At 43.5% G+C, this 72,089-nt stretch overlaps 3 protein-coding genes across 3 annotated transcripts in view; all 3 read left to right on the forward strand.

Moving 5' to 3' along the window:
* Positions 1–8,152, forward strand: part of strn (striatin, calmodulin binding protein) — a 97,728-nt gene extending 89,576 nt beyond the window's left edge. Inside the window, exons 15-19 of the mRNA XM_056279708.1 lie at positions 532–672; positions 1,584–1,685; positions 1,785–1,871; positions 4,654–5,091; positions 7,293–8,152. Of these exons, the coding sequence (XP_056135683.1) occupies positions 532–672; positions 1,584–1,685; positions 1,785–1,871; positions 4,654–4,823 (500 nt within the window). The 3' untranslated portion in view covers positions 4,824–5,091; positions 7,293–8,152. The remainder of the gene's footprint in view (positions 1–531; positions 673–1,583; positions 1,686–1,784; positions 1,872–4,653; positions 5,092–7,292) is intronic.
* A 6,347-nt stretch (positions 8,153–14,499) lies between these two features.
* Positions 14,500–31,022, forward strand: commd1 (copper metabolism (Murr1) domain containing 1). The gene is made up of 3 exons (XM_056280926.1): positions 14,500–14,675; positions 16,023–16,313; positions 30,254–31,022. The coding sequence occupies exons 1-3, from the start codon at positions 14,502–14,504 to the stop codon at positions 30,359–30,361; spliced, it is 573 nt and encodes a 190-aa protein (XP_056136901.1). The 5' UTR covers positions 14,500–14,501; the 3' UTR covers positions 30,362–31,022.
* Positions 31,023–37,029: 6,007 nt separating this feature from the next.
* On the forward strand, positions 37,030–43,346 carry LOC130113383 (N-acetyllactosaminide beta-1,3-N-acetylglucosaminyltransferase 2-like). The gene is made up of 3 exons (XM_056280973.1): positions 37,030–37,131; positions 41,329–41,480; positions 42,123–43,346. Exon 3 carries the CDS (start codon positions 42,141–42,143, stop codon positions 43,344–43,346), a length of 1,206 nt encoding a protein of 401 aa, XP_056136948.1. The 5' UTR covers positions 37,030–37,131; positions 41,329–41,480; positions 42,123–42,140.
* Positions 43,347–72,089: the final 28,743 nt, after the last annotated feature.

Raw genomic sequence — 72,089 nt, forward strand, 5'->3', positions numbered from 1 at the left:
GTCCTCCTGTCTGGGTGAAGGTGTGTTAACCAGTGAAACCAGTTGGTGTACTGTTGGATTAGAATGAAAACCTGCATGCTCCCGGCTCTCCGTGACATGTGATTGAGTACCACTGATCTAAATTTAAGGCGGCAGTATACTCGAAGCAAAGCACAGCTTTTAGGACCCGTTTCGAACAAGAGATGACCAAAAATATGTGGTGTGGTGCAGTTTATGCAAGCACTTCATGCAAACAGCCCGCCAGTTCGCTATCAGTTCATACACCTCCCCGTGTCTGCAAATGGTCCAAATATCACATGATTTGTGCTGTCACAGTTGATCAGTGCCTTGATTAACCATGCCTAGCTGCCATGTAGTCATTCTGGGCCCTCCAGTAGGGTTGAGTGATATAATGAAGAACAAAGTTTGTACTTAATATACCGATGATGCTGATGGGGACATGTTAGCCAGTGTTTCTCTTTAGAAAAGCTCTTTCATCATTTCAAATATACAGCGCCCACTATAGTGCTAAGATGTCGCTGTCTGTTTCAGAGCTTGGTGTGCCAACCTCAGTGGACCTAGTGTCCAGTGAGACCTCCCACATGGTGACATCATTCAGAACTGGCCACATTGGACTCTACAACATGGAGACCCAGCAGCTTGTCCTCAAGCTTGAGTCAGCTGGCTCACCAGGTAAACCCACTGCAAACCAGACCGACAGCTAGGGCCCTACTGTTGTACCCGTTCAAGGTGCAAATCGCAGCTTTTCACTGGATAAGTCACATTTTCCTGAGGCTTAATGATGTCTTCCCATCACACTGTGCCTTTTGATATTATGGTGACTCGCTGTGCACAGAAGCAGTAGCAGATGTCATTGGTTGTCCAGTTGCACGCTGCAATTTTAGCATCAAGGATGACCGCCGTTTGCTCCACCTGCCTGCTCGAACTAAATTAACAGCGCATTGCACATGGCACAATCAATATTTGTGCCATTTTCCTCACTTTAATTAATGGAGGCACTCCCAAATAGACCACCTTGTCTCCATATAGGCCTAGGTTTCTGCCTCCTAAAAGGCTGAATGAATGGTTAACTACCAGGATTACACCTACCCACCTGTGTTAATTGAAAGAAGCTGGTTGCTGCACTAGCGCCTCCTCTAGTTGGTTGGGGGCGCCTGTTCAGAGGGGAGGGGAAACTGGGTGAAAAGAAGCGGCTGGCGACTCCACATGTATTGGAGAAGGCACGCGGTAGTCTACAGCCCTCCCCGGATCGGCAGAGGGGGTGGAGCAGCGATCAGGACGGCTCGGAAGAGTGGTGTGAATGGCCAAATACAATTGGGAGAAAAAGGGGTGAAAATCCCAAAAAAAAAAAAAATACCTAATTTTTGAAGATTGTATCCTGTTGTTTCTAACTGACAATTTATTGAAAAATACCCCTACCTGGGTTTTATGGCATAAATAGAGGGTCTTTTTCTATGATTATTCCGTGACAACTGGAAGGTTTGTTTCATCTGTTGTTAGGGTGCTGTGATAGATTGATGACTAATCGGGTTAATGTTGCCTTTTGTACACACACACACACACACACACACACACACACACAGAGGCCCCATGCAAGATCAACAAAGTGCTGAGCCACCCCACCCTGCCAATCACCATCACCGCCCAGGAAGACCGACATATCCAGTTCTTCGACAATAACACAGGTACAGCACGATTTGTGTCTCTGTGTATGTTTGTCGGTCTGTCTCTCTCTGTATGTCATGTGAAAAGAAATAACGGGGGTCTTTGTTTTGCGTTTGAAGGTAAATTGATCCACTCCATGGTTGCCCATCTGGACGCGGTCACAAGTTTAGCTGTGGATCCCAATGGGCTGTACCTCATGTCTGGAAGTAAGTTTTCATCCAAAGGTTTGCTGAGGTTGTATGCAGCCGTGGACCTGACATGATATCTAAATAATTTCTTTGAGTGTTTTTAGCTATATTCTTTAAGATGTATATGCAATAAGAGTCCCTTTTCATTTCGTACTTTTTCTATCACTGGCGTACTTAAAATAATAGCTCATCAAGTGCTCCAATAATGAATGCCTTTGTCGTTACTCATTTTAATGGTTACCGCCTATGTGCCAACTGCCAGGGTGTCCGGGTAGCGTAGTGGTCTATTCTGTTGCCTACCAACACAGGGATCGCCAGTTCAAATCCCTGTGTTACATCCGGCTTGATCGGATGTCCTACAGACACAATTGGCTGTGTCTGCGGGTGGAAAGCCGGATGAGGGTATGCTTCCTGGTCGCTGCACTAGCGCCTCCTCTGGTCGGTCGGGGTGTCTGTTCAAGGGAGAGGGGGAACTGGGGTGAATAGCACGATCCTCCCACGCGCTTCGCCCCCTGGCGAAACTCCTCACTGTCAGGTGAAATGAAGCGGGTGGCGACTCCACATGTATCAGAGGAGGCATGTGGCAGTCTGTAGCCCTCCCCGGATCGGCAGAGGGGGTGGAGCAGCGACCGGGACAGCTCAGAAGAGTGGGGTAATTGGCTAACTACAACTGGGGAGAAAAGGGGGGAAAATTCCCCCCCAAAAAAGAAGAAGTGCCAACTGCCACATTTTACCAGTAGAAGACAAGAGTTCTCCCCTCGGTGATCTACCAATGCACAGTGTTTGAATTAGGCATTCAGAGAAAGTCAACAGGTGTGCAGGGCTGTGTAGTGTGACATATAGTGCATCCTTCATAATGCTTTCAGCGGCAGCGAAATGAATTTGAAGCCAAAGTTCTGTTTTGTTTTTAGTCAGTATAGCTAATATTATACATTTAAAATGGTCCACAATGGGTTTATGTCATTCACTTAGTATATATACTACTCTCTTTATGCTCAAATTCTGGTTTATCACCCTCGCTGCTACTAGTTTCAGCTTTGCCATGTTGGCACCTCTGGTGACTGCCTGGTAGGACTTTTCGAGGGTGCGCTGGTGATTCTGTTCCATTTGAATGGATCTGGACTTGTCAAACACCAATAGTTATCAGTATCATCATAGGTGTCATTGAATTAAACAGAAACGGTGATCCTCAGGATTGTAGCTTTAAACTTGTCTAATCTTTCTGTTCTCAGTGGTATCATTTTAGATCTTAAAGTACAGTATTTAGTATTTGAAAGTCAAGAGAATATGTATACCCATTTTTTCATTTGTTAAACTGGTGCTCCAAGCAGGTTAAAAACCACCACAGGAGTTATTAGTGTATACTGTTTATGTGGACCTGTTCATTCAATGGTGGTATTATTTTTGTTTGCTGTATGTTTTACTTCTTTGCGCTTTACATCATACAACATGTGTGGTATTAAATTCTCTTTTGGGTTTGTATCAAGCGTTTCAGAAAGCATCTACATTGAAGAAACACATGCAAGAAATATTAGTGAATAAAATTTATAGAAAAGAGAAGAAAGAGAGAGAGTTTGAACAATGTAAGCTTGGGTTTCCTATAGATACAAGGACATGCAGAAGGGTCAGTTCAGGGAACAAAGCTCCACAGTAACTAGCGAAGCTAGCGGTCATGTCTCATGTCTGTGAACAGTAAACTATGTTTTAGGTTAGCATCAACCCGTCCCTGAGTCAGAGACTGTTAGCGGAGTTGGGAGTTGTAACAGGAGACGGGAGATTCTACGGACTGTTAAATAGTCAGAAACTAATCTGTGATGTGTTGGCTGACCAACACTTCGGTAGGATGACTCATTATGAGAATGATCATTTTTGGCCCTACACTCAACCGACGTTACTGGCAGACCTGGATCTTAAGGTGTTTTCTTGCATTTTTTAAGACTTACACAGGCTCTAAAAGAAACCCATGAAGGAAAATAAATTCCTTGCCAGAAAGATTACGGTTAAATCAAAGGATATATCTGGGATGACCAGGTAGCGTGGCGGTCTATTGCGTTGCCTACCAACACGGGGATCGCCAGTTCGAATCCTCGTGTTACCTCCGGCTTGGTCGGGCATCCCTACAGACACAATTGGCCGTGCCTGTGGGTGGGAAGCTGGATGTGGGTATGTGTCCTGGTCGTTGCACTAGTGCCTCCTCTGGTCAGTCGGGGCATCTGTTCGGGGGGAGGGGGCGGCTCGTCGCTGTCAGGTGAAAAGAAGCGGCTGGCAACTCCATGTGCATCGGAGGAGGCATGTGGTAGTCTGCAGCCCTCCCCGGATTGGCAGAGGGGGTGGAGCAGCGACCGGAATAGCTCAGAGGAGTGGTGTAATTGGCCTGATACAATTGGGGAGAAAAAGGGGGGAGGGAAATAAAAAAAAGGATATATCAAATTATTCATATTATTTAGAGTATAGTACCCATTTTCTTTTCGGTGAAGGTAAATTCAGTTGTGTTAATCTGCATCATCCATATGAGATGTTCTCAGCAGGGTAAAACAGTCTTCAGAGTTACTTGCAAAAAAATTAACTCAAACCTGTGTAGTGCATGGTAATGTAATGATGATCACCAAACCCTGCTTACTGTTGTTGTTGCTCAGTATAACAAACTACAAATTCTACCTATATATTTTATTTTGCTATTTTAACATGTTTGAAATAAAACCAATATCAATATCACATTACTCTTTTTCTTTTTTTCTGTCTTCTCTCTCTCTCTCTCTCTCTCTCTCTCTCTCTCTCTCTCTCTCTCTCTCTCTCTCAGGCCATGACTGCTCGATCCGCCTCTGGAACATGGAGAGTAAGACGTGCATCCAGGAGTTCACGGCACACCGCAAGAAGTTCGACGAGTCAATCCACGACGTGGCGTTCCACCCCACCAAGTGTTACATCGGCAGCGCTGGGGCCGACGCGCTCGCCAAAGTCTTTGTATGATGCAATGACCCACACAGAACCAAGGACCAAGAATTCAGATTCAGAGGAGAGGCCCGCATGGGAGAGAGGACAGGTGGAAAAGTTTTGTCACCTTGTTGGCTTTGGGGTCTGGACATTAAGGAGAAGAAAAAAAAGCAGAAACAGGAAATAAAAGGAAAGATAAGTCGGAGAACGGATTGACTCGGGGGTGAAATTGGGCTGACCCGGGCTGGCCTGGGAGTTCAAACCAACCCCACGGATGGGATGGAGAACAGTCAGGAGCCCCTCAGTACGCTTACTAATTATTAGTATTATTATTATTAATTGTGTTTATGTGGTGACAGATACACAAACACACACACACACAACTACGCTGCTCTTTGTCCCATGACTAAAGACCCCACACATTGTGCGAAACCGGCCATCATAAGGCCGTCTCGGACATTATTTCCTCGACGTGGGCAAATTGTTCGCCGTAAATGGTGGTCGGCTGTCAGGGGTGAGTCAGCGTGACGGTGTTAGAGACAGCCGGGAGTACTGTCTTGGGCTCCGATGACGTTCTAGCACTGTCTGGAAAAACTACACCTATGACGTGGTCCTGTGAGGGGCCAGTAGGAGCATGGTAGAAAATGACGAAATCCATAGCGTTTGTGATTAACAGAATATATAGCTGCCTATTTTTAACAAAAGGATCACACTGCTCAATACTCTCTCGCTTTCTGTGTGTGCGTGCGCGCGCGCGAGCGTGTGTTTGTGTGCGTGCGTGCATGTGTGTATTCCCCTTGGGGAATCTACGAGAGTCATCCATGAGTCTTAAATATCTTGGGCTGTCACTGTACCTCAAGTTCATTTTGGAAAATGGCCAACCCATGTTGTCTCTCCTGTTTGAGTTACTCGAGACAAAAACCACCGCCGTCGTCGATCCATCTGCATGTTTTGTCCATTGTGACTCTCCATGGGACCAGGTCGCCTTTTTTGCCGCGGCCACACCATCGGCCAACGTGGATCGTTCATCATCGTTTGTGTAACCTTACGGTAGTCTCGCATCAAACTCGTACATTTTGTCAAGAGGGTGTACCCAGAGTTTTTTTTTTTCCTGTCATATAGTGTAAACGTACAAAGATGGCCACAATCTTAAAGTATGTGGGGGGCCTTCACCTGATCACTGCACCCCCCCCACACACACACACACAATGGCTCATACCCACAAATCCACACTCTCACTTGCACATATACATACATAAACATACGTCTCACACACACACTCACAAAATAAAACCACACACACGAACTTATGCAGTCCAGTTACTACCAGTGTCGCTGCAGTTGTTTTGATTTCATGAAAGTGCCTTTTTTGTCTCCAGAAAAAAAGTCGTAGACCATGTAAGGCCCAGTGAATGACTCGTATTACCTACTTCAACAGAAATGACTGGAGAGAGGCCAGGTCGGCTGTTATGATTTTCAAATAGCAGAAAAATGTCTTGTTTTCTTTGGAACATAGTACAGTTCTCACCAGAAGTCGTATCCCACAAGGCAAAAGCTTCAGTACATCTAACACAGAACATGAGACTTGGTCGGAGGCTGAAGGCTCTTATACAACATAAGAGGTCTCCTGAAGGTCAGACATTCAGTAAAGTCAAGTTTGGCTATTGACTGACCTCAGGAACCAAACTTAATTTCAATTTCTGTTCTCAAAAGTGATGTTTAGTTTACCCCTGGGGCCTGAAGAGCTTCAAAAAGGTTTTTCGTTTTACTCCCTATAATATTCCTCTTTCTAATCTGCTGAAGCGAGAACAGGGGGACTGGGTATTGCAGCAGCTGTGATTCTTCATCGTTCCTTAAAGATGCCATGTGTAATGTTTAATTTTTCTTGAAGAAGAGCGTGACTAGTAAATATCAGCAGAAGCTGCTGAATTGCAGTCATTGAAATGAAGTAAACCACTCACCCCCCACATGTCCGCATGTAGGAACTCCAGGGTGGCATCCACGTGGATGCTCTCAGTAACGTTCAGCTGGCTGAGGACTGCAGCAGTCAATCAAGGGCCATTTACTGTTTCAGTCAGCATTACTCAGCAGCTTCTTTCCTATATCTACTTGTTAGGTTTAGGGTTCATATGATCATGAAAAACCAGGAAAACTCAATAAATTTGAAAATAGAATTTCCAGGCTATGGAGAAGTTATGGAAAATCTGGGAAAATTATAGGAATCTCATCAAAGTAGCAGCAACCTTGTTAAGGACTTATTTGCCAATTAGAAAACAAAGATGAAAAAGACTCAGTTAAAAAGTGCTATGTATCCTTAAAAAAACTTCTTTTTGTACAAGGAAATTAAGCTGAAGTTTATGGGAGAGGTCATGGGAAAGTTGCTGAAAAAACGATGAACCATACTTAAAGAAGGCCAAACTATTACACATGGCGACATTTTAAGGGAGTTAAAGGTACACTAAGCAATTTCCTGTATGACCCCCCCCCTTTTTTTTCCCTCCCCAGTTGTACTTGGCCAATTACCTTATTTTCCGAGCCGTCCCTGTTGCTGCTCCACCCCCTCTTGCTGATCCGGGGAGGGCTGCAGACTACCACGTACCTCCTCCGATACATGTGGCGTCGCCAGCCGCTTCTTTTCACCTGACAGTGAGGAGTTTCGCCAGGGGGACGTACCATGTGGGAGGATCACACTATTCCCCCCAGTTCCCCCTCCCCCAAACAGGCGCCCCGACCGACCAGAGGAGGCGCTAGTGCAGCGACCAGGACACATACCCTCATCTGCCTTCCCACCCGCAGACACAGGCAATTGTGTCTGTCGGGACGCCCGACCAAGCCGGATTCCCGTATGATTTTTTACCCCCGAAGATTCGTCCTCGCCTTCTAAAACAGGCGATATGACACCGGCCTCCAAAAAAGTGAAGTGGCACAAGAACATGCAGATGGTAAAGGCGTGGGTGAGAACAAGAATGATTTGATTGGTTTGTTACCTATCCAACATAAAACAGGCAACCTCGGCATCGCTTCCGAATCCTTTGTCTGTTTTTAGACCTCCATCTTGAAGAGGCCACATCAATATTCACCTTCGTTTTCTGCCTTCGTTGGTTTTGAAGTTTCCTCCTTTGGTCTTTTTTCTTCTTTTTAGGCCTAATATTTTCAGACTCTCACGTCGTCTGCCGATCACTGTATAACTAGCCACTCACTGTACCGAGCAGACAAGGGACTTCCTGAAACAGCGGTAGCTTTAGCCAATCATTGCAAAGCTCTTTTTGACTTCTACGGAGAGTAAGCACTTCTGGTCACATGGTCTGAACATTGCCGCCTTCGTGACAGGGGGACCTGCGCAATGTTGAATAAAATAGCTTATTTTGAACCTATGAATCATTTTCAGTCTTGATCTACTGTGAGTTTACATTATTTAAAACACATTTAATATATATTCGTTTTTAAATATACATGTTTTTTGGCCTAAAAAAATCGCTTAGTGGTTCTTTATAATTCTTCTTTTGACCCCCCCTCTTTTCACAGCATAGGTGAGAGGTGAGAGGTCAAGGTCTGAACCTGCCAGGGAGTCAGTGTTGTGCTTAAAGACACTTGGGCAGGTCGAACACTTGGAATAGTGAGGGACCCTTCAGTTACAGAACAGTCTCAGAACACGAGGACTGGCTTTAGACACAAAAAGGCACCTTCTCTTGATTATTGGTAAGATGTTGAAGATAGTTTCCTCCAACAAAACTGTTGAGTCAATATCCTGGCCCCCAAATGTTCTGTACAAAGCAGCAGTAGAAATTGGCTTCACCTCTAAATTACCCCCCAGTGACAGAGATACATGGAAGATGAAAATATGCGACACTTGTGTGTTTTTTTTTATTCTGGTAAATGGTAACGAGAGACACAGAGTGCATGTGAGAGTAAGTGAGTGACAGTATGTGTGTGTGTGTGTGAGAGAGAGAGTGAGCGTGTGTGAGAGGGTGTGCGAGAGAGAGAGTGATTGTGTGTGTGTGTGAGAGAGTGTGAGTGTGTGTGTGAGAGGGTGTGAGAGTGTGTGTGTGAGAGAGTGTATGTGAAAAAGAGAGTGTGTGAGAGAGCGTGAGTGTATGAGAAAGTGAGTGTGAGAGAGTGAATGAGAGTGTATGTGAGAGAGAGAGTGAGTGAGAGAGAGGGTGAGTGATTGAGTGAGAGAGAGTGAGAGTTGGTGAGGATGACACCAAATGACGTAGCCAGTTAGACGTACTGTGGCCGTTGTGATATTCCGTTGTCAAGGCGACACAAGACGGCGGTGCTTGTGATGTGTTAACACTGTCAGATTTTCTGTACCAATGACCTGTAAGCTCAGTCCAGATGTGATTGTCACCTGATTTGTTGCTAACAATAGACCTCTGAAGTGATTGCGTCAGTATAAATTTGTCAGAGTACATCCAGTTTTTTTTAGTTTTTTTTTTTAGCCATAATGAAAGGGACTTCTGGATCCTGTAAGCCAGTCACCCTGTCCTTAACATGTGTTGTATATTTTAAGTCACTATGACACACGTATATGTTTACATTGTGAATACACTGTTTATTTTCAGACATTTGCATTGGTTTTAAAAGATGTAATGCTAACAGCCATGGTGTGGATATCGCATCCTACCTCTCTGATAAACACGTCTTTCCTCCCCCAGCTGGACCTGGCTGGGCCTTGTAATCCAGGCTAAGATATCCTACATGTCCAGATCCGTAGAGGCTTTCAGCCCTGGCATGCCTCTGTTTTCATCTTTAAGAAAGATGTCGTAACATTTGCTGTGACCAAACAACCCAGTGGCGAGCAGCAGTGGAAGGAAGAGTCAGAAAATACGAATAATTTAACCTTTTCAATTCCAACTTCAAACCCCTGCAGAATCCACCTCAACACATTAAGAAATGCAGAGTTGTGGCATAATCCAAATTAAGATAATCATGGCTATGGGGCGTCCGGGTATTCCGGTCTATTCCGTTGCCTACCAACACGGCGATAGCTGGATCGAATCCCCGTGTTACCTCCGGCTTGGTCGGGCGTCCCTACAGACACAATTGGCCGTGTCTGCGGGTGGGGAGCCGGATGTGGGTATGTGTCCTGATCGCTGCACTAGCGCCTCCTCTGGTCGGTCGGTCGGTGCGCCTGTTCGGAGGGAAGGGGAACTGGGGGAGAATAGTGTGATCCTTCCACGCGCTACGCATCCCTGGCGAAACACCTGGCTGTCAGGTGAAACGAAGCGGCTGGCGACTCTACACGTGTTGGTGGAGGAGGCTTGTGGTAGTCCGCAGCCCTCCCCGGATCGGCAGGGGGGGTGGAGAAGCGACCGGGTCGGCTCGGGAGAGAGGGGTAATTGGCCAGGTACAATTGGGGAGAAAAGGGGGGAATCAATAATAATGATAATAATAATCGTGACTATGCATTGTTTTCCATTTGGTGCTTAAAAGCTAATGCGTCCGGAATCCAGTATTTGGGCGTCAGTATGACGACACACTTCAGAGGTCTGTTGCAGATCACATCCATCCGTTTGTTCCCAGCGTCGGCGGACGTTGTCGTGGCGTTGAGCCTTGTATTGAAAACATGCTGCTTCCCCCCTTCCGTATGTTTTACTTATATCGTGTATTTATTATGCTTTTAAGTTCCGCTCAAGCCAAAACGGTCAACCGAGTGTGGTCTTCACACACACATCCAGCTAAAATCTGCAGCGTTGGAAAGTTTTGTTTTGTTTTTGTTTGTTTTTTCTGAAAATGACTCGTTGACTAATGCTGAAAGCAGCTTTTTGAAAAGGCAGTGCGACGGACAGCTTTGTTGCTACGCCTGGTTAGCTCCCCGGTTAGGCGCAGAGCTAAGGTTTGCTAACTGCACACACTACACACTCAGCACGGTGGCTGAAACTGTACTTTTTGTAATTATTTTGAATGAATACTAGTATTTTATTTACGATTTGTGTTCAGTGAAAAGATATACTATTGTATGAAAGCCTTTTTTAAGCTCTGTTTTACTTGAAGAGTGTAGTGGTTCCTTTGGGATTGGTGTAAACTGCTTTATTTTCTGGTGTGGGTTGTAGAGATGCTAGCGGTATCAACAGCATACAGTGAAATGCCTTCACCTCTGAGCGCTGCGGAACATTTTGCTTTTTACCAAATGTGGCCATCACACACGTGTACACACACACACACACACACACACACACACACACACAGACACGGTGTCCTGAGAAGGTGAAAGGTGAACATTTTGGTGTGCTTGTGTTGAAAAAAAAAACATTTTTTGTTTTTGTTTTATATATACATATATATCACCTTCAGATAGAATTATTAAAATAATCGATATAAAGAAGGGAAACAAAATGTGCACAGCTTTTTTTTAGTATTCTCATATCTATTTATAAGCCCTGCATAAAGTTACGAATTAGTGGAAGAAACCGTGACGCTAAGTCGAGTGTTGCTGTTGTCATGGCAATGTTCTCCACATTCTCACTACTACTACTGCTACTACTACTACTACCACACACACACACACACACACACACACACACACACACACACACACACACACACACACACACTCCAGAGGCAAGACAGCTTTAGTGCCCCCTGTTGGTGTGGAAGACCCACTGTAGTAGTCAGTAGTGCTACAGCAGGGTGGGGTTTCCTAAACTTTCCTGTGTTTCCATGCAGGTTACTGTGCAGTATGTTGCTGGCAACACAGTCTGTCTTTTAGATTTCAGTGCTCTTTGTGTGTCTGTATAGACGGTCATTCGATAGAGCCGGTCATAGCAGAATAGTTTTACCTCGTGTTCATAATGTCACACAAGATGCTTACATTACAATGCACAAGATAAGTGGTTCAGAAATAGTAGCCGATATTAGTACATGTAACTAAACATAAAAGTTGGATGTCATTTTTGAAATTTGTGTTCGGTGAAAATACTCGTGTCTTCTCGGGCCAGCAGTAGTATTGATTCAGTTCACTACCAAAAACGAAACTACGACTCACCAAACATATTTGGCCTATGGGAGAGTGAATGTGCACTTTGCTACATGGTTTAAGTTTTCTGTATAGTAATGTCTTTGACCCTATAACTTTCAGTTGTATAGAGAATCTATGGCGAGAGATTATAATTGCTAAATTGATTGTACATAAAGTACATACAATTATTGTTGTCATAGTTTATTCTCTTTTCATGACCTACTCTTTCTGAAGTGAGAGAGTGACAGATTTAACAACAATAAAGAAATATGTTGTATATCAGCCTGGTAATGTGTGTGTGTAATGAGCTGTAATATTATTTTAAGTTTTATTCTACAGGAGAAATCAAACATACACACATGCCACCGAGGACTGTTTTGTTTCTCTTCATTATTTAGTTAGGACTTTAGTAAAAGGGGCTCAGATGAGAGCAAGTTACAAAATAAAACATGATTCACAAATATTTCGCCATCTCAAATACATCACCGGTGACAACAGCATAAATACTTTGGTGTATTTATTTATTTATGATGAATTATGAGTACTTCTACATGCCTAAAAAGCCTAAAGATGCTATAAATAAGATAAAATAAAATATGAATATATAATATATAAATATACATGCTAAAAATGCTAATGCCTAAAGAGCAAGACCAGAGACAATATGTCACCAAAAGAAGCCAAAATAAAATTTCACTATTAGCTAAAATGTCTCTGTATAGCTCAGTCAGAGTTACAGTCTATGGGAAGTACATGGAGCATCCTCCCCCATCCATTACCACTGGACAGCATCATCCCATTCAACATCACCCGTCAAGCGCCACCGAGTCCTGGAAAAAAGGAGTTCAGCTCAAAACATGCCACCTTGAAAACAGGAATTACGAGGCCAAGTTCTACATTTTGCATGAAAGAGAAAATAAAAACTAGTTTTGTTCCCATTATGTGAAAAATCCAGCTAATACACAGATGGCAGACAGTCTGCGGGAGTCTGTCAAAACCTTCCCCTATAGTAGGGCTGCAATAATTCAATATTCAAGTTTCCGTTTTATTAGTCATATGTAGATTAACACAGGGTCAACAATGCAATTAAATATACTGGACGAGAGTTAGGTCAGCTCTGCAGTAAAAAAAAGTCATAATATGAAAATCTATAGTAAGAATATGGAGAAATAAAAAACTAAACATAATAAATAGAATATAAGAGCAGTATACATATGTAAAGTGAGATCTATGTACATAAGCGTGGCAAGTGAATTGCACAGAGGGTATACATCAGTCCTGGTTTAATAGCGGCAGTCCGTGGAATAGTTCAATATTATCGAAACGGTGCAGCCAGCAGATGAGCAGATAGGCAATGAGAGGTATACCTAAATTTGTGAGTTTCGAAGCCTGATGGCCTGGTGGTAAAAACTGTTTTAAGTCTGGCGGTGTGTGCAGCCATGCTCCTGTATCATCTACCAGATGGCAGTGAGGAGAGCAGTCTGCATGCTGGGTGGCTGTGGTCTTTGATGATACTGTGTGCCTTCTGCCGGCGCTGCTGCTGGAAGATGTCCTGACTGGCAGAGAGTCTGTTGCCAGTGATGTGCTGTGCCGCTTTCACTACTCTGTAGTGATTTACGACTGTGGGCAGAGCAATTTCCGTACCAGACTGTGATGCAGACAGTCTGCAAGCTCTCAATGGTGCATCTGTAGAAGTTTGTGAGGATGCTGGCGTTCATACCAGACTTCCTTAGTCTCCTCAGGAAAGGAGCCACTGGCGAACTTTCTTGACAACAGTGTCTCTGTGTAGGGTCCAGGGGCCTCATGTATCAATCATCACTATGAACAAATTTGTGCGTACACACCCATGGGATTTTTTTTAAGCCCTGTAGTTTGTCTCAGAGACCAGTGTAGAACCTGGGTAACACCTGAATTTAGACACCGATTGGCTAACACTGATGTCTTTGCAGGCCTGGGTGATTGCTTGTTGTAGGAGGTAGACAATAGATGTTAGGAGGAAGGAATTACAAATAACCATCATGCTTTACTGCTGACTGTCAGACAATCTTGAGGGCTGAGAAAGTCCATGGGTGTGTACGCACACATTGGCCCATAGTAACGACTGATACATGAGGCCCCAGCAGAGGTCATTAGCATGACGACATTGAAATTGTCATTAAGGTGATGTACAACTCTCATGGTGACATACCATTTTGTTGCCTAAATTCATAATAATGAGAATGTATTACTTAAAAGTTCTCACTGAGATATTTGAAGGAGCATTATTTGAAAACTAGTTTTGGTTGACTATTGTACTTTTGTTGGAGTCTTAAACATGGTGTATCGTGATATCACAATATCGTGTACAATTTCCTGTGTTCATGATGGTTTTCCATATCCATTCATCCATCCATCCATTATCCGAACCGGTTATCCTGCTCTCAGGGTCGCGGGGATGCTGGAGCCTATCTATCCCAGCAGTCATTGGGCGGCAGGCGGGGAGACACCCTGGACAGGTCGGCAGGCCATCCGTCAACAGTAAGCAATAAGGAAGACTCTGCAAATAATACCCACTGTGGTGTAAACTGCATCCAGGGTGAGTATAAATTTGACTTGAATGTCTTCTTTAAGTTAACATTGTTTGGAAGAAAAATGTGAATGGCCTTAATCATGGCACCAGCCCGCCCGTTAACGGGGCAGGTGCCGTCCAACCGAAGGCCGGCGACAGACACACGCGTCATGTGACAATGGTCATGTGACCATAACAAGGAATCATGGCGGAAGTCGAAGCCACGAAGTCGCTCGCCGGTCTGCTTAATGGAATAGCTCAAAAAGAATATCATAACAAGGAGGAGATCAGCGAGGAGCTGCTGAAAAATGAGCTGTACCCCGAGCTGCCAGCGGAGGAGTTCCACGCCTTGCATGAGAAAATGAAAGGACTTCTCAAGGTATCCGCTTTACTGCCGGCCGCCTCGCAGACAGATGAGACACGATGGGGCACAACGCAAGCTAACCTCATTATCAGCCCGTCCCGAGAGACACGGCCCTGGAAAAACAATTGACGAGCTATTTTCTTTCACAATATAATGTCCGACTGTGGTTTTAGTGCAACCTTTTGCTATGGTAATTACAATGCTGTCATGTGACTTAGATTCTGCCTCTTCCCTGACTTCCGGCTTTAAACTACGCTAGTTTACAAACCCCCTGTATCGATGAACCTCTGCCACTGTTTTATATTAAGAAACGAGGGACGCGTTTGTCTTTCCCTTTACCTGCCCTGCTACCGATAAAAAGCGCTGTAAGTTGAAAATGGGTTAGTTTGGGTTTTGCCTACCAATTATGATAGTCCTTGAATTAAATGACGAATAAATAATAATGTCTATTGATTTATACATTTAAAGCCTGAGAATTTTTAAAGATTATAGGCAGAAATTATTCTCATTTTCAGGCAATCGCAGAATTTGGGAGTGATTTATAACGATTTATTGCCTAAATACTGATTAGGTGGTCAGTTTTAAAGTTGTTTTTTTTTTAATGCGATGTCTTTTTGCCCTTAAAACAGATATTAACGACTCTCTTTATTTCTGTTCATTCAATCAGTATCCTGCAACAAGCTCTTGTCAACCTCTTATTCGTCAGCAGGTGGCAGCACTATAAAGTGTCTGTCACTGGTGTTGGCCTCCCTTGAGTGAAGCGTTTAAACCCAAATGGTCCCTATCGACTCTGCAGCAGTGTAGTGTTGTTTTTAGATATCACTACTACTTTTTAAATACTTTGAAGAAAGAAAACCCACGTTTGCAGACAGACAAACTGGGTCTGGGTCCTCTGACTCGACCTGAGCCACCCTAGTTTGTATGTTTTCAGCTGTGTGATTTTCCTTGTTTGAATTTGGAAGGAAAAAAATGTTCTGCATCACAAAAACCACAATCACATTTGAAATAAGTTTAAAACGTGGGGGAGCTATACAGCCCCATACACACATGCCCCACTACACCCCTGCTACTCTGCCATCATCATTGCAATTTCCACAGCTTTGTTTCAAAGTCCTTCTTTAGGAAGCATGATTATATTATTTATGAATTCTGAGAAAGCCTATTGTTTTGCTGGGGATGTGCATTCACATTTCTATCCGGCTTATGTGGACTCATTTTTGATAACTGGTGTAAATGTATGGTGGATAAACAACATCTGGACACTGTCTGGATGCAAGTCATGAAAAAGACTTGTGTAAATGGAGCCTCAAATTGTTATCACTGAAATGGTCTGAGTGACTCTTCCCTCCTCTCCTCCTCCAGTCCATTGCCTCAGCTGACATGGACCATGGGCAGCTCGAGGCATTCCTCACAGCCCAGACCAAGAAGCAGGGCAGCAGGGGAGTGAGTGTCGAACAGGCTGCCGCCCTCTCCCGCTTCTGGAAGAGCCAGCGGGCCCGCGTCAGGGAGAGCCTACTGGGGCAGAGCCGCTGGGAGCCAGGCCTCAGAGGGCTGTCCTGGAGGGTGGACCTCCAGACCTCTGCTAGCCGGGGGGAGGCGGCCCACAGCAACCCAGTGGCCCTGGTAGAGCTGGAACTGGGCAGGTCTGGACAGGTGAGACCTTTGATTGTCTGTCTTTCTTTCTATTCTTTTTTCTTTAATATTTTTCTGGAAATAAAGGAAATAATTAGATGGTCGAGCTCAGCTGGGGGGGGGTTACACATGTACGCAATCTAGTGATGTAAGCCAAACATGCGCTATATTTTCTCTCTCTCTCTCCCCCCCTCTCTCTCCCCCCCCCCTCTCTCTCTCTCTCTCGCTCACTCTCACTCTCAACTGACCAAGGTAAACCCATCAAGACAAACATCAAATTTACAATTAAACAAAACACAACTCTCAAAATTTAAAATGCCTTTAGGACACAATTACTACTATAGCTGGGTCCACAAGGCCTCCATGTTAATGTGTTAAGGCGTTATCGATGTGTTAACACTTTAAAGCAAATGGCAACATCCAATCATTTCACAGAAATTGGATTAAATTTGCACGCATGATGCCCATGTGTAAACATGTTAAGGCATCATAGCACATTAAGATGTCATCAGTGTGTTAATGCGTTAACAGATTGCCCAAGGGTCCACCATGCCTCGGTGTTAACATGTTAATGCTCAGGCATCATGGAGCCTTTGGGTTGCCATGATAGCAAGTTTAAAAGCTATTATGCTAAGTCAGACAACAGTCAGAAAGACAGACAGACAGATATGCAGGTGAACAGTTAAGCATGCAGATGGAGGACATGCAGACATACTAAGCTAGACAGCTAGGCTTTCTTGTTTTTACTTAGAAGCCATCATGACGGTCAAACGTTAGTACAGTGAACCAGTTTGTTAAAAGTATTTCTGGTCTAATTTGTATAGATATTTTTCCATGTAGCCCTATGTCTTGTGTAAAGTCATGATTTTTACTTTTGGAGATCAGTTAAGATGGGGGTTTTTTTCTATCAAAGGAACTTGTTAGAGCACATAGCCTCTCTGTGTTTATAAAGAGAAATTATGATGTGATATTTTCTATTGTCTAGTTTGCGTGTACACCACACTTTGGGTGTGATGTCGAGTAATGTTATCCAAGGCAGGAAAAACTGTTTTTTTCTTTTTTACTGGCCAGTGATGCTCAAACATCCTAAAACCTAGCAGCCTTCAACTATGTTCTCAAAATGTACTCAAACGTCCAAGTAGAGGTTTGTTTGTCAGCCTGCTGAAATGGCTCATTGAGTTTGACAACATAAATGCCACAAAAGGATTCCAGTATTGGGTGGCTGGTGTTGCATCACCCCTTTAGTTTGGCCACAGGTAAAGATAGGTCGATATCTTTGTTGTCCTTTTCCAAGGAAATTTGTTGCCACAGTCTGTATAGAGCCTCACATACACAGACACATACAGATCCATAAATACAGTAAACACCACATGACTACATGAAGGACAACCATACAGGATACATCCACATTTATGCACGTAAACCTATTTATAGACGGGGCGTCCAGGTGGCGTGGCAGTCTATTCTGTTGCCTGCCAGCATGAGGATTGTTGGTTCAAATCCCCGTGTTGCCTCCGGCTTGTCGGGTGTCCCTACAGACACAATTGGCTGTGTCTGCGGGTGGGGAGCCGGATGTGGGTATGTGTCCTGGTCGCTGCACTAGCGCCTCCTCTGGTCGGTTGGGGCGCCTGTTCGGAGGGGGAGGGGGAACTGGGGGAATAGCGTGATCCTCCCACACGCTACGTCCCCCTGGTGAAACTTCTCATTGTCAGGTGAAAAAAAGCGGCTGGCGACTCCACATGTATCAGAGGACGCATGTGGTAGTCTGCAGCCCTCCCCGGATCGGTAGAGGGGGTGGAGCAGTGACCGGGGTGGCATGGCTCAGTAGAGTGGGGTAATTGGACGGATACAACTGGGGAGAAAAAGGGGGAAAAAATCCCCCCCTCCCCAAAAAAAAACCTATTTATAGACACCGATCAGCCAAAATATTAAAACCAACTGCCTAATATTGTGTAGCGCCCCCCCCCCCCCCCCCGGTCTAGTCCAATTCTTCAAACTGCTGAAAAAGTGAATGCTGGGAATGATAGACAGGTGTAAGAACACAGTGCATTGCGGATTGCTGTGTATGGGGCTGCGTAGTCGCAGACCGGTCAGAGGACCCATGATTACCCCTGTCCACTGTCAAAAGCACCTAAAATGGGCACATGAGCATCAGAACTGGACCATGGAGCAATGGCAGAAGGTGGGCTGGTCTGATGAATCACATTTTCTTTTACATCATGTGGACGGCCGGGTGCCATCGTTTACCAGGGGAAGAGATGGCACCAGGATGCACTATGGGAAGAAGGCAAGTCGGTGAAGGCAGTGTGATGCTCTGGGCAATGTTCTGCTGGGAAAACTTGGGTCCTGACATTCATGTGGATGTACCACCTACCTAAACATTGTTGCAGACCAGATACACCCCTTCATGGCAACTGTATTCCCCTGATGGCAGTGGCCTCTTTCAGCAGGATAATGCGCCCTTCCACACTGCAAAAATTATTCAGGAATGGTTTGAGGAACATGGCAAAGAGTTCAAGGTGTTGCCTTGGCCTCCAAATCCCCAAGATCTCAGTCTGAGCGAGCATCTGTGGGATGTGCATGAAAAACAAGTCCAATCCATGGAGGCCCCACCTCGCAATTTACAAGACTTAAAGGATCTGCTGCTAATATCTTGGTGCAGATACCAGAGGACACCTTCAGAGGTCTTGTGGAGTCCATGCCTCGATGGGTCAGAGTTGTTTTGGTGGCACAAAGGGGACCTACACAATATTAAGAGGTGGTTTTAATGTTTTGGGGTTTGGCCGATCGGTGTAGGTAAAGAGAGTCTTCTTTCTCTTTTTTTTGACAGTTGCAGTACGAATAAACACCTGAATGTTTTTTTCCATTGGATTTTGAATCCATCCACAATTTATCCTGCATGAAAAGTGGTAGTTAGATTGTGGTGGACTGTAAAGGTAAAATATAAAAAGCGTTAAAATTACTACTTATCAAAGCATAAATCATACCGTTTTTGCAAGTTTCCCCTCTGACTTATTCCTTCACCACTGTCATCTTACCTACGTTGTGTATTGTCATGGGAATATCATTTGATGTTTCACAGCTTTTTTTTCTTTTTACTTTTTTAAAATGTTAGCAGAAGCATTGAAAGGGGGTAATAAGTAACTTCTGTATATATCAGGACGCGTAGAAAGATGTAACTTTTTTGTCAGCCAGATTACAGGCTGTGCTGGGTACAGCGTCCGTACCATAGGTATAGCATAATGAATTTTCAGCATGGTGAGTGGCATCAAATGAAAAATTCACATCATTTACGATTGATGCAAAACTGAATGGATCCATGTGCTGCAAAGGACGCAAATTGAGCTCACCACTTAAGTGGTTTATGATGCCAGGAAAATGGATGACAAGCAGTAAGCGCTAAGTGTTTCAAGAGCCGTACTAGAACAATAAAAGGTTTATGAGGGTGAGATCAAGGTGTAGTTTACTCACTGCCACGAGTGCAACAGTCTTTTTGAGCCGTGTTACGCTACATATGCCAGGTTATGCAGCGTATGCCAGGTTATGCAGCGTATGCTATGTTATGCTATGTATGCCAGGTTATGCAGCGTATCCACGTAGTCTTGCATATGTTTATATCATTACATTCAAAATATACATTCTCATTGTCCCGCAGCTTATTCTTGAAACTGAGGGGAAGATAGTAGGTTATATTTATGTCTCTGTTTAATTGTTATCTAGGGGGCATCCAGGTAGCATAGTGGTCTATTCCATTGCCTACCAACACGGGGATTGCCGGTTCGAATCCTCGTGTTACCTCCGGCTTGGTCGGGCGTCCCTACAGACACAATTGGCCGTGTCTGTGGATGGGAAGCCGGATGTGGGTATGTTTCCTGGTCGCTGCACTAGCGCCTCCTCTGGTCGGTCGGGGCGCCTGTTCGAGGGGGAACAGAAGGGAATAGCGTGATCCTCTCACGCGCTATATCCCCCTGGCGAAACTCCTCTCTTGTCAGGTGAAAAGAAGCGACTGGTGACTCTACATGTATCGGAGGAGGCATGTGCTAGTCTGCAGCCCTCCCTGGATCGGCAGAGGGGTGGAGCAGAGACCAGGATGGCTCGGAAGAATGGGATAATTGGCCGGATACAACTGAGGAGAAAAGGGGGGGAGTGTTATCCAGGAAAACTGTTGTTTTGGCGTACATTACTACAGTAATGTATTCAACAGCTGTCTGCTTGTGTTTCTCTCTGAGCTGTGCTGCAATAGCGTTTAGGTCATAACTGCCTTGCTAAACGGCAGGACAACATAAAGTCCCTGCTGGATGGCACAACCTCGCTCACTTTGTTAGCCTGCATACGTTTTACCGATTGTGTGCAAGCACTCAAGCTGACTGCCTTTTTATGGTCTTTGTATGTTAACCACCACTCATGGGGTGAGTGATGAAAACCACCTTCCACTCCGGTAATGTTTGGCTTAAATCTTGATCATGTAGATTTTGTTTGATATCAGCCTGTGCAATCTGACGTAAAATTTTGCCAAATCAGTATGCGGATTGACAAGACCGCCAACGATGCTGTACCCTCACAGGGTACCAATGGAAATTATCAAAACCGCTGTGGCGACCCCTGGGAAACAGGGAACAAGCCAGAAGAAGATGAGAGAACAGTTTGGCTGCACCTGGTCCTGTGAAATGGCCTCATATTCTTTGGCCATGATATGACCATGCAGAACAATCATCGGACGTAATGACTCTCATGAGATAGCTGTCCATACTTTTACAGATCCTCAATCCGGTTTCATCACTGGCAATGTACATTTTGAGTTGAAGGCATGCTTTGGATTTCTCCAAATTTAAGCCCATCTGGTAGACCTCTGGCACAGACACGGACACTGATGGTTAACGAGGGTGCAACAGCTCATTTATTAAAAACACAAAGACTAATGATTTACCAGAGTAGGTAACATCAGAGTTAAAAACAACCTTTTAAAAGACTAAGAATAGATGCCCATCAAAGTGGCTTGTTGGGGAGAGAGCTAGGAGGGTCCGTGTCCGTGCAGCCTTCAGCCCCCCCCCAAGGCTCTGGTGTGAGACTTCATGGGGGTGCAGCTGTGTTTCAACCTGTCCTGAGCCAATTAGGCTGGGCAATGTATCGATATCTTATCGATATCGTGACATGAGACTAGATATCGTGTGGGATTTTGGATATTGTTATATCGTGATATGGCATAAGTGTTGTCTTTTCCTGGTTTTAATGGCTGCATTACAGCTAGCCCATGCAGACTGGCAGTTCCGACAGTCATCCAGGCTGGCGTTTGTTCCCTTGGATAATGATTTTTTGTTTAGTTTGGATATGTGTGTTCTTGTAGTTCTTGTAGTTTTTGGATATGTGTTTTTGTCTGTGTTGCACTGCTGTGGGCTGAGGGAAATTATATTTTGTTTCATTTCATGTATGCAAGTACATGGAAAGAAATGACAGTGTTCCTGATTCCTGATGCCTGAATCCTGATTTTTTTTTTTGCACTTCCTATCATGGTCATATTTAAGACAATAGCTAGTAGACAAAAGTCCTAATGATTTGGGTAATCATGAAGACTTTTGTGGTTGTTCATTTGAACAGTTAGTATCTGGTCGAATTTTCTCAGGGAAAATGATAGGGTGTATAGTGTTTTACATCTTCATCATAGCAGCTGAATGAGGAAGAGGATGTCAGGTAGTGGTGAGTTTTGATGTATTCAGTTTTATTTCAAATGTCTTTGCAACATTCACGAGTGTATTTCAATGATGTGAAAAGGGTTACTGGCTCGGATTCCATTGCACACAAACAGGCAGACACAGGTGCTAGTTGGAACTTAGCTCAGAGTTTCATTTGAGGCTTATAGGAAAACAGGCAAGACAGGAAAGCAGGCAGGAGACCAGTTGATCAGCTAATCTGGGGCCAGACAGGACTACACAGAGGTAGCGGCTTTTAGTCATGAAAGGGATCAACGAACAAGCAAACTAACTAGCCAGGGGCAAGCTTAAATACACAGGGAGGAAGCCTGGGCAATGGGAAACTGCTGGGGGCGAAGCAGGGAATGGGCAAAATCAGAGTGGACTGTGTGCTGGGAGTTGGGCTGGTGCTGCTGGAGTCAGGAGTGGAGTTGGTGGAGCTGGAGGCAGCTGTGACACAGCTGAAACACATGAGTCTAGGAAAATAGACTTGGAGTGGAAAGAGAGCAGTCTGTTAAATGCCACAGATGAGGTGGACGTCACGGGCGCCCTATGGACATTGCATCATTAGATATAAAATGGCTGCAAATCGACTCCAACACACATAACACATCTGAGATGTTTACATACTAGGTAGATACACAAGAACAGCATAGCATGAGAGTTGACCTAGTCTTGATCTTGGGTGACCTAGCCCCATCCCTCTTCTCCTCCCTCCTCCCCAGTCCTCCCCTCATCACAGTTTAATTCTAAAGTTATCCTCTTTTTACCATGGGCCCTGGGCTCATTTAGTATGTATAATAATTAAATAGTGAGAAAAATGTGATCTACTTTTCCACACAACGCCACTTCTTCTGTGTCTCTTTACTCCTGGGACATGTCACAGAACAGACGGAACATTCTGGATTTTGAAAATAAACCTGGAAGAAAATGTGGAGTGGTTTTATCGCCACATTTTCAGTCTAACTCTGCTTGCTATTTGCGAAGGATGTGTTTGGTGTTTACATTTTTGTTTTTTATTTTGTTTTATAATGCAAAAACCAACCTTGACTTTTCATTGTGAATGAAGCAACCCGGTATCATGAGATTTCATGTCATAGTCATTCAATTTAATCTATGAAATCGTGCTGGGGGACATGATGTCACTGAAATGTTCTTGTCCAGTATCACAAAGTTGTATCCAATGCACTCCTATGGACCAAGTTTTTCTTGCGCGAGTCAGGTTATCAAGATGCTGGTCTGGCCTCCGGGGAGAATGCCGGTCACTTACATATATTTGAAAACACAAAAACTACGGCGGTTAAAAACAATCGGAGTCCGGTAATCATTAGTTTGTAATTCCGATAGTGGATTCTGCCTGTTATTTTAAGCCTAACCCTAACCCTAACCCTAAAAACTTGGCTCATAGGAATGCACTGGATACAACTTCGTGGTGCCGGACAAGAACATTTCAGTGACATCGTGTCCCCCAGCAGGATTTCATAGATTAAATTTCATGACTATGACCCGAAATCTCGTGATACCCGGTTGAATGAAGGTATGCAAACATGGTTTTGAATTCTTAACTTAAAGCCATTGACTCTACTACCAGTTGGAATTTGTGCGAGCAGAGCTGATACTAAAATGACTAACTAGCTGGTCCTCAGGTTGACCTTCCTATGATCCCATTTTACATGTGACATTGTTAATATTTATTTAGCCAGGTTTAAATGCAATCTGTGTAATATACTTACAACATCGTTGGAAAAGGTGCTAGAAATGTCCTCCCTGGATCCAAATATAGTCAAAGTAATGCAAATTACCCTGAAGTCCTTCTCCTACTCAGACTCAATGGACTCTGGTATAACTCACTCTTGCATCACACCATTCCCTCAACTGAATGTTCATAATCCAGAAACATACCCAGATATAGATGGCATTTTAAAGATGTGATGCATTTTTTTTTTTTATATTAGAATGCCATATTTGATACCTTTTGGGCAGCACGGTGGCCCAGTGGTTAGCACTGTTGCCTCACAGCAAGAAGGTCCTGGGTTCAAACCCCAGGCCGTCCCAGGTCCTTTCTGTGTGGTGTTTGCATGTTCTCCCCGTGTCTGTGTGGGTTTCCTCTTGAGTGCGCCGGTTTCCTCCCACCATCAAAAAGACATGTATGTTAAGGTTAATACTCCTGTCTGTGCCCCTGACCAAGGCAATGGAAAGAGGAACTGGAGTTGGTCCCCGGGTGCTGCAGCTGCCCACTGCTCCTATACAATAGGATAGGTTAAATGCAGAGAACAAATTTCATTGTAACGATACAATTCATTTTAAGAATATAATGACAAAATAAAGTGGCTTTCTTTCTCTGTCGACATTTATGATCCAGTAGCCATTGGCGTGCTGTAATTACTCCTCTATATGTTATTTTTTGTTGGTGCCAGCAGGGTCTGCCATTCCCGCCAAGTATTCAAACGTAATGTTACCTGCACAGGAAATGCATTGAGTCTGCCACAAAAAGAAAAGAAAGAAGGAACTTGAATGTTGGATGTGGAAGAGCAAGCGATAGGTGCTGAATTACAAAGTTAAACATTATCCAGTGTTTAATTAGACTTCATTAAATGTTAGATATGGCTTGATATATGGCTCATATCACCGTTTTGGATGGCATTGTTGATCTGTCTTTTTTCTCAAAAATACACAGGGCCAGCAGTAGCTCAACCAATTTATCTGCCCTGAGCCAATTAGACTATCTCGGGACAGCAGGTCCACACCCGACTCTGCCACCGATTGGTTTTGGTAACTTTTGTAAACAAATGTGTGTTGTCTGAAGCTGTATGTATGTAAGCGTGGGACTGATCACACTGAATTTAATGGGGCATTTAGGTGCTTTGTTACCCCTTTCTCCATGTCTGTGACACATCCATCTCCTGCTCACATCTAATTAGTGTCATGTCTCAGAGGACATTTTAGATAATAACAAGCTAGTGTTAGAATACAAGCACACACGCTGCTGCTGTTTCAGGCAGAAGCCATCAAAGTGTCCTGTCAGGCATGTCTTATCAGTACGCCTCTTAAGTGACACAGAAATGCCCAGAGAGACAGGATGTTTGGCAGTGGAAGATCAGGAAGTCCTTGTTCTGCAACGGAGAGTCCACCTTAACAGCTCTCCAGCGTAACGCAGGGACTATTCAAGTCATGGCAAGTTTTATTTATATAGCATACACTATATGTACAAAAGTATTGGGACACACCCCTTAATCATTGAATTCGGGTGTTTCATTCAGACCCATTGCCACAGGTGTATAAAATCAAGCAGCTAGCCATGCAGTCTGCATTTACAAACATTTGTGGAAGAATGGGTCATTCTGAATGCCACCTTTGCAATAAGTCAGTTTGTGAAATTTCTTCCCTGCTAGCTATTCCACGGTCAACTGTAAGTGGTATTATTGAAAAGTGGAAGCATTTAGGAACAACAGCAACTCAGCCACGAAGTGGCTGACCATGTGAAGTCACACAGCGGGGTCAACGAGTGCTGAGGCGCATAGTGCGTAAAAGTCACCAACGCTTTGTTGACTCAATAACTGCAGAGCTCCAAACTTCCTCTGGCATTAACATCAGCACAAAAACTGTGCACCGGGAGCTTCGTGGAATGGGTTTCCATGGCCGAGCAGCTGCATGCAAGCCTTACATCACCAAGCACAATGCCAAGCGTCGGATGGAGTGGTGTAAAGCACGCTGCCACTGGACCCTGGAGCAGTGGAAATGTGTTCTGTGGAGTGACGGATCACGCTTCTCTGCCTGGCAGTCTGATGGACAAGACTGGGTTTGGCGGAGGCCAGGAGAACGTTACCTGCCTGACTGCATTGGGCAAACTGTAAAGTTTGGTGGAGGAGTGATAATGGTATGGGGTTGTTTTTCAGGGGTTAGGGGTTGGGCTAGGCCCCTTAGTTCCAGTGAAGGGAAATCTTAATGCTTCAGCATACCAAGACATTTTGGACAATGCTATCCTTCCAACTTTGTGGGAACAGTTTGGGGAGGGCCCTTTTCTGTTCCAGCATGACTGTGCCCTATTGCACAAAGCAAGGTCCATTAAGACATGATTGGGTGAGTTTGGTGTGGAAGAACTTGACTGGCCTGCACAGAGCCCTGACCTCAACCCCATCAAATACCTTTGCGATGAACTAGAAGGGCGATTGCAAGCCAGGTCTTCTCGGCCAACATTAGTGCCTGACCTCACAAATGCTCTTCTGGATGAATGGGCAAAAATTCCCACAGACACACTTCAAAATCTCGTGGAAAGCCTTCCCAGAAGAGTGGAAGCTGTTATAGCTGCAAAGGTGGGAACAACTACATATTAATGCCTATGGATTTAGAATGGGATGTCCTAAAAGCTCCTGTAGGTGTAATGGCCAGATGTCCCAATACTTTTGTACATATAGTGTATCTCTCTCTCACAAAGGCAAAGTGTGTTACATAAGCCATAGAAAGGCAATGAATAAGAAATACGTAACAAAATAGATTTTAAAAAAAGGTGATATATACAAATAAAATAGCATAAAAGCTTAAAATGCAAAGTGAATAAGGGTCAAAGTGCAATGCTTAGGCTGAAAATTCCTGCAAAGGCAATGGAGAACATATGTGACCAGGGAACAAACATTCGTCACTGTCTTACAATGCTGTGATTGCAACTATTCCCCAATTCTTTGTAACTAGTACACATGGCCATTGTAACTGTAGTTAATGGTCACGGTAATTTGCATATGAAAGCGATCGTTGGTTTCAGTCATTATGCCACTGTATTGTTTATAAGGGTGGGGATACCTGCAGTCAGTTGAGACTGAAGCGGTCACTTAGATGAGTGATGAAACGTTTCTGTCGATAAACGTTGTGTCCACATGAACTGATTCACCTTTCTGTGATTTCCTTACCTGGATTATTGAGCATGCATCAAGACGAGAATGTATGGGGGGGGTTCTACTGGGAGAGAGAGAAAGTGGGTTGGTAGGTCTTGGTTATGCACAACAGACCTGAAAGTATGGATTTCCAGTCCATCAATTTTTCAACTCGGTGGCGGGGAAAACATTCTGACTATGCCACAGTTGTGCATCTTTTTATCTGCTGAGATGGATTTTGAAGAGCTTTGACACTGCCATGAAAAGAAGTGGATTAAAAAAAAAGAAAGTGGTTGGCATTAACAATTTATGACATAAGGGTCCCCTCCAACTTTTCTGGCTACCAGTGTCCTACCACTGATATTACCTTTTTTTCTTCTAAAGATGGAAGCCACCATGTCTCCAGCCAGGTAGAAAAATGTAGGTTTAAGATTACGTACTTGGTCAGGTCCATCTTTGAGAGGAGAGACATGTTTGTGAGAGGGGGATGATGCAACATCCAAAACAGGTTCCAGAAGTTGTTGTTTTTTCCATAGATGAAAAACTCAGTGAATCCAAACGTATTTTGAAAGGGCCTCAAATTGATGTCATTTTTTGGTATTTGATTGTGATACAGAAAGTGTGTTGATGGAAAGTAAGGATTGGTTTTCTGTCTGTTCCTCCTCATTTTGGTCTCTTGGAGATCTTTAACAATAGCACCTGGTTGCCTGGCTTGAACTTTGAAAAACAATTGTGAGATTGCCTCATTTTTTTTATTCTTATTTTTTATATAATCAATGTACTTTTCTTTAAAGTAAAGTCATCAGGTAACCAGGCATCATTCAACGATGCTATTCTATTCTAGGAACCCAGTCGGTGGTTAAAATAGAGAACTTGAGGGCATCTGGGTAGTGTAGCAGTCTATTCCGTTAACTACCCACATGGGCGTCGCTGGTTCGAATCCCCGTGTTACCTCTGGCTTGGTCGGACGTCCCTACAGACACAATTGGCTGTGTCTGTGGGTGGGAAGCTGGATGTGGGTATGTGTTCTGGTCGCTGCACTAGCGCCTCCTGTGGTCAGCTGGGGCGCCTGTTCGGGGGGGAGAGGGAACTGGGGGGATTAGCCTGAGCCTCCCACGCACTACGTCCCCCTGGTGAAACTCCTCACTGTCAGGTGAAAAGAAGCAGCTGGCGACTCCACGTGTATCGGAGGAGGCATGTGGTAGTCTGCAGCCCTCCCCAGATCGGCAGAGCGGGTGGAGCAGTGACCGGGACAACTCAGAATAGTGGGGTAGTTGGCTGGATACAACTGGGGAGAAAAAAATCCACAAAAAAAAAAATGGAGAACTTGCTTGTTGAACTTTGGGTTTAATTGTCTGAGAAGAGTTTCCTAAGTGAGGCGTTGTCGTCATCTGTGCATCAGAGCTCTGTGACATTCATGTCAGCCGGTCCCTGTAGAGTCTGTCGTCTTCTCGCTCTATGAGAATGACAGACAGGGGAGGCCTCCTGTCTGTCTCTCTTGGTGCTTCCACCCAGATCAGAAGCAGTCTGCCTCTCCTCAGATGCTCAGAACCGGGACAGCACGCCCTTGGCATCCCATATTACACCACTGCAGGTTACGTGTGCTATTGTTAGTTATGCAGAATTACTTTTTTCCTGTAGTAGCCTGAAGGCTCAACTGTTGGATGGCGACAGTAAGTATTGTTGGCATCAAGGTGCTCTTGTATGATAGCAAAAACTTCTTTATAAAAGTACTTTCAAAATAGCGTTAACTCGGTAATTCACAGGTGAACAGAATAAAATCCCGTCCAGTGTGAGGAATAACATCCATCCATCCATTATTCAAGCCGTTTATCCCAATCGGGGTCGCGGGATGCTGGAGCCTATCCCAGCAGTCACTGGGCGGCAGGCGGGGAGACACCCTGTCCAGGCCGCCAGTCCATCACAGGGCCGACACATTCACACCTAGGTACAATTTAGTATGGCCGATTCACCTGACCTACATGTCTATGGCTGGACCACGACTACATTTATTAAACGGCTGTTTTTGAATTTCTACATTTAAAAAGCGGCTGTTTTGACATGGGTTGCATGAACAGCTGATGACATAATAGAAAACTGTTTGTGCGGCCAATGGGGAAACTCCAACTCGACTGTCCGACCAATGGGGAAACTCCATCACTCAGTCACTCAGTCACTCGTAGATAACCACACGTGTAGGGCTGACTCGGCTGTTGCCGTCCAGCCAGTAAACATCAGCGAGGAAGGGAGGGCTCGTAGCATGTGCTCAATGCCTTATCTGAATCAAGTCATCCATTTTTAATTGCCATGTAGTGAGGTCTGAAAACAACACAGGTTGAGCAGCTCCTGTAAATTCATCTCCCCACCTACAACTTTTCAAACCAGAATGGGAAATTAAAGAGGCAATTTTCTGTCACAGTCTTCCGTAGCCATAATGTGATGATGATATTAAGGGTAAATTGTTACACTCGATTTTTAAACTGTTGCACAAAAGGGGACTTAAAGTCAAACCGAACACTCATATTTTCTAACATCACTTATTACTTTAATCATTGTGCATTTTGTACCGTCTCCTTTATAAATATATATATTTATACATAAACGTTGCTAAAAGAAACAAACACTCAATGGTAGGGAAAGTGCTCAACAAATAAGGAGCAAAATCATGCAGGATTTATGTATATATAAAATATAGCATTCAGTTTTTTTCTTTTTGAAGGCACTGTCCCAATTCATCTTCTGCAATTTCGTTGTGCTTGACACAATGACAATAAAATTCTTCTTGATTCTTGAGTCTTCTCTCAGACGGTCTTTTTTTTCCGGTACTCATGATGTCATCAGACACACTCATGTCCATACAGCCTATCAGATCAAATCATCAAAATGTGAAACCACCAATCCTTGCTTGTACTTATCACTCAAACGTTAGTCTGTGAATATTAAGGAATAGTTTAATTTCCAGGGTTTTTACTGTGTTTCCTTCTTGCATAGAATCAAATAAACCTGTGGATATCTTTTTTACGTCTTTGCGTGGAGTTTGAAGGTATGTTGACTAGTAGGTTTAGCCTAGCTTAGCTCAATTGCTGGATGCCTACCGGGGTCATTAGCAGCCCCTCTCAAACAGGAAATAGACCTCCTGAAGCTGATCATTAATATTCTTTACTCATTAGCCTAGGGCTAACAATTTTTCTTAACCAACTTTTTCACAAGTTCATCTCAAATCCAAAAATGTAGATTAACATATTGAACTATTCCTCCATAATATGTATATCTGTCGCAAATTCAAAGTCACAACTCTGATCATCACCGTGCACTTGTAAAATTTACCTGTGGTTTATTAAAAGTAAAGGTAAATTAATGACTTTTTTGTCTTTCTGTGTGACCCCCCCCCCTTTCTCTCCTGAAGGACTCAGAGTTTGTGTGTCTGGAGTTTGATGAAGCCAAGGTTAACCAAGTGCTGAAGAAAATGGCTGACATCCAGGAGAGCATCGACACCATCGTTAACCGCGGTTAAGGCTGCATAAGCGTGTATAGGTGTGTTTTAAGTGCACACAGGACTACATCAGGGCAACAGTGGCTGAGATGAGACTGTCCCATCTTCCTTTGTGTGATGATGACACTTCCTGTCCAGTCTGACCTATTTCCTCTCATTCTATCGCTCCAGACAGAGGAACAGGAAGTGGTCATAAACCCTTTAAAGACCAACATTAGTGTGCCTTTGCTGGTTACAACATGGCTTCTGTACATCTCATCAAACCAGATAAGGCCATATTTTCAGATGTCATACATGTGCATTTATGTTCAATCTGTGGGTCAATTTACCGTATATGTTTTGGGTATATTCACATGTGTTATAAACACTTGTAGATCGAATGTAGCTTTTCAGAGCTCTGTTAGCCCTTAACTACTCTAACTACATGTTTTCTACATTGTCAATACTAAAAAAAAAAAATCCGTCTGTATTATCTGTTTAAATGCCAAGGAATTTGTGCAAAGTACATAATGAGCCATCTCACAGGTGTCAGTGCAAATTCCCAATTAAATGTAATTAATTACTGTTAATCTAGTAGTTGGTCAGCAGTTTTCATGTAGCGAGTATTGTGGTTCAGTTGTGGATTGGCCTAATTTTTCCTGTTCATCTTAACCATATTATTTGTCGCTTAAAGTGGCACTAGGTAACTTTTTGGATTTCGGCAATGTCTTTTACATCAACTGCTGTGAAGACAGCTCTTCACGGTGTAGCGTATTTATTTAGAAGCTGTAGCTCAAAAGACTTTCATGGAAGAAAAGGAGCTATGTTCATGGACGAGGTAAAGAACGATTGTGGTACTTATATGTATGTGTGCTGTAAAGCAAACCCTATATTCCCGGGAGGTTTCATACTCGGGGGGGGGGGGGGGCAGACGAAATGCATAGCGAAATCAAGGCCTCGAGGGAACTGAGCTGAACGGCAATTGGGTCATTCTCCTATAGATATCACATTATGCTACCAAAGTGAATTTAATATGTTGAAACAAAAAACTCCCCTGGTGCCGCTTTAAAGACCCAGTTTCACCTAAACTAAATAAAACTCAAAATCGTAGTATGCCTACTTTCTCTGAGAATTGACATACATAATTTCCCTGTTGGAAACACGGTACAACAGGGTTTGGACAACCCCTTTTTACTAAGAGCTAAACATTAATGGAACATGGCCATAAAAGTAATTCAGATTATATTTATCATATTTAGACTTGATTTGTGCTTTTTTTCGAGCCAGAACTGGATAATGTCTTGCATGAATTTGATTTGGTGTGTTGCATGAAATGGACTACATTGGATGTGTCATGGTATCACTGTGTAGAATAAATAGGCTATCTAAGATAAATGTATGGATGGGCTGACACATTGTTGCATGTAATCCTTATTTTGTTTCACGTCTAGATTGTCTGGCTCGATTCGGACCAAAATCAGTGTGGCTTAGCAGGTAGCCTATAGATTTGGCGTCGGGTCATCGCTGTCCTATGTCAACCAAATATCCTTGGGCTAATATTAGCAAGGAATCTTTGGTTGGGATGAGCCCAGTGGGGGTGGTCCTGATGTGAGGTTAAGAGTTAAACAAGCCTTAGTGCCCACAAGCTGAATCCCAGAGACATTTATTAAGCAATTAAAAAGACATCAAACTGGGCTCATCATAATCATGTGGCACTGACCCAGCTGGTAAAGCTTAGTATGCCTGGCTATTGCTAAAAGGTTCACTTGGTACAAAAATGTAATCGTTCATGACCCATAGACCTAATGTTGATCACTATCCCATTTAAAGTACAGCAGTCTGTCTCATTTGGATGTATTTTGTTTCAGTTCAGGTTGTCCTGTGTTAGTAAGTGGTAACTGCTGTATGTCTCATCGGTTGTGGTTGTGTTGCAGTCCTCCAACAGGTCCCTTCTACTTAAGACCGCCACAGAAGTGTGAATTCTAGCACTACAACGTGTGTTGGCATCCAAGTGTTGTGGACAACATCACACTTGTGAAAAAGAACAAGAGAGAGACTTGGCATGTCGTTTCTAATGAGTACTGCCAGAACGCCAGAGAAGTTATTTTCCTTTTAGTGCCTGTCAATACCACGATTCAACTTGTCAGTTGGGCTGAAATGTGAATTGTGCTGTCTGTCTGCCTCTCTCTGTCTCTCTGGCTCTCTGTCTCTCTCTCTCTGCCTGTCTCTGTGTCTGTTTGTCTCTGTCTGTCTCTCTCTCTCTCTCTCTCTCTCTGTTTGTTGATCTCTGTGTGTCTCTCTCCCTCTGTCTGTCTGTCTGTCTGTCTGTCTTTCAATTCAATTTTCAATTCAATTCAGTTCAATATGTGCTTTATTGGCATGACATACATTTGTGTACATATTGCCAAAGCATGTAAAACAACAACACAATACAACTATGATTATAATAACAGCAACAACAATGATTATGATATTAAACAACAACAATAGCAATAGGTGCCGTCACCCACCGTCTCTCAGGTTGTGGCAGGAAAATATAAATCATACTGCAATGCTCGCCGCTGGCCCCCCTCCCAGGACCACCCTCAGCTTACCTGCGTTGTCCATTTCCTGCTACTCTGGAATCACATGTTCCAACTCCTTGACAAAAGCCCGTTGCTGTTTTTCAAATTTGTCACATTTAAGGAGGAAGTGCACCTCTGTCTCCACCTCATCTGTCATGCACTGACCACATGTTCGTTGCCCTTTTGGCAACCACGTCTTTTTGTGTCTCCCCTTTTCAATGGCTAGACTGTGGTCACTGAGCCTGTCTTTGGTGAGGATCTGTCGCTGCTTCCTGTCTGACAGTTAAGAGGTATTCTTCCAAAGCATAGTTTGTTTTTAGGGCCCGATAGACTTCTAGTTTGTTTTGTGTTTTGATTTCAGCGTTCCAGTGTTTCAAATAATTGTTCTTGCTTTGTTTTATAGCCTGGTTTATCCTCATGTTTGTTTGTTTTATAGCTGATTTATCCTATTATTTGTTTGGAATGCAGTGCTGGCCTGAGGTTGGTTGGTCTTAGTATTTATTAAAGGGTTAGTGAGTCTCAGCACCAGCTGCTTCAGGGGACTCTTTTTGGGGTTCAGTTCTTGGGTTTTCAGAGCTTTAAAGTGCAATGTATTTGTTGGGCTTGTGTTTACGTGCATCCAGAAATTTAGAGATCTTTTTTGTACATTTATCAATAATGGAAACCAGCGTAATTCTGCCCTACATGTGTTGTTTGGAGTTTTCCTTTGTATTTTCAGAATCATTCTACAGAATTCAGCAGGTAGGGTTTCTGCTGGATGCTTGTCCCATCTAGTGTAGCTGGAAAGACTGAGTGGACCCCATACCTCACTTCCATATAGCGCAATGGGCAGAATTACACTATCAAACAGTTTGCACCAGATGGAGATTGATATATCAATGTTAAAGTATTTATTTGTAATTGCATATAGAGCTCTCTGAGCTTTTTGTTTTAGGTTATTCACTGCCCTACTGAAACTCCCCGATGCTGTAATAATTAGACCAAGGTTAAGTATACTGCATCGTATGCTCTAAAGTGATGCTACCTAGAATTAACTGATATCTATTTTCCTGACATCTGGGCTTCTTCTGGAAGATCATTACTTTTGTCTTTTTTTGATTTATTGCCAGGGCCCAGTGCTGGCAATAGTTCTCAAGCAGGTCTAGTAGTTGTTGTGACAAAACTAGATCATCTGCATATAGCAAAAAATTTTACTTCCATGTCATACAGGGGGAGACCTGGGGCTGCAGACTGTTCCAGCTGCACCGCCAGTTCATTAATATATATATATTGAACAGTGTCGGGCTAAGTCCACAGCCCTGTCTCACCCCTCTATTCTGAGTGAAGAACTCAGTGTGTTTGTCTCCAATCTTAACTGCACATTTGTTGTCCGAATACATGGACTTTATTATGTCATACACTTTACCCCCTACACCACTTTGTAAAAGTTTATAGTACTTTTACAAAGTGGTGTTTAAAAAGTGTCTTTCTCTCTGTCCGTCTGTCTCTCTGTCTGTCTGTCTGTCTCCGTTTGTCTCTTGTCTGTCTGTTTGTCTCTGTCTGTCTGTCTCTGTCTCAGTTTGTCTCTGTCTGTATGTCTCTATCTATCTCTGTCTATCTGTCTTTCTGTCTGTTTGTCTCTGTATGTCTGTCTCTCTCGCTCTGTCAGTCTGTCTCTGTCTATCTCTGTCTGTCTGTCTCAGACTGTCTGTCTGTCTGTCTGTTTGTCTGTCTCTATCTGTTTGTCTCTGTCTGTCTGTCTGTCCATCTAATCATCAAAATATGTGAGTACTATATAGCAGAGGCCAACTATACAGATTTTTCCCTTTGTGAAACCACTGCTCTCTGCATTTTGCACTCTTCCTCGACTCTATACATTTGTCAACACAGGGAACTGTTAAGTTATGCGGACTTATGATGCAGGTATGATAAACTCAAAAGTATTTTGAATTTTCTACTTGAGAATATTGGGTTTTTTTCCTCTGTGTTCTTTATATTATACTTCCCACTGAGTCAAATTCCTTGAATGCACAAATTTAACTTGTTAAAATCCATCCATCCATTATCCAAACCGCTTATCCTGCTCTCAGGGATGCTGGAGCCTATCCCAGCAGTCATTGGGCGGCAGGCGGGGAGACACCCTGGACAGGCCAGTAGGCCATCACAGGGCATACACACACACACACACACACACACACACACACACACACACACACACACACACACACACACACACACACACACACACATTCACACCTAGGGACAATTTAGTATGGCCGATTCACCTGACCTACATGTCTTTGGACTTTGGGAGGAAACCGGAGCCCCCGGAGGAAACCCACGCAGACACCGGGAGAACATGCAAACTCCACACAGAGGACAACCCGGGATGACCCCCAAGGTTGGACTACCCCAGGACTCGAACCCAGGACCTTGCTGTGAGTGGACCGCGCTAACCACTGCACCATTGTGCCGCCCAACTTGTTAACAATAAAAGAAAAAAATCTGGTTTTGATTATTAGGCGGGTTAATGTGTTCTTTGCTACTAAGACAACTTGTCAGGTCAACAAAAAGTAGGCTAGCCCAAAACTGCAATAACATAGGCCTATTTATTTAAAAGGGGCGGCATGGGTCAGGGGGTAGAGCGGGTCGTGTAGTAATCGGAGGGTCGGTGGTTCGATCCCCGGCTCCTCCAGAGAGTGTGTCGAAGTGTCCTTGAGCAAGACCCTGAACCCCTAACTGCTCCTGATGAGCAGGTTGGCGCCTTGCATGGCAGCCTCCACCATCAGTGTATGAATGTGTGTGTGTGATTGGGTGAATGTGAAGCATACACTGGAAAGCACTTTGCTAATGCAGTCCATTTACCATTTAAATAAGCAGCATAGTATCAATAGATTGACATAGTAATTCTGGTTTTCAAACTGGTCCTCTGTGACCCATCATACTGCTGGATTTCCATTCTGCCTGTTAATTAAGTTATGTAAGGTATAGAAAGTTCCTGATTAAGACAACTGGAATACATGACAAGAAAAGTGAATATAACTAAATCCCTAACAAGACAGAAACCCAGTAAGCATTAATAAACTAGCAATACCACGTGGATGAACGTCAGACATCACACTTTGTATACCTTTCATGGCCAATTGCTCTGCATACATTTTGTGACCTATCTTAACCTTCAATTAAATCACTTTTAAGGCCCGTACCAGCTTGTACCACTCCTATAGAGACTATTAGGGCACTTTGCGAGATGATACGAACTTTCTCTCATCTTTCTGTGAAACAGACAAAGAAGACCGTGTCCTTGGATATCCAGCTCAAAATGGCTTGCACCCCATATAATCTCTACATTATGTAAAACTGGGCTTGTGCGATGTTCTCACTCCGAGGAGGAAAGTCATTGTGTTCGTAGCCCCTCTCCGTGTCCACATATTGAATGCTTTCCCAAAACTCACGATTTCTTTGTTTATATACAAGTGTTTACTCAAGGTATGAACTTATAGTTCCTTGTCTTTTCGCTTACATTTGGCATGTTGACTGTATAAAGAGTAACAGGTGGATGGATATCTGTTCCAAGGTGAAACACTCATTGTTTGTGGAGACTGCATTACAGCCATTTTTAGACAAAGAAGAGACTCACTTGTAGAGGGCATATTGTTGACGCTGTTTATCTGTTAATTTCCTTTTATCTGATGTTCCTTTAATCTATTTTTTAATATTAAAATCTAATTCTGTGTTTCTGATTCAATGACTTTTTCATGCCTTGTGGAGAGCACCTTGATTTGCCTGTGTGCTGTGCAAATAAACTTGCCTTGCTTTGAAAACTCAATAAAACCGTAATTACAGGAAAAGAGAGGAAAGAAACGAAACAACCAAAGCGGATCAAAGTTTTCGTCAGACGCGACTCCTGCAGAAGTTGGTGTTTATACAGAAATCACATTCTTGGGTATGGCGATACGCGATTACAATATCTTATCCGCCGTGTGTGACACGCCTCTGACGTAGGCCGTGACGTCACCCTGGCTGAGGGCGGAGTCTCGAGCTGAGCTCAAATGTATCGGAGAGAAAAGTTGGCATTTATTTTCTCACAATGACACGAGATAAAGAACGCGCAATCTGCACGTTTTTTAGAGCGAGGGAAAACCCGAGACCGCAGTCGGAGATTAGAGATTTCACAACCTGTTGCTAAAACAAAAGAAGAAGAAAAAAGAAAAATCTCCAGGTCTTTTCTTCGGACCGGGCGGAGTGGATGTGCAGATGTGAAGACAGGTGGGTTGTCGGACATCTCACCTGGTTGCTCGCCGCGCACACCGGAAGCTCTCGCGTCCGCGTCGAGTCTACAGGTGCGCGTCCATAGTCTACGCGTAGCTGCGTGGAGTTAAGACTGTGTTATAACGGCTCATAGATCCCATCGGCGGCTTTTGTAAGTCCATTTCTATGGAAGTCTGTTTGCCATAGAGCGTTATTGTTGACTGTCGCCGCACACAATCAGTTCGTCGAGTAGCGGAAAGGGCTTTACGTCTCGTCGGCCGGTCATTTCCAAAACCCTGTCCTTAGTGAGGGTTTTGTGTTTGCCAGATATAATCGCGTTACTATCTGTTGTGTTATGTATGCTGGTGCTGTAAATCGGGTTTTACACCTGGAAAAGCAGATGCGTGTAATTCAACTGGTGGAGCAGAGAAACAGCTGTCGCCTTTACAGGCGGACACCGCTGTGGCTTGTGTCGTGCGGTCGTTATGGCTGGCACAGTGAACGCACGTTGTCCTCAGACGACTCTCTCTCGTCCTCTTATCAGTTTCTCTCCTCCATTAGGGGGGCTCGATTTCGTATTCTCGCGCTTTTTATGTGTCTGAAAAGTAAATGGAGAAATATGATCTGGCGGCTTTTCTTTTGTAAGTGGGACCATGTTGGGGAGAACATTATAATATACTATACGTACCTATGATCGGGGAAATTCGCCAAAGATGCGCGGATGTGTTGCCCTCGGTGATGTGGTGGTGTAACACGATCTGCAGACAGGGATCATCAAGAGCCAGCATTCAAAGTACAACAAGCAGTCAGGTGATTTTTGGCAAACTCCAGAACCATGCAACAAGGGCAATGGAGCAGCAAAATGAGAATAAAATTAACATTCAATAAAGTGTGAAAGAAAAGTTAAATAAAATAACCAGGGAGTATACAGAAAGTGTATCCTGATAAAATGTGCAGTTGCTGTACAATACACGTACAAACGTGCAAACAAACTGAGTGAGTAAAGTGTGAAGAGCCTGGGCCAAAGTGGTAAAAGTGGCTGCAGTGTTTGTTACCAATGTAATTGTTATGTTATGCTTAGTGTCCTTATGGCCTGTGGGGAGAAACTCCTTCTGGGTCTCGAGTGTTGGCCTTGTGGCTGCGGAGGCGTCTGCCTGACTGCAGCAGTTAAAACAGTCTGTTTATTGGGGTGACGGGGATCCATAATAATCCCTCTAGCCCTGATCCTGCACCGCCCGGTGTGGAAGTCCTGTAGGGGGGTGAGTGTAGTGTGGACCAGGTGGTACGCTCAGCTGACCATGCCGCTCTCTGCAGGGCTATGTGGTCCTGAGAGGTACAGTTCCCATACCAGGCGGTGAAGCACCCTGCCAGGATGCTCTCAATGGCACCAGAGTAAAAGGTTTTGTGGATCCCCGGGGAGACACTGAACTTCTTCAGTTGCTCGAGGTGATAAAGACACTAATTATAGGCAACCAGCTGACAATATTTTCAGGGAAGCGTTGATTTATGTTTTTCTCTTGAAATATACAAATCTCTAGTTAAATTCGACGCTGTTTATTTTTATGTATGATAAGAATATATGTAATGCAGATTGATATAATTTATATAGATTATATATCTCCGCTGCACCGGTGATTATCCTTTTTTTGCGTTTGTTGTACCATATCTCTCTCTCTTGCTCTCTCACCCCCTCTCTCTCTGTCTCTTTCACACACACACACACACACACACACACACACACACACACACACACACACACACACCCTGTCTCCGTTGTCTCTGTCATACATACATGATTTTTATGATTTGTCCTTATGCTAAAGGTCTCTCTGTGGAGACCTGCTTCTGGTTATCCCCTCTAATAAACTTATCAGAATGTAATAAACTTTCCTCTGCCAACAGCAAACACACTTTAAAACCGTAGCAGCGAACCAATATACTGTAACGTGCATTGATAAGTAGACACGTTGGTCCTTGACTAACGGGTCGGACCCTTTAGTCGACTGATTAACGTTGTCGCTTGCGGAGCGGGAAATACGGGTTCGCGTCCCGGCTGTGGCGGTTCCCGGACTGCCCCCCGAATTCGCTACAATACATTCACTATTAACTGGGCTGTACAGTATGAGCCATGCACTGTGCATGCTTCATTTACTCAGATCAGGACTAGTCTCAACATGCTGAACGGGCCCAAGGGAATTTGGGCTTCATCACAGTCCAAATGGATATTTGTTTGAAACCTCAAAAACCATGATATATCTCCTTTTACAAAAGTTCCCAGCACAGTCAAATGTTGTATTCATTTATTTTACATGGATTACAATACAGTTAGTTTTGAATAGGAGCAAAATCTGATTTGATTTGTAAATATTTTTTTTGCAGTTGACACAGTACATCCCAACATCTGTGAACCCCTTAGCACTTGTGCACAGTAGCCTAGCAGTCCCACTAACTTCAGCTGGTGCATAGTGGAATTAAGACATGCACGACCATGACTGCACTGTGAGCTCCCCATTTTTAAATGCTCAATCGGATTGAGGTCTGGAGAATTTGGATGCCAGGACAACACCTCAAACTATTCCCGAACAATGTGTGCAGTGTGGCAGGGTGCATTATCTTGCTGAAAGAGGCCACTGCCATCAGGGAATACCATTGCTATGAAGGGGGGTGTACCTGGTCTGCAACGATGTGTAGGTAGGTGGCACATGTCAAAGTAACATCCACATGAATGGCAGGACCCAGGGTTTCCCAGCAGAACATGTGCAGAGCATCACACTCCCTCCACCTGCTTGTCATCTGCCCACAGTGCATCCTGGTGCCGTCACCTCCCCACGTAAACAGCGCACACATACACGGCCATGCACGTGATCTAAAAGAAAACGGGACTCATCAGACCAGGCAACCTTCTTCCACTGCTCCAAGGTCCAGTTCTGATGCTCGTATGCCCATTGTAGGCACTTTCAATGGTGGACAGGGGTCATCATGGGCACTCTGACCAGTCTGCAGCTATGCAGCCCCATACGCAGCAGGGTGCAATGCAGTGTGTGTTGTGACACATTCCTCCGGAAACATCATTAAAATGTTCTGTTAATTGTGCGACAGTAGACCTTCTGTCGGTTCAGACCAGACAGGATAGCCTTCATTACCCCCACACATCAATAAACCCTGGGTTCCAACACCCTATTGCCAGTTTGTGGTTTGTCCCCCCTTGGACCACGGTCATTGGGTACCCATCAGTGCTGACTGGGAGCACCCCACAAGCCTTGCCATTTCAGAGATGCTCTGACACAGTCGTCTGGCCATAACAATTTGACCTTTGCCGAAGTCACTCAGGTCTTTACTCCTGCCCATTTCCTGCATCCAACACCTTGACTACGAGAACTGATTGTTCTCTTAGCATCTAATCTACTCAGGCGATCAATGTTATTTGGTTTTGGACAGAGACCTCAGATGTCGCTCCTGGATTCTGCTGGAGCCACTCTCCCAATTTGGGGGTCAAGGCCCCTAGTGCTCCTGTTACCAATGGGACTACTGTGATTTCACCTTCCACATCCAGTCTAGTTCTTCCTTTAGCCCTCGGTATCTCTAGCTTCTCATGTTCTTCCTGATGTTGCTGTCACTCAGGATTGCTACATCAATCGCAATTGCTCCTCAAGACTTGCCTCCTCAGGGCAAGCTTCAAACAAATCAATAAATATAATATTATAAATAATATCAACAAGTCAACAGTAGGGATAACCCTACTTTAAACTGCTGCTGCAAGTTGAGACACTTTCTTTGAGCACCGATCAATCCCGTTTTTCTCTCTGAGCATGCTCGGTATGTTCATCACTGCAAATGAAAGCGATGCTGTATGAACACATGTTGCTACAGTGCAGAAATATCTTTCGGTCCTGCCTCTTTGCATGGAATATGAGGTCCCGTTTTCATTTTGTAGTTTGTGACAGTTTTACACAATGTCACCAAGCCAAATCCCACAACATTTACAGTTTTGCTTGGTAAATATGGTTATTCTGTTACCACATCTGACAAATCAAGACAGCTATGTTGAACCTTTGGCAGTATGTGTTTATTCATATATTTATTTGTTAATCCAACTTGTCTGCGCAGATGGAGGAGACGGGGTTACTTGTTCTCCCTGTTCCTTTTTTATTTATTTTTCCAATAAACATGATTTCTGCTGAGTTGGTTTTAACCTGCAGTCCCTCATGTTGACAGAGTGTGAATGTGTTTGAGCCCAGATGGTGCCAGAAACTACTTCCTGGTTTAGCAGCACTACTTTCTACTGGGGTCTTCGGCCGTGCAGCCCATCCCTGTGAGTTGAGCAGTGGTCTGGGGTATCCACCAGACTCAACCACTCCACCCTAAAGGTAATATCAAGGCTATATTTGTGGCATACGATTAGGCAGTATTGTCAACCCTGTTATTAACATTAGTTTTAGCATGTTTTGAGTACCAAATGGGTCATATTAGGACAATTCAGAAGCTTTTTGTCATTTGTACTTTCACCATAGTTAATTCAAAATGCCTTACATAGAGTTCCATTCGAAGTCTATGAAACTAGATTTGAAAAAAAATAAAGCGGTTGTCTTGAGATGTATATGCTGCATTGTGTTTCGGTCGCTGCTAATAAATTGCTGTCATGTGCATGCCTGAATTGAAAGAGCGTGACGCCTGTCTGTTATTACTGAAGGGAGAGAGGAGGAGGGGAAAAAAGAAGGGATGAGGGCCCATTCCTTCAGGATTAGGGATGAAAAAAGCAGGCTGGTATGCAGCCGGCCTGAACTCTGAAACCGAACAGGGAAAACCAAACCTCTCACTGACCTGCTTCAACAGATTCGTCCTTTCTTTTTCTTGTTAAAAGCTTAAGAGTCTTCTCAGCTTTCTCCGTGTTTCTGAATGTCCCTTTATACCCTGGGTTTGTTGTAAATCTGCCATTTTAGGCCAGTTATAGTCAGGATGATTTGTAGATTTGTGTCCTTTTCGGTAATTTTTTTTTCTCATTCAACCAGGCACAGAGGGGGAGCAAGATGCCTGTGGGCCGCCAGAAAGCCAAGGTCCTCTGTGTGATGATGGTACTCAACATTTTCATTTGTATCCTGGTGGGAGTGTCACGGAACCTTGGTCAGGACAAGAGCAGCCACAGCAAGGTTCGAATCCCATCCAAAAGATTCTGGCACCGGCAGTCGCTGTCCAAGTCCTTCTGGAACAGGGAGCAGCAGCGTCTTGACTACATGTATAACCCCGTCCTCTGGCCTGCACCCTCAAACAACTCCCTTGTTGACCTGCTGGACTGGCTGAATTACTCTAGGCCAATCAACCCCTGCGAGCCAGACAACAGGGTCCCAACACAAATTTTGGACTACAACTCCCTGCCGCTGCGGTTCCAGGACTTCCTGTTGTACATGCGCTGCCGTAGCTACCCCATGCGGCTCAACCAACCTCACCTGTGCAACAATAAACCCTACCTCCTGCTGGCCATTAAGTCACTGGCTCCTCATTTTGACAGGCGACAGGCCATTCGTGAGTCCTGGGGACGGGCTGGCATCTTAGCAAATCGGACGGTGGTAACGGTGTTCTTGCTGGGCAACGCCTCATCAGAGGACCACTTCCCTGATCTGTCGGGGATGCTGGAACATGAGGCAAAGCTTCACAGGGACCTCCTCCAATGGGATTACAGGGACACCTTCTTCAACCTCACCCTCAAGGAGATTCTCTTCCTGGAGTGGTTCAGCCAACACTGTGCCCACACTCGGTTCATCCTGAAGGGCGATGATGATGTCTTTGTCAACACGCTGCGAATCATTGACTTCCTGGAGGGTCTGTCAGAGGTCAAGGCCAAGGATCTGTTCATAGGGGATGTTATCAGTAATGCCACCCCACACAGGGACCGCAAACTAAAGTACTTCGTCCCTGAGAGTGTGTTTGTGGGACCATACCCTCCATATGCAGGTGGAGGAGGGTTCTTATATTCAGGCCAGCTGGCACTACGCCTTTACAATATATCTCAACAAGTAGCCCTCTACCCAATCGATGACGTCTACACAGGGATCTGTCTGAAAAAGCTGGGACTGGTACCTGAGAAGCATAAGGGCTTCAGGACGTTTGACATTGAGGAGAAGTACAGGGACAATGCCTGTATCTACAGGGGCTTGATGTTGGTGCACAGTCGCACGCCTCAGGAAATGATACGAATCTGGTCCTGGCTGATCGCTCCGGACAGAGACTGTCAGTGAGAATCTGGAGCTCGATCAGAATGTTTGATTGCCTTATTTTTGAGTCTCCTTGTCAACACTTTTTAGGCGGGAAATCCCAAAAATAAGGCGATAAATAAAATCAGGCATCATGATAGAACCAATGAGTTTGTCACGTGTAAAACAGTGTTCCATTAAAGTTCCTTTGCAACCTAAATTCAAAGTCCTCTATACAGACAAGAACAAGCCCTCAAACAAGTACCCCAATTTAAGGAATACGCATTCTCTTAAATGAAATGTGACAGTTCTTTGGTTAATTTCTAATTGCTAAATTAGGCAGGCAGGCTAAGCTAACTGCTACCCCATGCAGACCGGCAGTTCCGATAACACTGAAGGCAGGCTGGCGGCGGCCTCGCCTAGCATTGACTGTGTTTTTAGTGTCATCATGTGGAGTGCGGGGAGGTGTGTCGAAGGTGTCTGGCTGGGAGAGCTGGCATTGGATCAGCTGGGGGAGCCTGGTCTGCTGCATCCGGTGGGCCCAGGGACCACGGCCCTGCCCGGTGCTGTGCCCGAGGAGGAAACACTGAGGGTGGTCTGACAGGACGCGGAAGCAAGTGGGGCAGGCTAGACTAACTGCTAGCCCATGCAGACCGGTAGTTCCGACAGTCATCCTGGCTGGCGTTTGTTCTCTTGGACAGTGATTTTTTTTTTTTTTGTAGTTTGATATATGTGTTCTTGTAGTTTTTGGATATTTGTTTTTGTCTTTGTGTTGCACTGCTGTGGGCTGGGGGAAATGATACTTCATTTCATTTCATGTACGCAAGTGCGTGAAATGAAATGACAAATAAAGTGTTCCCGATTCCTGAAATTGCAAAATAATCTGGGAAGATTAATTTGTTCCTTTAAACTGTTCCTTTACCTGCAGTATTACGCTGGTCAATAATAGGACTCTTGTAATATTTCACAGCTCCTTGTGGTCAGCAGAAGAAGACTGTGGAGTGTGGTTGTACTGGACAATGTTGAACTGCGTGAATGTGAAGCAGGGTAGCGTTGAGACAGAACGGTACCCAGTAAACCTCCCCTGGATAAATAACAGTTAAAAACGGATAAAGCCGCTCACTAAACCTTGAAACTCTTAGTATGGGTCACAGAATCGTTTCATGTTCTTCCCTTTATGTAGGTAGTTTGTCTTTATAGTATTTCGGCATTGAATGTCACTGGGCTAATAGAATAAGGGAGACGGAGAGAAGGTGCTAGTGGGGTTTAATTGTAGGCTTTAGGGCGGTACAAATTTGACCTTGAATACGTGTATTCATTTGACTTTTACATTTTATAGTTGGACTATATTATATGACTTGACATATAACGCCACTGTTTGGTCGTCACAGCTAATATTTAGTATTAGTTGTTCTGTCATATCTGCTTGTTAGACACAACTTCATCTTCAGACTCACCACATCCAGCCTTTGTTCTGCCACATTCAGTTGCTATGGCGAAGATGTAAAACGCACAGTGCATTTTTCCCAGGAAAATCCAACTTGACAACAACTGTTAAAACTACAACACCGTGCAGGATATGGATGTCCACGGATTAGCCATTGTCTTAAATGTGCCATCAATAGAAAGTATCAAAAGGGACGTTTGTTTGCAATGCAAATCCTCAGGCTTGTAATTTTAATATCGGATCTAATCTGCACCGATGATGTATGTGAGACAGTGGGAGTTCAGCATTTTAACTTTTTGCCCATCATCCATTTGGAAACGTCATGATTATTTCAAGTATGTTTGATTCTTACAGCTCGTATCTGGATGAGACTTGATACACACCTATAGCGTGAGACAGCCAATGAAATTCAACATCTATGAATGCCAGGCATTACGTATTTGATGTCCAGGTTGTAACAAAAGGATTGTTGTTCCTCATTTGTGTTTTTCTGGGGAACTTTTAGAGTGTGACACAGGCACAAAGTAAGGCTGGCTAGAGCTGTATGTGAGTGATGGCAATCAAGTCAATGGTAATAAAGTCAAAAGTCAGCAAGTTCAAGTGCTTTAACCGTCCATTCTGTATGGTTTGGTAAGAACGGAACAGAATGAGACACAGGTGTGTGGTTTTTTTTTTATTCGTGTCTTTTACCATTTTTACAGGGTATTAGAAGTAAGGAGGTCAAGGGTCACAGCCACGTTAGCTAGATTTCATGAGAGGAAAGAAGCCCTGACCCCCCACTCCCCACGGTGTCGGTATCTGCTGTAGAAGTTTAATATTATTTCTGTAGTTTTGAGTGTGTCTGCAAGTGTGCACGCGCGCACGGTGTGTAAGTGTGTGTGTGTGTGTGTGTGTGTGTGTGTGTGTGTGATGTGACATGTATGGATTTGAACTACAATGCTAAGATGACTGAAGTTCTCTCTGTAGGGTCTACGGGGTCTGTTTTTGTCATTCGGTATGCTGAGAAGAGTTGATCATTTGGCATCGTGGGTGACTGCATCACATCGCCATGCTTACCGACTGTTTCTTACGGTCATACCTTTAGCTGAGCTGTGTGGGTCAATGGATGTCTGCATTTTTTTTTTAATGAAAATGTGTCATTTCTTGTATTCTTTATCAACGCACAACAAATAAAAACCCTTTCCATTAGAGTTGATTGGTATATGCTGTCATTTTACTATTTGATATTATTTTAAATCTAGTCAATAGTCAAAATCACTAACACAGAGTTAGATGCGAAGCCTTACACACATCTATTAGAAAGTATTGTCGTCAGAGGAACCTGCTAATAATAACTTTTAAAAATGTGAAACCTGATATCGGAAGATCTAGTATTCACTGGCGTTTTCCAGTTTTGCATTACCAGCGTCTGCAACGACAACGCATGTAGAACCCAACAGCGCCATCTGCTGGCCCTACTGTTGGCCGCAACACATGAAATTAAAAGTCAATCAGCTAATTGATCAGTTCCACCTGGTGTTCGCTCTTCTTCAGCGGAAACAGGAAAAGAAAAAACGCGTTGTTTTAAAATGAAATCCCAAGAATCAAACTTTCCTCGAAGCTGCTGGATGTTTTGAACAGACGACGCTCCTGTGAGAATGTCACGAAACAGCTTCAGAGCCAAAACATTGCTGATATTCCTCCTGATATGTGGGATATTCTCGAAGTACTGCGACTCGGAGGTAAGATACGATGGTTACAAATTGCAATTTGGCTTTTCCACATTTTAGCTCATTGTAGTGGTGTGACGCTGCTCTCCTGTTCTGTCTCCGCAGACCAATACAGAGGATGGACACGCTGATCCAGGTGAGTTAAACACACCTTAACGAATAGGCTGCTGTAGTTTCATAATGATGCAGGCCAATTTACTCTAGAGCACCGTATTGTGTGTGTGTGTGTGTTTTAACCTTGTAGCGTAACGTAAAGTAAGTTGTCACCTTTAGAAAACCCAATGTTTCCTATGGGTTTTTCAGTTTTGTTTTGTTGTTTTTTTTAATAGGCTGGGGGATGGAACATAGCTTACATGGGACAACCTAAATATTGTAACGTTCATGGATAAGTAGACACGTTGGCCCTTGACTAACAAATCGTTTTATTTAGTCGACTGGTTAACGTTGTCGCTTGCGGAGTGGGAGACACGGGTTCGCGTCCCGGCTGTGGCGACGGTCTCCCAGACTGCCCCCCCAATTCGCTGCAATATACAATGTGGACCCAGCGTCATAGACGTGAACCTTTTTGTTTTTTTTTTTAACTTTTACGAGATTGTTTTGTAGTTGTAGATTATGAGCGTTCCACTTCCTTATTCTCCTGTTGTCCTGGAAAAAAATACTCGGTGGTTTGCGTGACTTTGTTGTGAGAAGAACGATACGGGATTCAGTCTTATGTTTATCATTAGAAGTTGGTGTCGTATCCCCGTTGTCACCTTTGACCCGTCTCCTGTTACAAAGCGAACGACAGCCAACGAGTCCATCTTCACAGGGAAACCACAAGGTAACGGACTGCTATACACGTATGGGCAGGCCGGCTGCAGCTTTACCAGTCTCTACTTGGCCTTCTTGGCGGGTTTTTGTCACTGCTGTGCTGTTGACATTTCTATTCATCCGTTTTATTTCATAGACTGTTACTGAATCTGGCTGCCTCTTTTTCTTTAACCATGTTGGACTTGGATAGGAGATTGTAGTTGGGTATTTATTAGATAACAGGTTGTTGTTGTTGGATAAGATGCACTGTTAAGGCGTCCGGGTGGCGTGGCGGTCTAGTCCATTGCCTCCCAACATGGGGATCGCCTGTTCGAATCCTTGCGTTACCTCCGGCTTGGTCGGGCGTCGTTACAGGCGGGTGGGAAGCCGGATGTGAGTTGTGTGTCGGGGTATACATGGCGCTGTCCGGCTCGCTGCACTAGTGCCTCCTCTGGTCGGTCGGGGCGCCTGTTCGAGGGGGGGGGGGCCTAGCGTTATCCTGGGGACATGAGATTGTGACGTTAATGAGAGTTTAAGACAGGAACTTGCGGCGTGCTTTCAGTGGCGTCCACATCCTTTTAAAAATCATTTTGCATAAGAATAGATACATTTGAACTGTTACATTAAATTTATAATGGTTAAAAAAAACGTTCTGGGGCCAGTGTCGTCTGGGTACAAGGCACCCAAGTCCCAAAGCGGGAGACTGACGATACGTCTGCGTAATGTGCATCCTAGACTTGATGAAGCGCCTAACCAAGCATGTAGGCTGATGTGAAAGCGTTTTGAGTGGCTGTTGCAGCTAGAAAAGCGCTATATAAAATGCAGCTTGATTGATTGATTGATCCCAAGTCCTTTAACATGCCTTTTGCTTAACTTGAAATATAGCCAGCTTTAAATATACCTCAAATGAAACCACAAGGGCAAAAACAAGTGACTGAATGCAAGAGGCTTAGAGAAGAGCGGTGGGGATGCAGGGAAAAATATATTTTGCCAATTCCATTACGAACAGTGGCACGTACAGAAAATGTTCAATAGGCCACAGGCGAAGAAGGGCCAGCGATGTTTGGAAATTGGCATGAATATTTTAATAGAATAAGAGTTCTATTTGAAGTCAGAAAATCTTTAGTCTCCCCTTTACTCCTTCCAGTTACTGTTTGGTAGGTAGAGTATCTGCAGACAGCTCTATGGTGCAGTATAGAAATCTAGATACAAGCCTATATCTAGATAAAAGGCTTGATAAGTGTAAGGTCTCTTGGAAGAATTGTTGGAATGCTGATTTTCAGACAGGTTATCATGAAGTGCTTGCCATGTGACCTGATCACTGAACAAAATTAGCATTTTTTTAATTAGCTTTTTTTTTGTGCTTTACAAGGTGGGGTAGCAATGCGGGTGGCCAGGTATTTGAGAGTGCTTGGACAACCCCCTAGAGCCGCCCTTGTGAACCAGTGAGGAGGATAAAAATTAAAATAAAATTGTGAAAATCTATATACATTTTTAAACGGCACACTTTAGCCAGGGTCACAGTGTGCTCTGTGTGTAAAGAGATGGGCTCCATCACCTTGAGTTGGAGTTTCCATTGATAGCAATGTCTTCTATGCATGCTCAATAATCCAGGTAAGGAAATCGTAGAAAGTGGAATCGGTTCATCTGGACACAGAGTTCATGGGGAGCATTGATGGCGATGCATTGAGACGGACTCCATCCCCTGAACTGGAGTTTCCGTTGATAGCAATGCATTGCTTCACTGCATTTTTATTCATAGTCTTTATCGGTTTGGTACCCAGTGAATGTCCGTTGCAGACTTTGTTTTCCTCCCTTCTTTCCAGATGAACAGGGGGGAGATGGCAGTAATGCCTTCTTTGCCCTACGGAGCTGCCACCAGGCGATGTATGATGACAGTGGTGAGTTCTTCTCCCCCGACTACTTGTGCTCCAACCCGCCTCTCTGGTGCAACTGGACCATCCATGTGGACGCCGAGAAGCGTGTGCATCTCTACCTGGAGGACTTGACCCCGGATGATGCCTGCCATCTTAAACAGGACCAGATTCATGTAGACGAGCCTGCAGGCTCCTTTGTTGGTCATAAAGTCCTGCAGAAGTGCTGGCATGAGGCCAAGTACATCTCCGCCTCCAACACACTTAATGTGGTTTTGTTAATTGGAGGCCACCCCAGCACACCTTACAGGGGGTTTTACGGGCGTTACCAGGCTTTCGGGCCGCCGATTGTTTATAACCCACCGAATGACTCCGTACAGCATGATGACAAGCTGTGGCTTGACTCCATCACCACAGAGCCATCTCTTAGTCAGAAGATCTTCCCCGAACCCATTATGGATGCCCAACAAATAAAAAGAGTTTTATTAGAGCAACCAACGGAAACGCTTCCAGCAAACCATGACCAGATGTATGATTACTATGACGAGCCCCCGCCGGTGTTCGACGAGCTTTCATGGATTGTCGAGGACCCAAAAGAAACAAACAACGAGGTGACGGTTCCTCCTGCTCAGGAAGAAGAGGAAAGTGTTCAGGTTGGCAGAGGCCACCGTCAGGACCCTTCACCTAGTGGGCAACTTGAGAACGACAGCAATGTGTCCAATTTTACGGCTGCGCCCACCACAGTGATGCTGGTCAACCAGAAGACCTCTCGATCCGGAAGAGGTGCCGCACAGGACCCTCTGCAGCATGAAGGCACGACTGTACATCAACAAAAGGAAGATTCAGAGCCCACCCCGTACATCTCAACAGCAAAACGCAGGACCATAAATGAACCGTTAGAAGACCGCACAACCACTGAGACCATTGATAATGACCCTCCTCAGAGACTCTCAGAGATGGGCACGTCTGTTGAAGGTCCAGGACTCGCGAGAGGCAATAAAACTGTGAAAAGACACAATGAGGTTTTGAATGAAGACCCCTCTCCCCCTGAAAGCATCCTCGCCCACCCCAGCATACTGGAACCACTTTCAGACTACAGGAGGAACGGTAAAACAAGTATTCTCCTATATGGATGCCTTAAAGCAGCAATTCTCAATCAGGTCCTCAGGTATCAGCAGTACTGCTGGTTTGCCATTATGTCATGTAATTCATTACAATCACCTATGGGGGGAGGTGAAGGGTTATAGCGATGGGTGTTGTGTTTGTGCATTTAAGATTTGTGTGTGTTGGGGGGGGGGGTAGTTTTGCATAGGCCATAGAGCTTCTCTATATAAATCACATGCATGTCTTAAAATTAAGTATGCATTACTCATAGGACTCCTGACATGTGAGGACACTATGAATTACAAATTGCTGTTGTTAAATCTAAGTCTAAAGTGAATATGTATTATTTAACTTGTTTAACATAACGTGCATGGTTAAAGGCAGGAAGTGACATTTAAGTTATTACACCTACTTAATGTTGATGGTATGTTTTGCTTTTAATGTTCAAGTGTGTTTTCTAAAAAGCCAGCACTGGAGTGCTCAAAAAAACTAATCTGACCTCGCCATCAACTGCTTTGCTGCTCATGTTTACTTACTCGTTTTCAGTGAGATGATAGTGTGTGTAACATCTTAAATTGTCTTCCCTCAAATGATAATTGCAATTGCACACATAACCGAATCACACACAGCACTGTTTTTGTTTTTTTGAGTTTGACTATGTGTCCTTCCCTGGTAGGAAACATCAAAAACCGTTCAGACTTTCCACATCTGCCTGGAGGTGAGTTTCAGAAAAAGAAAACTTGATGGAACAAAAAAAGCTTTTAAAGACGTATGTGGGCGTTTTAATAGACAACAGACGGCTTAGATGTCAACATAATGCCATCACAGTACTCTTAATGCTGTGTCTGTACCTCATAGACAGCCTGTTTGAAGTGGCTGTTGAGCTGAACTTCCAGCATGACCCTGAGGAACCCTGGGACCACACAGCCAAGTCTCTGCTCATGTCTGTGCAAACTTTGGTATGTTGACGACTCCAAAACAAGACAAATGGCAATCTTTTGCTAAAAAACAAAAACATAACAGTGGAAATTGCTCAAAGTGATCAGTTACAGCCATTCGGATAGCATAGCAGTCTATTCCGTTGCCTAGCAACACGGGGAACGCCAGTTCAAATTCCTGTGTTACCTCCGGCTTGGTCAGGCATCCCTACACACACAACTGGCCGTGTCTGCGGATGGGAAGCCGGATGTGGGTATGTGTCCTGGTTACTGCACTAGCGCCTCCTCTGGTTGGATGGGGCACTTGTTCAGGAGGAGGGGAAACTGGGGGGAATAGCGTGATCCTCCCACGCGTTATGTCCCCCTGGTGAAAGTCCTCACTGTCAGGTGAAAAGGAGCGGCTGGTGACTCCACATGTACCGGAGGAGGCATGTGATAGTCTGCAGCCCTCCCCGGATTGGCAGAGGGGGTGGAGCAGCAGCCGAGACGGCTTGGAAGAGTGGGATAATTGGCTGGGTACAATTAGGCGAAAAGGGGGGAGGAGTAATCAGTTACAGCGATTAACCATCTATACTGATTTAAAAAGTCCTATTCCAACGCTGTTTAAAGCTGAAATCCGTGAATTTTCTCCGCAGTAAGTCATTATTTTCTCCATCTGTGCCATGGAGCCAGGTTACATAAAACTAATCAGCATCCTTTGGAAATGTTTTGACCAGGTAGGACAAACATTGGTGCAGCAGCAAACACGTGTGTGTTGGAAACCAGTCCATCATGGAAAAAAAGATTGAAACGTGATGCTAATGTGGTGATGCTTCTTTTGGACAGATGATGAGTATTACTGTACAACAGTGTTATGATATAGTTTGAAGTTTATAATATATATTACTGTGTTGGCGTTAGCCCGAGAAAGCCATTTTTTCGAAGGTGGGAACGGTTTACTGCTGAGCTGATGGCCCACGAGCGACAATGTCTGCGACACATATCAAATCTATTTTATTTGTATAGCCCAATATCACAAATTTACAAATTTGCCTCAGTGGGCTTAACAGCAACACAACATCCTGTCCTTAGACCCTCTCATCGGATAAGGAAAAACTCCCTAAAAAAAAAAAAAACCAAAAAAACCCTTTAACAGGAAGAAAAAACAGGAAGAAACCTCAGGAAGAGCAACGGGAGGGATCTCTCTCCCAAGACGGACAGCGTGCAATAGAAGTTGTTTACACAAATTACATAAGACAACATTGAAAGATGATAACAGAATTATAATGGACTTATGAAGAATATGATGCACAGGATGCCAAGCAGTGTCCAGATGCCAATGGAGCAGTCCAGGACCCAAGCCATGCAACCAGCATCATCATGTAAAAAAAACTTATGTGAGGAGAGGAATGGCAGGCAGCGTCCAAGTGGCGACCACCATCACCACAGAGACCTGGGAGGAGAACCGACTGCACGTGCACACAAGGGAGACTCGCATGACACTATTCAAACATAGAAAGGAGAAGACCTCATTCAGAGAGAGAGAAAAGACGTGTGAGAGAAGAGAACAGTTTGCAATAGTCATTAAGTCATCAACTAGTCATAATCTATACTCTATAATCTCGTCAGCAGAACAATGCTTGGTAAATTAATTGAGACAGAAACCAACCCACCATGCAGTACAGGTTGTGAAGCACTCAACTTAAAGGCAACTAATTGTAAGCTAAGGCAAAAAGATGAGTTTTAAGTTTGGATTTAAAGGACTCACCAGACTCTGATTGTCTGATGGCAGCAGAAAGGTTATTCCAAAAGAACGGGGCCCGATAGGAAAAGGCCCTGCCACCAGCTGACTTCTTTTTAACTTTGGGTACACACAGGAGCCCGGTATTTTGAGAGGGAAGAGCTCGAGATGGCATGTAAGGTTTAAGGAGATCAGACCGGTATGATGGGGCAAGCCCATTTAGGATGTTATAAGTCAGCAGAAGCACCTTGTATTCTGATCTAACATGGATAGGAAGCCAGTGAAGGGAGGCAAGAATTGGTGTAATATGGTCAAATTTCCTAGTTTTATTTCGGATTCTAGTAGCAGCTTCTGAACCATCTGAAGACCTTTAGTGCTAGAATGTGGCAGACCTGAGAACAGAACATTACAGTAATCAAGTCTGGATGAAACAAATGCATGTATTAGAGTCTCTGCATCAGCCATGGAGAGAAAAGACCGAATTTTAGCTAGGCTACGTAAGTGAAAAAAGGCAGTCTTGATGATTTCTTTAATGTGCTTATCAAAGGAAAGGCTGGAATCAAACGTAACGCCAAGATTTTTGGCTGACACACTTTGTGAAACCATAGAGTTGTCGATTGTTATCGTTACTTGATCAAATTAGTGTCTGTGTCTAGCAGGGCCAATGACCAACATCTTGTTTGGAGTCCGGGAAAGTCCGTTGCAACGGGTCTATTTATCGTTGTCTCCTACATCAAATTATATCAGCAGACTGTTCTGCTGTACTATTGTCTGTCCAACAAAATCGCCATATTGTCGTCAGGTTTCAAATGGATGAAAGTTGATTTATTGATGGAGAGGTCACGAATTATACAGTCTGTTTAAAGTGATCATTTTGGGTTTGTCTTGCACGGGGAAATTACACTATACACAGTTAAAAATGCTTAATCATTTTCTCACTTACTCCCATTATACCGAACAACACCACCACTGCTCCAAAAATTAACCTTTGAAATTGCCAGAAGACTGAAGTGTCATATGCTTACCAACATTTTTAGTCCGTGGCCTACTGTTTTGTTAGAAATGTACTTCTGGTGACACTAAGCTATGTTAATGTAACCTGCAGTCCGTTTTTAAATCCCTGTTTGAAGCAGCTGATATTTTGAGACATTACAATAGCCCACAGTACACTGTCAATTAAATTCAGTAAACTAGAAAAATTTACTGAACAAAACCCTTGATTAAATCGATTGACCGCCTGTTGTGATCATATCGGCCTGGATGGACCTGACCACTAGAAGTCATTTCCACTGTATAAAGTATTACATTGACATTCAAATCACACAAAGTGCCATATGTGTTTACAGCCAACTCTGGTTAGTGAACTAAGTTTTATTGTATTCAATAATGTATCATAATAATATAATGTAGAAAGGACTGATTTAAAATGGTGGCTTTCAAACTGTTGAGACCCACAAGTGGGTTGCAGCAGGGGGCCAGATGTTTACAAGAAGATAATTTCATCAAATATTTATCTAAATAAAAAAACATTAATTCTTATTTTGAGTCAATGCAGTGATTTTATTTGTTCCAAGATATTAATTTTGGCATGCATTGTCTTTCATTTGATCACAATTAAGCCATGATTGGAGACTGACAAGGGGAATACTCGAATTGTGAATCATAGAGAGGATAATGAAAATTATTCCTTATTTTACTGCACAAAATATTTATTGGGCCCCAAGCTAAAAAGTATCTTCAAAGGTGGGTCAGCACACGGAAAAACTTTGGGGACCCCTGATTTTAGAACAGAAACTGATTTTCACAGCCCGAGCTTCCCTGGAAAAACCTTGTTTGAATGTGACATTGTCGCCTCCCTGGAGGTTGCTGACCTGCACTAAAAAAGATGTCCATGTTGTCTCTGTAGATCGGTAAGCAGCTGGAAGCTCTCCATACACCAAAGCCCATGTCCTTGAAAAGGATAAAAAGGTAGGCGTATTAAGGCACCAGAACGTATATCGGCAAAACCAAGTTCTAGCCTTGGCCCATTCCTAAAATACGAATTTATAGCAGGATGAAATCTTTAAGATTCAAGCCATGGCTATCCTCTTAAGAACACCAATAGGACGATGACACTGGTGGTAGTAGGGTGGGCCCAACACTGAAATGACAGCACGGAGGGGTTGTTTTCACCTTGCAAAGCCCAGCCACAAATGATTGTGTTGCTCACTGCTCTGGCAGGGCTCAGTAAGCATTCATAGACATTCGTAGACAAAAATTACTTGCGTGTTGTTGGATGATCAACCTTAAACTAGAACAACTGAGACAGTCATTTCGACCGTTTTGGATTTTCAAGGTTTAATAAGTTTGTGGAAAAAAGGAAAAGCTACAGACCTGTTGCTCACTGAATGGTCCTAAAATTGCATATACTATTTGCATTAAAATGAGTTTTAGATCATCCATCCATCCATCCATTATCCGAACCGCTTATCCTGCTCTCAGGGTTGCGGGGACACTGGAGCCTATCCCAGCAGTCATTGGGCGGTAGACGGGGAGACACCCTGGACAGGCCGCCAGGCCATCCCACAGGGCCGACACACATACAGACACACACTCATATCAAGGGACAATTTAGTACGGCCGATTCACCTGACCTACATGTCTTTGGAGTGTTGGAGGAAACCGGAGCCCCCGGAGGAAACCCACGCAGACACAGGGAGAACATGCAAATGCCACACAGCACGACCCCCATGGTTGGACTACCCTGGGGCTTGAACCCATGACTTTCTTGCTATGAGGCGACCGCGCTAGCAACCGTGCCACCAAGCTTTAGAGCAATTGCACACAAAAAAAAAGTTCTGATGAGATCTACCTAAAACAACCATGACCGGTTAAAATGACCGCTCGTAATTTGCGTGTGATCGTGCGAATCATGTCACTATTTATGACGTGATCGGTCGCATCATTCCTTCGTGAAGTTAACTGCTCTGTCTTAGAAACACACTAGCGTTCCCCAGTGCAGACTAATGGTCAAAACTTAATTTTTTTGATTATTGCCAACATATCTGGGTACAGATGCCGTTTCAGACTCAGCATGACAACCACCGAGGTGTTGCAGTATTTACAGGCGTTGGACAGAGGGAATTTTAAATTGTCTGAAAAATAGTATTAAAGTTGTTAATTTTAGTGTCAGTCGTTTCTTAACAGACATACTAAGATATGTAATGCATTAATATCTCAAATGGGTTTTTATGTTGACACAATATAGAGTTTAAAATCATGGGCGGTCATTTTGACAGCCCATGGTCGTTCTAGTAGTTTTGGAGAGCTGGTCGTTTGGGACTGTTTCAATGGTTATTTTCTGTTCTTTTTTTTTTTTCACGTTTTATAGGCCTTGTTATGTTTGTTAGGTTAGCAATATGTGTTTTCGGTTTTGTTTTTCAGGTAATATTTTCACTTTTTCAATTTTGCTGTTCAAGTTCGACCATGATGTCTCAAGTTTAAATTGTTAAAAAATAGTATTATAGTTGTTAAAACGTTAATTTTGGTTTAAGTCATTTCCTAACAGACATACTAACACATGCAATGCATTAATATCTCAACTGGGTATTTACCTTGACAGAATATAGAGTTTAAAAACCGGCGGTCATTTTGACCGCCCATGGTCGTTTTAGGTAGGCGTGAAATCCCGGTCGTCCTAGTTTAAACCAGTCAAAGCCGCACAAAAAAAAAAGAGCCAAGGCCATGAAACAACCAGACTACTACATTTCCACATATGCTGGTATGCTAGTAGTAAACAAGCTACACGGCTCTGATTGGAGCTAGTCTCCCCTTAGCGTCAGACCAGCCGAACTTTTCAACTCTTGAAATTAGTCTTTTATTAACTGTCCTTTCACTGTTTCTGAAATACTATTTAAAAAAGAAAAGAAAAAAGTATTGCTTTTGATATTTTTGTTAGTTTTTATTTTCGTTCTTGACACCTATTTGTAATACCCCCTTTTAAAATCAATTCAGTACCAACTAGCTTTGCTTTTAACGTGCCGTGTACATAAAGCTGACTTGCCTTATCAAGCAAACCTGTTGCATTGTCGGCAGCCGCATCCAATAGTCTACCTTTTCTTTTTTAAATTGTTGAATTAGGTTGAGTGCTGGAGTCCTCTACATCCTCTGGCTGCAGATCAGCGGGAGGCCAGATGACTCTCAGGTCCACAGGGTTCTACATGCCACCCTGCAGAGTCTTATCGAGACCGCTGTCAGCTTTGGGAATAACGACAGACATGCCATCATCGTCTCCGTCTCAACAGCAGGTACAGCAACTACCACTTACCTGTTAGCCACATCTCTCGTACTCAGATTCCTCTTTTGCCAAGCTCTGGGGTTTCACAGTCAGCAGAATTATAGGGATTGTGATGTTGGTACTTCAAACACAAACTGGAGGCTGCAGGTTGTCTTTAGAAGGAACTAGAAACTGGGTATTTTTAAGCTGTGGAGAATTCCTGGGCCAGATATCAAGAGCCATGCTGCAGACAATCTTAACTGTATTTCACTAAGTCTTGGCATCACATACCATTAATCCACCTTTTTTTTCCCCTTTAACATTTAGGTACTGTTAAAGGGTAGTAAAAGTGTAGTAAAACATGTCCACGTATCCCAGAAAATCACTTTCATAATCGTGCAGGCCCACTGCAGTCTCTGCCATGATTCCCCCATCCTGAAAAACACTGATTTTGTTTTTCAAAGACCTGACAGGAAAACGGCTGCAGCAAATTACGTTAAATTTTCGGAAAAGGTGGACAGTGGCCCGTAGATGAGCTGGTTAAATATTGTAGATAATTGGGTCAAACTCGCAACAAGTTAACTTTTTTTTTCTGTTTTAAAATGTTTTGATTTACTTCAAACTGACATCAAAATGCTTGGATGTTTTTTATGAAATGAATTGTTTTCAAGATGGGTAGTGGGGAAGTGTTTTTTGTTTTTTAGCACCACTTGTTTGATACGGAGCAGTGTATTTGCATTGCTGCAGGGATTAAAACATTTTGGGGTCATGGTCACTCCTCCCTTCAGCAGCTTGAAAATTCCATCTAATTTTCAATGGAAACGGATGATCCACTGTGGCGACCCCTAACGGGAGCAGCCAAAAGTACTAGTAGTCCAGTGGAGGGTAATGCCTTGTTTGAGAAACTGAATTTTTAGAAGTTTTGTTGAATGGTCCTTATGTCTTGTAAATGAAACAATATCACAGGAGAGAAATCTCTGGCCAGAACATTCTTATACAGCCCCCCCCCCAAACACACACACACACACACATCTGCTAGTCTCTTGATGCATGTCTTCTTTCCCATTTTGTGTGTGTCGGTGTGTGTGTGTGCGAGAAGATATCAATGAATGTGGGACTCACCTGGTGGTGTGTGACGTTAACGCGGAGTGTGTTAACCAGTTTGGAACTTACTCGTGCCACTGCCGACCCGGGTTTCAGGACGTGTCCCGACTAGGCTCAGGGGGAGTGCTCTGTGTGGATATTGAGGGATCCATAGGTAAGTATTGTAGGTGAACAAATGGCTCCTGCATCTTAAATAAGCCATGAAACCAACACCAGGGTGTCTGAGTTACTTTGTCTCCTAAGAACTCAAATTTGTCCTTTGACATTGCCTTGCTTCTTGGTAAACATAATAAACTTGCCCAGGAATTTTTAAAAGGAAAAAAACTGGGCTAGATGTGGGGTTGGAAAGAAAAATATGTAGCAAATGAAATGATCAGACACCTGGACTGTAATATAAAGATTTGATTTAGAAATGGTAAAGGGCAATAAAACTTAAATGGTTAATTTATTCAAAACAAAAGAAAGTACTTTACATAATGTAAAATTCTCACTAAAATCTGCATGATCTGTGAAAGCGAGCAAAAAAAAAAAAGGCAGTTAAACAGTGACTGAATTTAAACTGGTAATCTTGAACTTTTTTATACACACAAATGTCTGTTTTGCTACTATCTATCACTGACTATGGTGAAAATTTGATTCAGCGCGCACTCAATTCAAGAAAAGCCTTTGCTTCTGAAAGCTTTTTAAAATATGGTGTGTTTGATTGTCGGTGTGTGTGTGTGTAAGCTGGTGTGGGAAGATGGCGGTGTGAATTCACCTTCGCAGCAGCCTCACCCAGTACCGGTGTGGGAAGATGGCAGCGTGAATTCACATTTGTGGTGGCCTCACCCAGTACTGTTGATGCAGTGTCTTCGTCCACGTCTGCGTCTAAATTTTTGTCTTCGTTTGTTGGCTGAGAGCTTGGTCTGCTGTGGGCCCAGGGACTGCGGCCTTTTCCAGAGATGCACCTGAGGAGGTAACACCGAGGGCGTTATGACAGGACGTGGAAGCTGGGCAGGCTAAGCTAACTTCTAGCCCATGCAGACCGGCAGTTCTGATAACACCAAGGGCGGTCTGGCAGCGGCCTCACCTGGCGTTGACTGGTGTTTTTAATGTCGTTGTGTGGAGTGCGGGGAGGTATGTCAAGGGTATCTGACTGGGAGAACTGGCGCTGGATCGCCTGGGAGGGCTTAGTCTGTTTCATCTGGTTGCCACAGGGACCATGGCCCCTGCCTGGAGCTGTGCCCGAGGAGGTAACACTGAGGGCGGTCTGACAGGACGCATAATTGGGGTAGGCTAGGCTAACTGCTAGCCCATGCAGACCGGTGGTTCCGACAGTCATCCTGGCTGATGTTTGTTCCTTTGGATAGAGATTTTTTTATTATTATTTCTTTTTTTGATGTGCGTGTTAGTCTGAATGTGTGTTCTTGTAGTTCTTGAATGTGTTTTTGTCTGTATGTTGCACTGCTGTGGGCTGGGGGAAACAGCATTTCGTTTCACTTCATGTGTGCAAGTACATGAGCTTAAATGACAAATGTTCCTGATTCCTTCCTGATCATTCCCATGGGAAAAAAATAAATAAACCTCAAACTGCGCACAGGAACCGACGTTTTTACTTAAGTCAGCAGTGGTTGGTCTACCAGAGAAGTTAGGCGAAACGAAGTTCTGCCTATCTTCTCGGGTGGACCAACCAGAGGGAAGCATCAAAGATGTATTACTTTCTTCTGCTAGTTGACAAATGGACAGAGGAAATCTTTGAGATTGTCACTTAAAGTGAAGACATGACCAGACCGGAATGTGAAATATTGATTTTTAAAAACTCATTAACTTGCCTTGGAAGGAAATTTCCAATACACATGAATACTTCCACAATGGGAATCACCAAATTAGCACTTGCTGAATGCAAAATTTAAAACGGCTATAGACTGTAGACCACGCCCCCCCCCATTTCAAAGTGTTTTTATTGTTTGCACAACATCGGGGCGCTTGATTAACCTCAACCCAGCTTCAACCTAACCTTAACCCAATGCTAACCATACCATAATCATGACTGATAACTGACCTGTTTCCATGTGGACGTTTTCGTCTAGCTAGGGGAAACATCTCGACAGGGAAACAGTTTGATACAACATCAGAGCTCACTCCATCGAGTTGATTGCCTGTCTGAGGTTCACTCTTGTTTTATCTCTGTTTATATCGATCTCCCTCTTTGCCTCCTCTGTCAACGGGGTTCTTTTTCTCTTGCCGGGTAGTTTCCACTGTCACTTAGCTTGTTCTACCATCCGCCATTTCTGCTACTGGGGAAATTAAAAGCGCTATCCACTTCCTATTTTGGTTGTGCAGTGGTTGACACCTGTGTGCCTTCAATCGAGCCTTAATTTTCCTGCGAGATCGTACCTGGTGGCAGATAGAATAGAGAACCAATCTAAAAGCCAATGGTGTCATTATTCTATAGCCATTACACTATGCAATCAACATTTAGTTCATAATGATAAAGAGAAAAAGTTGTCTACTGCCACTTTAAATAAAGCATTGCACCATAAATGAGAAGAAGCCTAATTATTCTTTTATGGTTGTCTTTAGGTTGTGACCCTGGACATTTTCCCGAGTTGACAAAGGGTGTCTACGTGCTCTTCTTCCTCCTCAGCGGCCTCGTTCTGATGCTACTGCTACTTGTCGGTGTAGTTTACCTCTGCCGCCGCCGGGGGAGCTTTCTGGTTCCCTGCTGCAATAGCAGCCTTGCCAACAGGTATTGTGACTCTGTTCATGATGGCAACAATGACCACGGTTCCTTCCCCGCCAACTCGGAACTGCCCCCTCCACCACCGCCCATACGGCGGCCCAGGGAGGGCTGGTCCCATCCAAAGGACTGCTGCCCAAGTGTAGATCTGCCCCTGCTGCGCTTCAGTCCCATCCTGCCGCTGGATGCCTACAAAGAGCCGGAGGAGGTTGGGAAATGTGATCTGTAGTTATGATTTGTTTCAAGCAGTTGGGCCCCATATGAAACTTTGCATTATTACTTGATTTTGACTGTTGTCTTTTTTTTCCCCCACTTGCCTTATTGGTGCGCCCTGCATATCCAGTCATAATGTACCATTGTTTTTGTTTTTCTTAAACCTGCTTTTCAGCTACAGACTTGACTGTATGAGGCATCTTTGTTTTCCAATGATTCTGATTATAAATTCTTTGTATTGCACACTTAGCAGGCCTTCTGACATCAAATAAAATTGGGTCACTAGATATATATTTGCTCTTAAATGCTTTTGATTTGCTGCTGATTTTAATGTCCAAAATGGTAGTTGTATGTGGATATTGTGTGTATGTTACTGTCAATTTGCCCAGAAGTCTGAGGTTAAAGTATGGTATGACACATGTTGGAAATTTCTGTGCAACAGTGCAGGATGTGCCCTCAAAGAACCATAAAGAAAATGTAAGCTTGGGTAACTTGCAGATATGGATATGAAGAGCTGACCTCCCCTCTTTCAAATGCCCGCCAATTTATAATGGGGGGTGGGGGGGTTAAATGGATGAGTCAGTCTAAACTTGTAAACTTGAGGACATGGCTCCTCTACTTCATAGCTTTGCACCAATGTCTGGTTAATTCTGGTCACATTGAAGGTCAAAATATTTTCATATCCAAAGGATGAACAATTAAACCAATTTTTGATAGTCAATTTTGTTTTAAAGCAACATTCTGTAGGAGTCTGGGTGTGACTCCAGTCATTAATTTTTCTGCTATGACTTTTGAAAAGTTGTCATAAATTGATAACCGAATTCTTACAGGCCAGTTCGGTAGAAATGGAAAGCGCTGTCAGTGAGGGTTCTTGCTTTGGGACAGATTCAAAGTTTCTGGATGGGGTCAATTATTGGTAAAATGTGCGTCTTGTTACATTTTGGAAGGCTTGGAGCAGACCCACTAGATCTCTCTCTGTAGGAACATATACACTGCAAAAAAAACATATTTCAAGAAAGTAAAAATGCCTTATTTCTAGGAAATTAATCAAAGAAAATGTTTTGCCCCAAGAAGAAAAATATTGTCAAGCATTTTTTTTTGTAAGAAAAGCAACCTTGTTTTTAGGCATTTTATATTTGTCTTACTAAGATATCGCAGCTAAATTGAGAAGGATTTATCTAGAAACGAGCTCTAAAAATGCAGAGGAACCAGGTTTCCTCTCCTTATTGTAAGAATTGAGCCATCTGTGCATTCTTAATTTAAGAACCTAGTGAAATGACGCCAAAACCTGTTTGTACTGATATTTTCATTCATTTTCATTGTACATGAGTCCATCTTTTACAATACATCACGAGGATTTGTGTAGCCCAATCACTTCTCCCAGGTAATGTTTCATATATAGGGACATATGTAATATCCTTATGTGTAACAATATAGTAAGGTGTGAAATCTACCGGATTGACTGCAGGTATAAGTTCAGTTGCTTGTGCCAAATTTGGGACCTCAATTTTATATGCCATGTAATCACTGTCAACTCTCAGTATTGTGCTGCTGGAATTCCAAACAATATGATGAATTTATTACATTTTTCTCACAAGCCCAAATTCGGGTAGATTGTTAGCATTTACAGTACTCACGTAATGATTTGTCAAATATGTTTGTTGCCATTTAGGATGATTCATTTAATGATTCATGTTGACGTCCGGGTAGCGTAGCGGTCTATTCCGTTGCCTTCCAACACAGGAATTGGCAGTTCGAATTCCCGTTTTACCAACGGCTTGGTGGGGCGTTCCTACAGACAATTGGCTGTGTCTGCGGGTGGGAAGCCGGTTGTGGGTATGTGTCCTGGTCGCAGCACTAGCACCTCCTCTGGTTGGTCGAGACGCCTGTTTAGAGGGCAGGGGGGCACGGGGGGAATACTGTGATCCTCCCACGTGCTACGTCCCCCTGGCGAAACTCCTCACTTTCAGGTGAAAAGAAGCGGCTGGCGACTCCACATGTATCGGAGGAGGCATGTGGTAGGCTGCAGCCCTCCCCGGATCGGCAGAGGGGGTGGAGCAGCGACCGGGACGGCTCAGGGAGCAGGGTGGTTGGCCAGGTACAATTGGGGAGAAAAGGAGCGGGGGGGGGGGGTACGGCCCACGATCCTTCTTTGATGAGTCGAATGTCTTTGCATAGAGAGGGGTCAGCTTTGGTTGCATCTTGAATTTCAACCAGTGTCATTGCCTTTGGGACAGCATTTGCGGTAATAAAGTTCACGTATTCTTCCGCTTGTCTTTCAGTGTTTGAAACATTCTGACAAAATTGTGATACTTGTACAGGGTGGCGTGACATAGAGTCTGCCGGGTTGTCTTTATCAGATTTGTAACGGACTGTGTAGTTGTAAGGCTGCAGACGTAGACGCCAACGTCCTATGCGAGCAGGTGGCTTGGATTTGGGGTTGTTGAAAATCCATTCTAAAGGTTTGTGATCACTGAGAAGAGTAAAGGCTGCTCCATAAAGGTTTATGTGAAAGTGTTCAGAGCCCCACACAATGGCAAGAGCTTCACGTTCTGTTTGTGAATGTATTTGTTCAACGGGGGACAGTGCTCTACTTGCGTACCATGCTTGGCAATCCTGTCTAAAAACGATTCTACAGTTCCGGGGTTTTTATTTTTTTTCTTTCAACCAACAACCACTTACAATAAAATGAACCAAGAGCGCCCCTCATGGAATAAAATAAAACATCAAATTACAACACAAGAAGCAGGCATTATAAACCATAAACATTACATGGTACCATGTTGATGCCTGTCGAGTCTGCTGCTCTGAATTTCCCCTCGGCGTTTCTATTCACTGTGGTGCGACCTCTCGTCACGGGCTCTGTTGGTTTCTCTCCCTGCTGTGTTTTCCGTCTGCTAGCAGCGCTGCTACCTGCCCATGGATGCATTCATGTACCTGCCGCAAGGTGTTCCGAGTGGGATCGTTTAATGTGGTACCAAAACGAGTTGTAGACTCGGTATTCTTCAGCACAGTCATCATTTCTGCAAACAACGCGGGAATCCGGACTCCGACTATGGGTAACATTTATGTGACTCATTGAAGAGCTAAGAGTTAAAGCCATTACATAGCTTACAACATGGCGCCAAATCATTTTCGTCACAATGACTGGGCGCGCGCAGCCACTGCGCGAAATAATGGTTGAAGACATCAAGCGAATTCAAAGGGTTATCACAATTAATGGAATGCTTTTGAATAGCACAGTCTGTTTTTTAAAGATTATGTTTAAAATTACATAGTTAACACTGTCATATGTAAACATTTTAGCACTGAATTTAAAACGGGTTGAAGGAAGTCACGTAGAGTAAAACCTATTACAACGAGTGACACCCCTTTGTGGGAATCTGAGTTGGTACAATCCATTTGTTTGCCCTTGGCGCCAATTCTTTCCTTTGCAAACGCAGATTGCGGAAGATTGTTTAGAAGATGAAGTTAGAATCTGACGTCTTCATTACGTTTGGCAAATTGTCAGACTTGACTCAAGTCAACTGCTGAAGTGTGGAAAACGGAGTAATGTTGGTAATTACACAGCGAATTTGTTCGAAATTGGCGCGACATGGATGGACTGGACGATGTCGCAATTGCCACTCTCAGAGGTAATTAATACTTAACTAATACGAAAGGTGAAGATGAAACTTGTTTGCTATTGTTAGCTAGCTAGCGTGCGCAATTACCTATCAAGCTTGCTTGCTAGTCACGTTAGCAGTGCTGAAGCTCTTCCTTGCTACTGTAAACTACTAATAAGACACGTTAGTCCCTAGCTAACGGGTCTGACCCTTTAGCCGAGCGGTTAGTGATGTCGCCTTGTGGTGCAGTACACCCCGTATCGAATCCCGCACCGAGCAAGAAAATAACCGGTTACATTGGTGTTAGAGGTGGGATCCGGAAGTGTGCAGATCCTCAGAAGTCTCTTCGAAGCGCGAAATGACAAAGCGCGAGGGCGCGCTTCCGGGGAGGGTGACGACTGTAAACTACGAATAAGACACGTTAGTCCCAAGCTAATGGGTCTGACCCTTCAGCCGAGCGGTTAGTGATGTCGCCTTGTGGTGCAGCACACCACGTATCGAATCCCGCACCGGGCAAGAAAATAACTGGTTACACTACTTAGCTAGGTTTCATGCCATCTAACAAAGTTATTTTTCTATATGATACAGCAGCTAAGATATACTGCCTACTCTCTCCCGAGATGACATTAGGGGTCTCTTCCTTGGTCCAGAAAGTTTTCTGCAGCGCAGGGCTATATGGCTTATATGGTAAGTTGTACTTGCTTACTTACTTATACTTATTTATACGGTGAGTTAGCTAACATAATACTGGTGGCTTTAGAATAGCCATATATCTTCTAAATTTAACAGTTTCGCCCATACGGTCACACCAGTGTGTTCAACCGTTTAGCGCGTATGCTAGCACCGGTGCGATTAGAACACAAGATTGGAAGAAATTCTAGCTAATTTTAACTTTGAGGAAACAACGATTTAACGTTGAAAATATAGCAAATGCGGCGGTGAAAACTGAGAAGCTTAAAACGCTAATGAAAACATGACGAACCATATAACGGAACGCACACGCTCCATAGCATAAAATAAGTTATGTGCGAAAGGCTTAATAACAACAACAATAATAATAATGATAGTAATTGTTATTATTGTAAATAATAAATTTGATGTGGAGTGTATTTTTGGAGTGTATTTCTAGTAGTCACTTTGTATACACCTCTGTGTAGTAAATTCAAGTGTTGACATATATTTACTATACAGAGGTGTATCCAAAGTGATTTAAATGTCTTCATTATGGCGACAGGCATGGGCGCAAGTCCACGAATACTAGGATGGCATCCAGCGCTTTACCTGTGCCCCCGTCCATAGGGTTAGTGGTTGTGTTAGGAAGTGCATGCGACATAAAATTTTGCCAAATCATTTTGCGGCTTGACAAGATCGCCATCGCTGCTGTGCTCTCACAGGGTACTGATAGAAACTATCAAATCCGCTGTGGTGTCCCCTTGGAAACAGGGAACAAGCTGAAAGAAGAAGTTATTTAAATGTCTTTATTGATGTGTTCACTCCCACATTTTAGTGGGAGGCACGTCCTACTGAAATGCCAGGGCTATCAATGGCTGGAAGTGCCATCCATTATCTGAACTGCTTATCCTGCTCTCAGGGTCATGGGGATGCTGGAGCCTATTCCAGCAGTCATTGGGCGGCAGGTGGGGAGACAACCTGGACAGGCCGCCAGGCCATCACAGGGCTGACACACACACAGACACACACCTATTTATACCTACGAACAATTTAACACGGCCAATTCACCTAGCTTTCATGTCTTTGGACTGTGGGAGGAAACCGTAGGCCCCGGAGGAAACCCACACAGACACGGGCAGAACATGCAAACTTCACACAGAGGACAGCCCGGGATGACCCACCAAGGTTGAACTATCCCGGGCTCGAACCCAGAACCTTCTTGCTGGGAGGCGACCGTGCTAACCACTGCGCCACCGTGGTGGCACGGTGGCTGGAAGTGGTGACCATGTAAAGCCAGATGAACCCAGCATTTCTAAGTTCCTGAAATTATCCATTATGGAATACATCATCTTCACTGACAATGAGCTGGAGCAGGTGAGGCCCTCATACTTCAAGGAACAAAGGCTTGTAGAAGAGTCTGATGTCACTTTATCCAAAGAGCTTTTCTGCCGCCTCACCCAAAATACAATGACGAATATGATCACTACTGAGCCTCTGAGGACTGCTGCTATCCGACAAAACACAAAGTAATCTCCATAGCAAAGTGCTTAGTTGAATACAACCCGATGATCAAGGACAGGTCATCTGACAGAGGGTGGGTGCGTCCCATTTTTGTCAGTGTACATTTGAAGTTTATGGTGAAACCTTGTTCCTGTACATTTTTAAATGCATTATTTGTACCCTGCATGAGTATGTTTCTAAGAAGCTGTTGAAGAGACTCTCCGATGTGAAAAGTCCTGTGAAACCCAAGGGTCGTCCTGTCAAAATACAATGTCGGGGTGACGATGCTGATGTGAGTGCTTATTCTGGTACGAGTGATGATGCAAATTCCAGTGCATCAACTGTTATTCTGGAAGACTCAGACTTAAAATCTAAAGAGTGGACAGGCCACACAGCCAACAGACTGGAGACATGATGGTCCTGCAGATTATAGAGGAATCTGCTGACCCATTTGTGTGTTCCGCGTCTTGTGCTGCCACCATTACTGCGGTGGCAAGTCGTAGTGAGTCGGTGTCTGCTGCTGACAGTTATGGGTAGTTGTATTGACGACGTTAGGCAGTGGTCCCCAGTTACTGATGAAGGTACCTTATATACATGTCGATCTTAATTTTGTTCAAATTTTACATATTAGTTAGACATTAGTTACAACAATAGCCAGATAATGGCTAAATAGAGAAAAAAATGGGCCACATCACCATCTGCCACATTTCAAATGATGAAGTGCTGTAAATATACTATTATACTAGCTAGCAGGCATAATCAATTAAGAGTTGTATTTAATCATTATAGACCAGTTACATTAGTAAAACCTTTTAAAATACAAATGAATGTTTTATAGGTATTCAAGATTATTTCATTAATAGCCTGGCATGTGGTGAGTTACAAAATGCTAACTACAGGTCACTCGTGGGGGATCAAAATTACCTGAGCTCTGTATGGGTTGGCCAAATATTGCACACTCTACCAGATGAACACATCATTCTAAAAGGACTTGTCTGGTACTCGGTCTATTACAACTATCGTAATGTTGAATAAACTGCAGAGGAAGGGTGGCAAAGGTTGTAGGTGTTAACTGTGACTGTATGGACAACAGAGGGAAGTGCTGCAGTCATACATTAGCACTACTTTACAAAGTGAAAGATGCTGTGATCCAAGGCTTCACAGGCATGGCCTACATTGACAAAGTGTGTGCCTGGAACAAATCTACCTAGAAAAATGTAGTACCAGACACAGTCGAAAACATTCAAGGGCCAACCATGGACCAAGGAAAAGTACGAAAGTTACAGCTACAGCATTTGAGACAAATGCAAATGTCATTCAACACTTTTAGTCCCCTGAGATGGCTGGCTTAGCCATGATACCTGAAACCATTTTACATATGTTTATTGCACAGCCATAGAAGAATGTAAATATTAACTTCCCAAAGATCTTGCACAACGTGCCGAACACAAATGTGAACCCTGCAATGTAGTTTTTGAAAGATGTTTTAAATGTGGGAAAGATCAGAGAGAGAAAATAACAAAGCAAGCAAGCAATTTTTTATTTATATAGCACTTTTAAAAACATAGTTAAAAAGTGCTTTACACTCAATACACAAAATACGAATAAATACATAAAATAAATCGAATGAATATAAGACATGGTATAGGGAGTAACAGACCAAGCTAAAAATTAAACAAAACAGAAGGCAGGGGTGGGGATCAATAAAAAGGCTTGCCTAAAAAGATGGGTTTTTAGAAGCCGCTTCAAACAGTCCAAAGAGTCGGTGAATCTAATGGATTGGGGAAGATTATTCCAGAGGCTTGGGGCTAAAACTGCAAAGGCGCGGTCACCTTTTGTTTTGCAGTTGGAGTGAGGGATGGATAAAAGACAGAGGTTTGAGGATCGGCGTGGTCGGGAAGTGGAATGAGGAATGAGAAGATCAGAAATGTAACTTGGGGCAAGATCATACAGTGCTTTAAATGTAATCAATAAGATCTTATAGATTATTCTGAATTTTACAGGAAGCCAATGGAGGGATGCAAGAATAGGGGTAATATGGGACCTATGGTTAGTTCTAGTTAGTAGTCTAGCAGCTGCATTCTGAACCAACTGTAGACGATATAAAGTAGCTTGGTTGAGGCCAGAGTAGAGGGAGTTACAGTAATCTAGACAGGAGAAAATTAAAGTGTGAATTAATTTTTCAACATCCTTAAAAGACAAAATATTTCTGATTTTTGCAATATTTCTTAGCTGATGAAAATAGGATTGGGCAAGCTTAGTAACATGGGGATCGGAAGACATAGTCAGGTCAAAGATGATACCAAGATTTTTAGTGGTAGGTTTGACGTTTGAATGAAGTGGACCAATAAACCGAACAACTGCAGTGGCAAAGTTCTCAGGACCAATTAACTTAAGTTTTGTCAGAGTTTAGATGGAGCAAATTAAAGGACATCCAGCCTTTGGTGGCAGCTAAGCAACCGTGGAGGGAGGACAGAATTGTCAATTTTGGCTAGACCAGAGAAAAAGTAGAATTAAAAAAAGCAGACCCAAGAAACTGGGTGGAAAGAAAACTAACTGCAAGTTTGTTGGAAGTACAGCTTACCAGATGATATTATCCCCTGAGGAAAGACAGAAAAAGAGAGGAAAAAAGTCACTTACATATTTCAAACAGGTTAATACAACATATTTAAACCAAAAACAATCATATGAAACTGACAATTTGGTAAGTATTTTAATTAGAATCTCTTGCTAAATTGTAAATATCATGGAGGCAATGAATTAAACCTATGGTAACTCCCGGAAAAATGGAATAAAACTTCCATGATGTTCATATCCCATATGCAATGCTAGGTATGGGTGTTCTTTTGTTAGTTTACCATCCTGGAAGTGTATTCCACACACACCTTGAGACTGGTAAAGAATAATGAGGATGAGTAGCAAATACCACATTACTCACGAAATATTGTCCATTACATTACTGTAAATTGTTTCATGTCATAGAAATGGCTTTGCACCAATCAACTTAAAACCCACACTTGAAATTGTCCCCCAAATCTTGATATCAGTTGATATCATACAGCAATATGAGATGGAATAATAACCCTTAATTACAAATGAGTAAAAAAACAATGTTACGCTTTAGTAAAGGTTGTTGATTTTCCAAGGTAACTCTGCTAGTTGATGACAAACTGGCATAAACTATACATATTGACTGCCTGCCAAATAACAGTTAAGTTTTCAGTGGTAAAAAAAAAATCACTCCTACTAAACAAACAGAGCTGCGGGACACCATTGTATGTATTCTGTTTGTGATGCCGACCGAATACTGTTTACTTTGTGGTCATTAGGTTGCCCTAATTAGAGCAACTAAAGTTATATTTCGCAATACTGCCACAATTAGTTGATTAAGTTCATTTATTCTGTCTGACCACCGCAACCCCTAGACTTCTTATTAGCCCACTTATGTTAGCTAGCTAAGCAGTCTTGATTTAGCTGACGTTAATTGTTTCACCATGTTAGTTGCATGCTAGTCATTGTGAGATGAATAGAGATGGACTACTGTTAACCAGAACCTACCATGCTGTTGTTATTGGGGACAAAGTCCTTTCTGTTAATATTCTTTATCCACTTCTGTTGAACATCTTGGTCCCCTGCACGCCCAGGGAAACTATGAAAAGATTATGATCTCAGACAGGGGCACTCTTCATGAAGTAAAGGCTTGTGTGTTTCAAATTCAGTGTTTTTTCCACAAAGTTGAAGTTTTCCACTACTGTCGGAGCACATGAGAACTGTGCAGGTTCTTCCCGAACACCTAGACACCGCTGTCAGAAGTAACGTTACATAAAATGTCCATCCATCCATTATCCAAACTGCTTATCCTGCTCTCAGGGTGGCGGGGTCTCAGGGTGGCTAAAATGTAAAGGTAAAAATAGATAATTGGGGGCGTCCGGGTAGCGTAATAGTCTATTCCATTACCTACCAACACGGAGATCGCCGGTTCAAATCCCCGTGTTACCTTCGGCTTGGTCAGGCGTCCTTGCGGACACCATTGACCCTTTGTCAAGTCCCGCCCATGTCCCGCTTTCCTATGTTACTGTTGCTAGGTTAGACAAACAAAGCTCTGAGGGGGTCCATTCCCATAGAAAAACGTTGAAAACTTGTACACGTAGTTAACATTAAAACTCATAATTTTGATTCTTAAAAAACGTTGCGTGTCCTGTGCTGTTCTCTCTTTGTTGATCTAACCTTCATCTAAATAATTTAAAAGAGGAGAAAGAGTTTATAATTTTTAAATGACAGACATTCATAAAACTGCCTTGACGTCATTCAGATTTCTCTAAGAGATTACATTGCAGTTCACACAGAGCATCAATTGCAATTTTTGTCATGTAATAATACTGTTTACTGTTTTATCGGTGTACTGTTTGTTATCATCACATTAGAATTATATTGGAAATTCTAAAAGTAATATTGTGTGGGCCTGTTCTTTGTAATAATTTAATCAAAAACTTCATTGCCAACCTTCTAAGATGGCTTTCATGCTTCTTGCAGGTGCACTGTGTGGGCTGTCCGCAAAAAGCATGAAATATGTCTAAGCCCTAGGGGGACTGAGCTGGGACCCCAAAGAATTATTTGAGACACTGTATGTCAGAAATATAATAATGAAAAGTTAAAGTATCCTTCCTTCACCGAAACACACACACACTAATCAACATTAGCTCACTGCTGGTTGTGTTAGCCTAAGTTACATCAGACAGCAAGTTGCTTGGCTGACGTTAGCAAACAACATTTCCTACTTTACCTTTTTCGACTAGGTCTGGCAGCTGTTCCTGCTGCATCCACAGGATCAGGATATTGTTTGCTTGGGGCACCATCAACAAAATGCTTATTTTGAAGGGAACAAACACATGTGCTACTGATTTCTATCTGGCTTGGTAGGCTAGCACTTAGCTGTGATAGTTAGCTTAGCAACAGACATGGCAACGTTACCAGCATGCTTTTAACGTTATTCAGTATAGGTAGCGAACATTACTGGAACATTTAGAATATTGTCAATATACTGAAAACAATATTGTGTTCTCTTACTTTTGAACATATGTAGGTACTTTTGCTGACAGTGGCAGGGTTGAACTGCCCGTGTGGTCGTTCGCACAGGCG

Source organism: Lampris incognitus, chromosome 5 (assembly GCF_029633865.1).
Source record: "Lampris incognitus isolate fLamInc1 chromosome 5, fLamInc1.hap2, whole genome shotgun sequence".
NCBI lineage: Eukaryota > Metazoa > Chordata > Actinopteri > Lampriformes > Lampridae > Lampris > Lampris incognitus.

Bases quoted from the DNA above. Each gene is read 5' to 3' on its own strand.
- commd1 (XM_056280926.1), top strand. From the start codon at position 14,502: ATGGCGGAAGTCGAAGCCACGAAGTCGCTCGCCGGTCTGCTTAATGGA. The intron at 14,676-16,022 runs GTATCCGCTTTA...CTCCTCCTCCAG, and splicing joins AAATGAAAGGACTTCTCAAG to TCCATTGCCTCAGCTGACAT. The intron at 16,314-30,253 runs GTGAGACCTTTG...TCTCTCCTGAAG, and splicing joins AACTGGGCAGGTCTGGACAG to GACTCAGAGTTTGTGTGTCT.
- LOC130113383 (XM_056280973.1), top strand. From the start codon at position 42,141: ATGCCTGTGGGCCGCCAGAAAGCCAAGGTCCTCTGTGTGATGATGGTA.